The sequence below is a fragment of the Staurois parvus genome, unplaced genomic scaffold (assembly GCF_062004578.1).
Source record: "Staurois parvus isolate SC_StPar_1 unplaced genomic scaffold, SC_StPar_1.0 ptg001234l, whole genome shotgun sequence".
In the NCBI taxonomy this organism is placed as follows: Eukaryota; Metazoa; Chordata; class Amphibia; order Anura; family Ranidae; genus Staurois; species Staurois parvus.
The window spans coordinates 138,234-199,495 of NW_028319030.1; the positions used below are offsets into that span (position 1 = coordinate 138,234).

A 61,262-nucleotide genomic window follows, 5' to 3' on the forward strand; every position below is an offset into this window, starting at 1 on the left:
GAACAAAAGCAACTGAAACACATGGAGTGTGAACTGCCCCTTAAAGTGATGATAAAGGCCTATTTTTTATTTCTTTTTTAATAACAAACATGTCTATCCTAACCTGCTCTGTGTAATGATTTTGAACAGAGCAGCCCGGATCCTCCTCTTCTCAGGTCCTCCCCTGGCGCTCCTGGCCCCTCTCTCCTCAGCTTGCTATGGGGGCACCCGAGCATTCCCCAGTTGCTGCTCTGTGTGTCCATTCACAAACGGAGTGGTGGCTCAGCCCTGCCTCCACTGTCTTCTCATTGGCTCACTGGCCAATGGCTCTTGCTGCTGTCTCAGCCAATGAGGAGAGGGAGTCCCAGGATAGCCGAGACCCCAATGCACATCTGAGTCCTGTTAACTCTTAGAGTGGCTTCAATGTCTAATGGGTTGTGCAGCTCCCAGCTAATGTGTGTAGGCAAACCAGTCATCCATAGTGTATGGTTAGACCAGGCCTCTCTGGCTAGTCCACAGTCTCTGACCATCTCCTGTATCATGTCCCCAGTTTCTGACCGTCTCCTGTATCATGTCCCCAGTTTCTGACTGTCTATTGTATTCTGTCCACAGTTTCTGACTGTCTCTTGTATTCTGTCCACAGTCTCTGACTGTCTCCTGTGCTATGTGCGCAATCTATAACTGTCTCCTGTACTATGTCCGCAGTCTCTGACCATCTTCTGTACTATGTCTGCAGTCTCTGAGAGTCTCCTGTATCCTGTCCTCAGTTTCAAACTGTCTACTGTATCCTGTCCGCAGTCTCTGTCTCCTGTACTAGGCAGTCTCTGACCATCTCCTGTACTATGTCCTCAGTCTGACTATCTCCTGTAGCCTGTCCACAGTCTCTGACCTTCTCCTGTATCCTGTCCACAGTCTCTGACTGTCTCCTGTACTATGCAGTCTCTGTCTCCTGTACTATATCCACAGTCTTTGACTGTCTCCTGTACTAGGTCCACAGTATCTTACTGTCTCTTGTACTATGTCTGCAGTCTCTGACCATCTCCTGTACTATGTCCTCAGTCTGACTATCTCCTGTAGCCTGTACACAGTCTCTGACCTTCTCCTGCATTCTGTCCGCTGTCTCTGACCATCTCCTGTATCCTGTCCACAGTCTCTGACTGTCTCCTGTACTATGCAGTCTCTGTCTCCTGTACTATATCCACAGTCTTTGATTGTCTCCTGTACTAGGTCCACAGTATCTTACTGTCTCTTGTACTATGTCTGCAGTCTCTGACTATCTCCTGTAGTATGTCCGCAGTCTCTGACCTTCTCCTGTATCCTGTCCTCAGTCTCTGACCATCTCCTGTAATATGTCAGCAGACTCGGATCATCTCCTGTATTCTGTCCTCCGTCTTTCTCCTTTATCTTGTCCAAGTCTCTGGCCGTCTCCTGTAGTATGCCAGCAGAATCTGATCATCTCCTGTATCCTGTCCTCAGTCTCTGACCTTCTCCTTTATCCTATCTGCAGTCTCTGGACATTTACTGTAGTATGTCTGCATTCGCTGACCGTCTCCTGTATCCTGTCTGCAGTCTCTGACCTTCTCCTGTACCTTGTCCTAAATCTCTGACCATCTCCTGTATTCTGTCTGCAGTCTCTGACCATCTCCTGTAGTATGTCTGCAGTCTCTGACCTTCTCCTGTATCCTGTCTGCAGTCTCTGACCTTCTCCTGTATCCTGTCCTCAGTCTCTGACTGTCTCCTGTATCCTGTCTGCAGTCTCTGACCTTCTCTTGTATGGTGTCCTCAGTCTCTGACAGTCTCCTGCATCCTATCCACAGTTTCTTCTATATCATGTTTGTCATCTCTGACCATCTCCTGTATCCCGTCTTCAGTCTCTGACTGTCTCCTGTACCATGTCCGCTGTCTCTGACTAACTCCTGTATCATGTCCGCAGTCGCTGACCAACTTCTGATATGGAGCTCTTATAGGAAGATGTGGAGCCTAAAGCGGAAGGGACGGAGATTACAGATGAAGGGGTGGATCTTAAACAAGAAGGGGTGGGACAAATTTAGATGGGGGTGCAATTTTAGTCTTGCCTAGGGCAGCACAAAACCGAAATACACCACTGCCCCAAAATCCATACTAGACCCTTATCCGAGCATGAAGCCCAGCAGGCCAGGAAAGGGAGGGGAATAAATGTGCGTCCCCCCCTCTTGAACCATACCAGGCCACATGCCCTCAACATGGGGGTGCTTTGGAGCAGAGGGGCTCCCCCCAAAGCACCTTGTCCCCATGTTGATGGGGACAAGGGCCCCTTCCCCACACCCATGGCCGGTGGTTGTGGGGAAGGTCTGTGGATGAGGGATTTTTGGAATCTGGAAGCTCTCTTTAACAAAGGGGCCCCCAGATTCCCCCCATGTGAATGAGTATGGGATACATGGTGCCACTACTCATTCACAAAAAAAAAGTGTAGTGTAAAAAATGACAGGAGACAGTCTTTGACTAGTCCTTTATTAACAATAAAAAGTAGACCCCGAAGTAGATCCAACGTCAATCACAATGCCACTGCCGACCCAAAAAAAAGTCTGCGCTCTTGACACTGGCTCCTGCCGTCTGACAGCTGTGCTGGTAGGCAGTTTCTAAATACTGTGATGATGTCACAAGGCCATGCCCCCTTGTGACATCATCATGTGCTGAGATTGGTGAAATCATTTCAGCTCCTCTGGATCAGCTGTGGGTATAGGAATATAACTTTTTTTTTTGCTTGAACTGGATGGACTTTTGTCTTTTTTCAGCCAGACTAACTATGTCATTATGTAACCTGACCTGTGGTCAGATGCCTTGCTTTGGCCAATCACAATGCACTATCAGGGGGCAGTGTATTGTGGGGCGTGGTGGGCAAACAGCCCAAAGAACAAACTTATCGTTTGTGTGTTCACCCAACACGTGAACAGCCGGTGTTGAACTAATGTTTGACTCGAACATCTAGGCCGGGGGTCTCCAAACTATGGCCCTCCAGGTGTTGAGGAACTGTAAGTCCCATGAGGCCTTGCAAGACTCTGACAGCCACCGGCAAGACGGCTGAAGCATGATGGGACTTGTAGTACTTCAACAGCTGGAGGGACATAGTTTGGAGACCCTGCTCTAGCCCAACAATAGTGAAAACCTTTATTAAGGACAGACAGAGTACAAATCTATTTCAAAACTAAACATGAAGATCTCCCTGCACAGTGCAGACTGGGTTCATTATGGCAAACACAGCTATCCAGCCCCTCTTAAACAAAGAGAACTATGTCAGATTTTCCTTGCCAGAGGGTCCAGAATAGAGTATCTTAACAAGGCAAGCTGCAGTTTTTAATTTTTTTTTCAGCTATACTATGTAAATGGGGACTTGTAACTAATATAAAGTAGGCTTTATCCCAGTGTGTGAAAAGTGACGCTCCAAGAACTGCGCGCATATTTCCTGGTGACTTCTAACATGTGACCGGGTGCCAATGCTCCAAGCTCCGCTTGTCCAGTTCAAAGATCTAAAGAGAGCCGCTATCCAACAATCAACAGGGTGAAACTTCATGTAAAAAAGGCTTTAGAGAGTCTCCTCCCATGCCACGCCCCTCACAGAGGTGTGGCATGGGCGGAGACTCCATGTATAATACATAAGGGGGGATATGATCTCCATGTATAACACATAAGGGGGGATATGATCTCCATGTATAATACATAAGGGGGGATATGATCTCCATGTATAATACATAAGGGGGGATATGATCTCCATGTATAATACATAAGGGGGAGATATGATCTCCATGTATAATACATAAGGGGGGATATGATCACCATGTATAATACATAAGGGGGGATATGATCTCCATGTATAATACATAAGGGGGGGATATGATCACCATGTATAATACATAAGGGGGGATATGATCTCCATGTATAATACATAAGGGGAGATATGATCTCCATGTATAATACATAAGGGGGGGGGATATGATCTCCATGTATAATACATAAGGGGGGATATGATCTCCATGTATAATACATAAGGGGGGATATGATCTCCATGTATAATACATAAGGGGAGATATGATCTCCATGTATAATACATAAGGGGGGGGGATATGATCTCCATGTATAATACATAAGGGGGGATATGATCTCCATGTATAATACATAAGGGGGGATATGATCTCCATGTATAATACATAAGGGGGGATATGATCTCCATGTATAATACATAAGGGGAGATATGATCTCCATGTATAATACATAAGGGGGATATGATCTCCATGTATAATACATAAGGGGGATATGATCTCCGTGTATAATACATAAGGGAGGATATGATCTCCATGTATAATACATAAGGGGGGATATGATCACCATGTATAATACATAAGGGGGATATGGTCTCCATGTATAATACATAAGGGGGATATGATCTCCATGTATAATACATAAGGGGGGGTATGATCTCCATGTATAATACATAAGGGGGGATATGATCACCATGTATAATACATAAGGGGGGATATGATCATCATGTATAATACATAAGGGGGGATATGATCTCCATGTATAATACATAAGGGGGGATATGATCTCCATGTATAATACATAAGGGGAGGGATATGATCTCCATGTATAATACATAAGGGGGGATATGATCTCCATGTATAATACATAAGGGGGGGATATGATCACCATGTATAACACATAAGGGGGGATATGATCTCCATATATAATACATAAGGGGGGATATGATCTCCATGTATAATACATAAGGGAGGATATGATCTCCATGTATAATATATAAGGGGGGATATGATCTCCATGTATAACACATAAGGGGGGATATGATCTCCATGTATAATACATAAGGGGGATATGATCTCCATGTATAATACATAAGGGGGATATGATCTCCATGTATAATACATAAGGGGGATATGATCTCCATGTATAATACATAAGGGGGGATATGATCTCCATGTATAATACATAAGGGAGGATATGATCTCCATGTATAATACATAAGGGGGATATGATCTCCATGTATAATACATAAGGGGGATATGATCTCCATGTATAATACATAAGGGGGGATATGATCTCCATGTATAATACATAAGGGGGGATATGATCTCCATGTATAATACATGAGGGGGGATATGATCTCCATGTATAATACATAAGGGGGGATATGATCTCCATGTATAATACATAAGGGGGATATGATCTCCATGTATAATACATAAGGGGGGATATGATCTCCATGTATAATACATAAGGGGGATATGATCTCCATGTATAATACATAAGGGGGGGATATGATCTCCATGTATAATACATAAGGGGGGGATATGATCACCATGTATAATATATAAGGGGGGATATGATCTCCATGTATAACACATAAGGGGGGATATGATCTCCATGTATAATACATAAGGGGGATATGATCTCCATGTATAATACATAAGGGGGATATGATCTCCATGTATAATACATAAGGGGGATATGATCTCCATGTGTAATACATAAGGGGGATATGATCTCCATGTATAATACATAAGGGGAGATATGATCTCCGTGTATAATACATAAGGGGGGATATGATCTCCATGTATAATACATAAGGGGGATATGATCTCCATGTATAATACATAAGGGGGATATGATCTCCATGTATAATATATACGGGGGGGATATGATCTCCATGTATAATACATAAGGGGGGATTCCTCCTCTGGTCCTCCTCCAGACCCTGTACCTTCTGTTTACCAGCTCTGCCCCCAAAGGGGGTGCACAGTGATGTTATGGAGGGTGTGGGATTCTTGACATGTGATGTAATGAGGGGGGTGGGGTGTTCTGGACATCTAGTCTTACAGATACAACTGGCCCTTTGAAGGCAACCATAATGCTGATGCGGCCCGCCATGAAATGGAGTTTGACAGCCCATAATATGTTGGTAGTTCCAATTTTTTATGTTACACGATACTGGCTCAACGGTTTATGGAATACAAAATTTCATTAAAAAATACACCACAGTAAATTTTTGGATGCATAAATTTAATTTATTTATAATTTGTAAAATGTAAGAGATGAAGCTGTGCTGAGTAAATCGAGACCCAACATGTCAACCCTTAAATGTGTGTGTGCCCGTGACACCCTAGATTTATAAAAGCCGCTACAGGTCATCAGTGTAAAGTTATGCAGGAGTTCTGGTGATATAATTATTGCTCTCAGTCCGACAAGCGCAGTGATATGTAATATGTGTACGGCAATCGCCATTTTTGTACATACGCATCCCAATGCATGCATTTTGATATGTGTGTGTGTGTGTGTGTGTGGGGGGGGGGTATAAAAATGTTTTTTTTATGTGTCTTTTTTAATGCTTAAAACTTAAAAAACATTTTTACATACTTGTGATTGCTATCACATAGGGGACCACTAGCTGTCTATGTGATAGCATATAGGTGACAGGTACTCTTTATGAGACATCTGGGGTCCATTAGACCCTGGACGTCTCCCTTACACGCCACTGCAGCTGATGGAACACAGATCATGGTCTGTCAGCTGCTTCCTCAGGTACTGATTCCAGTCATTGACAGCTCTGGAAGTGAAGTCATGCATGTCACTGCCTGTTCTGTACAGAGGAGAGAGGCTCAGCGGATAAATGTCCACTAAATTCCTTCCGCCCTTCACAGCGACATCCGCCATGAATGCAGTGGGCCAGTAGAGCCTGGTAAATATGGTGGGGGTGGGGGGGGTTGCACAGGGGGTGGCACATCATGGCAGTTGTAAAAGTGATCGGTGGCTTTGCAAAGACAGCCAGCTTCAGTCAGCTTCACAACAGTATGCACACTTCTGGCCGGGGAACACACATGTCCGCACTATGGTTACAAATCCAAATCCCAAGCAAAGGGCTGGGGATTCGGATTTTACCGCCCCCCCGCCCCACCATGCTGGCACCCTGAGGCAGCTGTCTATGCCTCCCTATAGTTGGGCCGGCACTGGATGCAGAGCCCACTTTATGTCACCTGTCCTCCAATACATAGAAACACAGAAAACTGATGGCTGAAAGAGAAGAAATGGTCTATGGAGGCTTTTTATTAACCTGGACCTTCAGTGAGTCCCTTCTGTCCTCCAAGTGAGAAGAAGAAGGAACTGACGTAGACCTTCCCAGACCTTACCTACCATTTATATTCTACATCACAGATAACTACATAAGGCACACAGGGGTTGTAATATACAGTAGATAGGGCTGCACAATCTGAGAAGTATTTATTCAAAATATAAAACATGGATCTCTTCTTTTCCTCAACTTCCCCTGACTCTTTGTAAATTCCTCTGCTAGTTTCATGTCGCTTGTTTCTTTCATATAATGTAAAATTAAATTCAGATGCCTTTTCCTCTCCTCTTTGGGATCTCTCATGTGTCCCATACGGAATTTGATGTCTTCCAAAACCTCAGTGAGGAATTTGATGATCTCTTCATGCTTCTCTATCACCATTGACTGGTCCTTTGCAGTGTAATTTTCGATGGTGTAGATCTTTGACTGTCCCATGTTTGTAAAGATGGACTTCATGGACTCCACGTCACCGCTGGACTTGTGTGTCAGGACAATGTATGGGTTAATGCCTAGAATATCAACAAGAAGGAATTCAGTACAACAACCAGTCAGAAGTCAGTTCCTGAAGGACAGGAGGTGAAGGGGAGATGGAGGAAAGATGGCCATTGTCTGAGTGAAGAGAAGGGAGACAGAATCATTGCAGGCTTTTTCTAGAGGAATAGTTGAAGGAGAGAAGAGAAAGGAGGAGATAGACAGAGGAAAGGCGGTCATTATATAGACAGAGAGGAGAGAGAGGAGGAGATAGACAGAGGAAAGGCGGTCATTATATAGACAGAGAGGAGATAGACAGAGGAAAGGCAGTCATTATATAGACAGAGAGGAGATAGACAGAGGAAAGGCAGTCATTATATAGACAGAGGAGAGAGGAGGAGATAGACAGAGGAAAGGCAGTCATTATACAGACAGAGAGGAGAGGAGGAGATAGCCAGAGGAAAGGCAGTCATTATATAGACAGAGAGGAGAGGAGGAGATAGACAGAGGAAAGGCGGTCATTATATAGACAGAGAGGAGATAGACAGAGGAAAGTCCAGTCACTGTAGTTATACTGCGGCAGGGTGACACCGCTGCGCAAAATCACGTATATATACATGATTTTGCATTTCGGGTAGGGGGCGTGTGAAGGAGCGACACCGCCCTACCTGCATTGCCGATCGCGGCCTGCAAGTGTCAGTCACCGGGTCCCGGCCGGTGACTACCCACCGGAACCTGGTGATTACAGGCAAACACTGACAGGGAGGTGGGCTGCACTGTTTACAATGCAGCTGTCACATACAGTACCTGGATAGTGAGCCTGACGTGAAGAGGCAGGATTCCTGTACAACTCCGGCTCAAGGACCGCTGAGGGTGAGACAGCGGTTGCAGGGGCACGGTGGGGTATGAGTGCCTGTGATCAGTCCGGTAATAGCAGGTGAGCTGAGGTGTTGTAGACCAGGAGCAGGGTGTGGATGTAGCCGTGCAGGATGGATGGATGCTGGGGCACAGCATGCTGAGGATGCAGGGTCAGACCAGCCGGGTTCAGTATTGATGAGGCAGATCAGGCTTACAGCGGCAGGAGGAAGAGTAGTCGGGTCACAGGCCAGGTTCAGTAACGGAAGATCAATCAGACAGGAGCAGACAGAAGAATAATCCAAAGACAAGCCAGAGGTCAGGGCAGGAGGCAATCAAGCCGAGATCAGGAACAGGCTGGTTTGGTATCGGGAGTCAATGACGGGAATCAGGGAACACGAGCAGGGAAAGACCATACGGCAATGAGACAACTACAGCAGACAGTTTAAATAGCTCTTTTGGAGCCAGCATTAGTGACCAGCACACGCCTGCCTATGTTCAAGTGCCTGCAAATCTGTTCGGCTCACAAGGACTCTGCGCATGCGCATATTTGTGCACTGTGGAACTTCACCTGCACTATGGGCAGGCCTTTCCTGACAGCAGCCCTCGTTCCCTGTTTGAGCACATTGATCCCGATGGCTGAGCTCATCCTTCAGGATCAGTGTGCTTACAGTGAAGCACACAACCCTCCCCACCCCCTAGTGAAACACTCCCATCACACAGTTAACTCTTTGATTGCCTTCTAATGTTAACCCCGTCCTCCCCAGTCCCATTAGTATAGTGTCAGTGTTTTTTTTTTGCATTGATAACTGTATTGGTGTCACTGGGGATGTCAGTGACCCCAAATCAGTCCCCCCCTCCCCAGTGTCAGAATGTTCACCTCAGTCTTTCATAAGTCGATGATCGCCGCCATTATTAGGATTAAAAAAATTAAATTCCAGTATCTATACCGGCATTTGTAGACACTTTAACTTTCACATAAACCAATTATTTTACGCGTATTGTGATTTTTTAGCAATATATTTTGGCCTAAATTTATTACAAAATTTGATTTTTTTATTTTTTTACTGGACATGTTTTGTAGCAAAAAGTCCAAAATATTGTTTTGTTCTCAAATACTACACAGGCGATCAAATACCACCAAAAGAAAGCTCAATTCGTGGGGAAAAAATGACATAAATTTAGTTTGGGTGCAGCGTTGCATGACAGCGCAATTGCCAGTTAAAGTAACGCAGCGCTGTAACACAAACCGCTTCTGTAACCGCTTCCTGACAGCCCTATAGCAGAAATACTGCTACAGGGCGGCATGGATGCACAAATTCATATATACGTATACGTGATTCGCGCTCCTGTGCTTTTCACGCCCCTCCCAGATAGCGTCAGATTGCCCGTCAGTACACCAGTCATCATATTTAACCCCTTGATTGCCAGGAAGACGCTCAGGTACAATAAACCTCCATTGCTAGTATAGTGTCTGAACGGGTCAATATCTTTGGTCAGATCAGCACTATAGCAGCGTTCACATTAGTATAGCGTCCCCAAAAATGCAGCATTAGCGGGATAAGCCCCGGCACCTGCCAACACCTGCGTTTAGCCCCTATGCTTACCCCCTCCTTCACCCCCAGCAAGTGCAGTGTCAGTAGGTCACTGTCACTTGATACATTGCACACAAAACTGCAGTGTTCACAGAATCAGCACCTGCACTTCCCCCATTCACTGCCCAACCCAAAATTCAGGTGGAAACAGAATATTTAACTCCTCCCCTTAATTTTTTGGAGCTGTTTTTCATGGAATATCTGTATGCGTTGATTGTGGATCAAAGCAATTTATATGCACAACAATTTATCGCAACCCAAATTCAAATCTTGACAGACCATTCGCATGGAAACTCATTACGGTTTCTGAATTTACATTTTTTTTGGGCCTAACCCTCAACATGGGCATTACTGAAAAAAATGAATTGCAGTTGTATTGGTCCGCAGACCCGATTCATCATATGCCGTGTTCTCTGCTGCCATGGCCAGGCATAGATATGAGAGTATAATGTGATTTATGCATTTCAGTGACAATACACTCTGTCATCCTCGGGGTGACCCTGAATTTGACGGCTCCACAAAATTCAGCCCCTCGCAAATCACCTTAACCAAAAATTTGCAGATGTCTATACTCCCCAGCAAAACATCTGCGTTGAGGAGTCCCTCATTCATTTTTCTGGTCACCTTACATTCAAACAATTTTTCCCCAGCAAGCGTGCCAGATATGGGGTCAAGATGTAGAAGACCTGTGAGAGGACAACAGGCTATACTTATAAGTTTCGGATTTACGAGGGAAAAGATGTTACGTGGAGCCCCCCCGGATGCCCAGACTACATGGGGAGTAGTGGCAAGATAGTTTGGGACTTGGTGTCATCATTTCTCCATATGGGGTACCACAAATACGTGGACAATTTTTATTCAAGCGTGCCACTATTTAGACATTTGTACAATCTTGGAACTGGCACATGTGGCACCGCGTGACCTAATGTGTGCCCACTATTAGAAGTGGGTGGATGCAGGGCGGTATATTCTAATGGTGGGCATACCACACACTTTTTCTGGCAGAGATTTCTTCTCTTTTTTTCATTCAGTCCACAGGCTGCATACAAAAACAAAGAACATAACATATACACCCAACAAGGACCAGCGACGTACTGGTACATCACTGGACTTTGAATGGTTATACCAGGTAAGCCTGCACCCTATGACTAAATGCTTCGCATGAAACGCGTCAGTGTCAGGGGCTACAGCATCCTGACATCTTGCCGCCGTTGGCGGCAAGATTCCAGCACATGCCTCTTTGCGAGTCTCACCATTCACAGAGGCCGGTTTAGGAGTGTCCCGAGACAGTGGTATCATTTGAGCGGTCCTTAAAGGCACAGGCGCAGTAACCTGACCATACCTGGAAGTGATTGTCCTGGCTGACCCGATGAGACGATTATGATCTCAAATGCGTTTTGATAGCGCACTTCTGGTGAGTGCGCAATTCACATATTTCTCATGTTTTCATCACATCATTGATTATAAGGAACTGAACTCCTAGAATTCAGATATGATATGACCTAAAAGTCTACAATTTGGATTTATTCTTACTGATTGACGTTCTAGCCATTTACTGGTGGTAGAATACCACCGTTTGCACCTGAATAATATTGTACTTATAATACAGTATTGCTTGACTTATAATGCTTCACAGATTCATCTAACAGCGCTGCACTATTTCTTGTATATTATCCACTTTTCGAGGTTTTATGGTACCTTTAGGTGTCCTAGCTGCTGTCACTTTATAATAGCACTCACATACCCTAACTTTTGACTAAAATAAATATAATCAATAGAATCCAAATGCGAATACGTCTATGAGTATATAGTGAGATGTTGATTTTCCCTCTGAAAACATGCTTGGCACGAAAGGCTTAAGGGAACCAACACGCTGTGACGTCACGCCGCCGGAGCCACCTGTTGGTCCAGCGGCCATCTTTACTCATGGTCAGTGTACCTGTTTTTATACTACTGTACTGTCATTTCTTGGATTAAATAAGTTTACTTAAAAAGTACTACACTATGGGCACCTTTCTTATGGCTTCTTTATGGAGCCATTACGTTTGCAGAGCCAGTGGAGATTACAAGTTTGACCCAATATCCAGAGGAAGGGAATCCCTGAAAGCAGGTGGCTGACCCTATCCATCCTAAAGGGGACCTCTGGAGTAAGCAGACATCATCCATTGACTGCTGCACTGCCCATTCCTAGACGGATGTTCTACATACACCTACCATACCTCCTAACCTAAGTGCCCTGAGATGGATATATTAATGTGCATATGGTAAGTGCGCAATCCTATCATTTCTTCAAAGCATCAGCATACTGACATTTGCTCACTTCTGGATTCATCTCACTATATACTCATCAACGTATTCATATTTGGATTCTATTGTGATTATATTTACTGTATTTTAGTGCTGCACTTTATTATTTATATTGGTGTGTAAACAGCGGTTGCACCATGCATGTGAGGTGTTACCGCAAACGTCAGATCAAGGGCAGTAATTCTAGCACTAGACCTCCTCTGTAAATCTAAAATGGTAGCTTGTAATGGCTTTTAAAGCATTGTCTATGGATATTAAAAATGTTTGCAGTTTGTCACCATTGCACGGGGCATGCGCAGTTTTAAAGCAAGTCATGTTTGGTATCTACAGTCAGGTCCATAAATATTGGGACATCAACACAATTCTAACATTTTTGGCTCTATACACCACCACAATGGATTTGAAATGAAACAAACAAGATGTGCTTTAACTGCAGACTGTCAGCTTTAATTTGAGGGTATTTACATCCAAATCAGGTGAACGGTGTAGGAATTACAACAGTTTACATATGTGCCTCCCACTTTTTAAGGGACCAAAAGTAATGGGACAGAATAATAATCATAAATCAAACTTTCACTTTTTAATACTTGGTTGCAAATCCTTTGCAGTCAATTACAGCCTGAAGTCTGGAACGCATAGACATCACCAGACGCTGGGTTTCATCCCTGGTGATGCTCTGCCAGGCCTCTACTGCAACTGCCTTCAGTTCCTGCTTGTTCTTGGGACATTTTCCCTTCAGTTTTGTCTTCAGCAAGTGAAATGCTCAATCGGATTCTGGTCAGGTGATTGATTTGGCCATTGCAGAACATTCCACTTCTTTCCCTTAAAAAACTCTTTGGTGTCTTTTGAAGTCTGCTTTGGGTCATTGTCCATCTGCACTGTGAAGCGTCCAATGAGTTCTGAAGCATTTGGCTGAATATGAGCAGATAATATTGTCTGAAACACTTCAGAATTCATCCGGCTGCTTTTCTCAGCAGTCACATCATCAATAAATACAAGAGTACCAGTTCCATTGGCAGCCATACATGCCCACGCCATGACACTACCACCACCATGCTTCACTGATGAGGTGGTCTGCTTAGGATCATGAGCAGTTCCTTCTCCATACTCTTCTCTTCCCATCACTCTGGTACAAGTTGATGTCGGTCTCCTCTGTCCATAGGAAGTTGTTCCAGAACTGAGAAGGCTTTTTAGATGTCGTTTGGCAAACTCTAATCTGGCCTTCCTGTTTTTGAGGCTCACCAATGGTTTACATCTTATGGTGAACCCTCTGTATTCACTCTGGTGAAGTCTTCTCTTGATTGTTGACTTTGACACACATACACCTACCTCCTGGAGAGTGTTCTTGATCTGGCCAACTGTTGTGAAGGGTGTTTTCTTCACCAGGGAAAGAATTCTTCGGTCATCCACCACAGTTGTTTTCCGTGGTCTTCCGGGTCTTTTGGTGTTGCTGAGCTCACCGGTGCGTTCCTTCTTTTTAAGAATGTTCCAAACAGTTGTTTTGGCCACGCCTAATGTTTTTGCTATCTCTCTGATGGGTTTGTTTTGTTTTTTCAGCCTAATGACGGCTTCACTGATAGTGACAGCTCTTTGGATCTCATCTTGAGAGTAGACAGCAACAGATTCCAAATGCAAATAGCACACTTGAAATGAACTCTGGACCTTTTATCTGCTCATTGTAATTGGGATAATGAGGAATAACACACACCTGGCCATGGAACAGCTGAGAAGCCAATTGTCCCATTACTTTTGGTCCCTAAACAAGTGGGAGGCACATATGCAAACTGTTGTAATTCCTACACCGTTCACCTGATTTGGATGTAAATACCCTCAAATTAAAGCTGACAGTCTGCAGTTAAAGCACATCTTGTTCGTTTCATTTCAAATCCATTGTGGTGGTGTATAGAGCCAAAAATGTTAGAATTGTGTCAATGTCCCAATATTTTTGGACCTGACTGTATTTACTCGGCATACCATCATATTTTATATCTTACCAAATAATTGGCCAATATATTGTGTTTTTGTGCATTAAAAGTAAAGAAAAGTGTATTTTTTGCAAAAAGTCTGCATTTGAAAAATCACTGCGCGAGTACTATGTGACATAAAAAATTGAAGCACCCACCATTTTATGCACTAGGGTGTCTGCTTTAAAAAATATATAATTTATAAAGTAATTTCCTAGCAAAAAAATACTGATTTTTTTCATGGGAACAAAAAGTGTCAGAAAAGGCTTGATCTTCAGGTGGTTAGAAGAGTGAGTGATGTGTGGCATAAACTCCTAACGCTGGGCATAAAACGCCCCCACCCCCCAAAACGAACCCTTTTTGGAAAGTAGACACCCCAAACTATTTTCTGCGAGGCATGTTGTGTCAATAGAATAATTCACTTTTTTACCACAAGTTTTTGGAAAATGACAATTTTTTTTTACACAAAATTGTCTCCTAAATTATTTATTGCTCACACGTCATGGATATACAGTTGTGTTCAAAATAATATCAGTGTGTGGAAAAAGTGAATAAAGCTGAAAATCCTTCTAATAGCTTTTATTTCCATCCACACAAATGCATTGGGAACACGACACATTCTATTCCAAATCAAAACATGAAGAAAAATACATCAAATTTGTGTTGTTCCTCTAAAAAAATTAAAGAAAAGTGAATATTAGACGGTTCAAAAAAAATGGCCGTGTTTGTATTCTTCTTTACAAACTCCAACATTCACTATATAAACTGAGAAATGTTTGAAGATTTTGCTTTCCTTTGAATGACTTCATGAATATTTGGTTGTAGTCGCACTGTTTCTGAGAACTGCTGTACATCTGTGTTGCATGGAGTCACCCAACTTCTGGCCCCTGTGATCAGGTATTCCAGCCCAGGATGATTGGACCACATTCCACAGTTCTTCTCTATTTCTTGGTTTTGCCTCAGAAACGGCATTTTTGATGTCACCCCACAAGTTTTCTATTGGATGAAGATCCGATGATTGGGCTGGCCACTCCATAACGTCCATCTTGTTGGTCTGGAACCAAGATGTTGTACGTTTACTGGTGTGTTTGGGGTCGTTGTCTTGTTGGAACACCCATTTCAAGGGCATTTCCTCTTCAGCATAAGGCAGCATGACCTCTTCAAGTATTCTGATGTATTCAAACTGATCCATGATCCCTGGTATGCGATAAATAGGCCCAACACCGTAGTATGAGAAACATCCCCATATCATGATGCTTGCACCACCATGCTTCACGGTCTTCACAGTGTACTGTGGCTTGAATTCAGTGTTTGGGGGTCGTCTGACAAACTGTCTCCGCCCACTAGACCCAAAAAGAACAATCTTACTTTCATCAGTCCACAAAATGTTGTGCCATTTCTCTTTAGGCCAGTCAATGTGCTCTTTGGCAAATTGTAACCTCTTCAGCACATCTTTTTTCCAACAGTGGGACTTTGCGGGGACTTCTTGCAGATAGCTTGGCTTCACATCGGCGTCTTCTAATTGTAACAGTCCTCACAGGGAACGTCACACCTTCTTTCATCTTCCTGGAGCTGATTGTTGGCTGAGTCCGCGCCATTTTGGCTATTCTTCTATCCATTCCAATGGTAGTTTTTCACTTTCTTCCACGTCTTTCAGGTTTTGGTGGCCATTTTAAAGCATTTGCCATCATTTTAGCTGAGCAGCCGATCATTTTCTGCACTTCTTTATGTGTTTTCCCCTCTCCAATCAACTTTTTAATCAAGGTACGCTGTTCTTCTGAACAATGTCTGGAACGACCCATTTTCCTCAGAATTTCAGAGAGAAATGCACTGTAACCAGCATGTCCAACATTTGCTGCCTTCCTTCCTTAAATAAGGGCAATAATTGCCACCTGTTTTTCAAAGAATGAATGACCTCACTAATAGAACTCCACCCTGCTATTATTGTGAACACGCCCCTTTCAATGAGTGATTCAATGACACAGAATCAGCAGAATGCATGTCATGACTGTTGGGTCTGTTGGATTTCTATTACTCTACTACACCTGCTAGTAAATTATGTGCCATGTAGAAATATCATTTCCACCAAAAACAGTGATTGATCCGGTTAGTGATGTCTGACTGCTATTATTTTGAACACAACTGTATGTGGAATTACTCCCCAAAATACATTCTGCTACTTCTCCCGAGTTTGGAGGTACCACATGTGAGAGACCCTGATTACCTATCACAGTTTCGAAGGCCCTGAAATGCCAGGATAGCACCAACCCCCCCCCCCCCCCCCCCCAAATGACCCCTTTTTGGAAAGTAGACACCGCAAGGAATTTGAAAAGAAGCATGGTGAGTGTTTTGCAGATCTCGTTTGTTGCCACAAGTTTTTGGAAAATGAAGAAAGAAAACAAAAATATAGTCTTTATTTTCTTTTTTTATATTTCAAAACCTTGTGAGAAAAATGAGATCTGCAAAATACTCACTGTAGCGAACTAGCCCATCAGAGTTGGACGCGGAGTTCCCTTTTTTTTCTTTTCTTTTTAGTGGAAGTATTCCTCAGCCCTTCATTCCCTACCCCCTCCCTTCCTGAGAGGCAAACGTTATCTCCTGACAGATGGTGTGGGTCAACCCAGGTTAAGACATCCTGAGTCCAGGTGCCAGGCAGTCTGCGAAAGTGTAACCTTCCTTTCCCATCATAAAACAGATAAGGCAGCTTCTTCCCGGACATGAAAGAAATTGAAACTTCACAGAACCTAACAGTTAAAGATGACACGGTCCGCAGTCTCTGGTCATCTCCTGTACTGTCCGCAGTCTCTGGTCATCTCCTGTACTATGTCCGCAGTCTCTGGTCATCTCCTGTACTATGTCTGCAGTCTCTGGTCATCTCCTTTACTATGTCCGCAGTCTCTGGTCATCCCCTGTACTGTGTCTGCAGTCTCTGGTCATCTCCTGTACTATGTCTGCAGTCTCTGGTCATCTCCTTTACTATGTCCGCAGTCTCTGGTCATCCCCTGTACTGTGTTCGCAGTCTCTGGTCATCTCCTGTACTATGTCCACAGTCTCTGGTCATCCCCTGTACTGTCCGCAGTCTCTGCTCATCTCCTGTACTATGTCTGCAGTCTCTGGTCATCCCCTGTACTGTGTCCACAGTCTCTGGTCATCTTCTGTACTATGTCCGCAGTCTCTGGTCATCTCCTGTACTGTGTCCACAGTCTCTGGTCATCTCCTGTACTGTGTCCACAGTCTCTGGTCATCTTCTGTACTATGTCCGCAGTCTCTGGTCATCTCCTGTACTGTGTTCGCAGTCTCTGGTCATCTCCTGTACTATGTTCGCAGTCTCTGGTCATCCCCTGAACTGTGTCCGCAGTCTCTGGTCATCTCCTGTACTATGTTCGCAGTCTCTGGTCATCCCCTGAACTGTGTCCGCAGTCTCTGGTCCTCTCCTGTACTGTGTTTGCAGTCTCTGGTCATCTCCTGTACTATGTCAGCAGTCTCTGGTCATCCCCTGTACTGTGTCCGCAGTCTCTGGTCATCTTCTGTACTATGTCCGCAGTCTCTGGTCCTCTCCTGTACTGTCCGCAGTCTCTGGTCCTCTCCTGTACTGTCCGCAGTCTCTGGTCCTCTCCTGTACTGTCCGCAGTCTCTGGTCATCTCCTGTACTATGTCTGCAGTCTCTGGTCATCTCCTGTGCTATGTCCGCAGTCTCTGGTCATCTCCTGTACTGTCTGCAGTCTCTGGTCATCTCCTCTACTATGTCTGCAGTCCATTAGTTCAGAATATTTTTTTTCCTGTTTTCTGCCTCTAAAACCTAGGTGCGTCCTATGGTCAGGGGCGTCTTATGGAGCGAAAAATACGGTAGAATAGAAAAACATAGAACAGAAAATTAAAGAATGGAAAAGAAAAGAGAAAACAGAACAAAATTCAATAGAACATAAAGTAACAAAATAGAATCAATTATAATAGAATAGAAAAATAATAGAATAGAATAAAAAAGAAAGTATATAATTGTCTTCCGAAATTCAAATTTTGTATAGAATGAATTAAAAAAGAATACATTAGAATAGATTATTCAGGGGCGTGGTCTGCCGCGATCCGAGATGGCCACTTAAGCAAGGAGCTCCCGCCGGCCTGAGACATCCTGCTTCTTTCCACGGAGGATTGGGTGAGCGCAGGGCACACAAATATGGGGAAAACGGACCGGAACACATCTGGTTCCCGGTCCCATTCCCCGCGGGCCCCTAGTCAGCACCCAGCAAGGCATATCAAGGAGCTATTCCGCTCCCAGCAGAGGGACAGGCTGCAGGTATCCCCCTCTCCCTCTCCTTCTCCCTCCCACCCTTCCTCTGAAGCTAGCTCACAGAGCACAGTCTCTGACACAGTGCCAGACTCTGTCCCCAACATGATCTCTCCTCTGAATCCCATGCTTTATCACTCAGACATCTCCATGCGGTGGCAGCGGATATTAAAGTCACGCTCACTACTGACCTACGTGATGACCATCACTCCCTGGGCACCAGATTAGTGGGGGTGGAACCAGGGGCGGACTGACCGGCATCTCACGGGGTCAGTATGGGGCCCCATGAGATGCCCCTGGTACCTTTTTCATAGGCTTTTTTGAGTTTGGGCAAGGACACAGGGGCCCCATGATCCCCTATTGCCCGGGGGCCCCATGAGTTGTCAGTCCGCCCCTGGGTGGGACTCTCTACCAAACAAAATACATATGCAATAGTGGAAATACAGCAGATGACCGCCTCCCACGCTTCAAACATCCGGAAATTCTATAGACACATTGAGGATTAAGATAATCGTGGACGCAGACATACCATCAGACTCCGCGGTTTGCCAGAATCTGTGGAACCAAACGAGATTCCTAGAACGGTTGTGGCGATCTTTAATGACCTTCTGGGCCGTCCGCCTGCAATGCCTATTGACCTGGAACGTGCACACAGATCGCTGCTCCCCAGGGGCAGAGATACCGACCCCCCCAGAGACATAGTATGTTGTCTAGTTAGTCTCCCACTTAAAGAGGATATCCTCAAATGCGCCAGAGAAAGAAGACGCCTCTTGTATCGGGGGTCAGAAATACATCTGTTCCAAGATCTCTCCAACCTGACCCTGCAACAAAGGCAGGAACTTTGCCACCTATTGGACTCACTCCGCTCCCACAACATACCCTACAGGTGGCGATTCCCCTTCTACCTTTCCGCACGGGCGCACTGCCAATCTGCGGGTCCCTGAGGATTTGTCCAATTTCTGCGCCTCTCTGGATAATCAACCTTCCTGACTGGTACAGAACCATGTGGATCCCATCTCCCCCAGAAACTAGACCGGAATCCAGTGCAATGGAGTGGCAAGGCCCCCTTTCTCGCTGACGCCGCTCGGTTCCCACGACCCCTCCAAGACCTCCCTAAAGGGGCTCTACTACCATATCCAGCCCAACGGACTTGCCTGCGCACCGAAGGCCCCGCCATGATGCTTAGGAGCCCTGCACTTCCATTTTCTTCTAGCCCTCTCATCCACAGTGCATTACCAGCTTACTACCGGCTCCAGACCCTCACACCTCACCTCCAAAGTTTATCTAGAAAACCCTCCGTTTCTTTGATCCTATCATTGTGGGCCTCGGAATTCCCATCCTGAAATCCTTCCCTCAACTGCTCCAGCCTGGACGTCCGGACAGACTGGAATACAATCATCCACACACCTTTGGAGGCTTCCTGGATCTCATTCTGCAACCCTCGCAACCCTCGCCATCCACTTGGCTGTCCATCTGTCACAGTCCACCTCGCTTTGCCTCCCTTCTCTAAAGGCCTTTTTATGGCACCGCCATTAGTACCTCAGATTGCAGCCACCTGATTTACATCCGAGTCTCCATTTCCATTAAGCCCCTCCCACATTGCCTTTGTCAAGTATACGCACACCTCGACTCAGCGGACGACTTCTGGAAGATCCCTGTCCTATTGCATTCCCCATCCACTCAATCCAGGACTCAGCCATGAAGCTTCTGAGGTTTTTCGGTCATCTATTTGAGGGGTCCCATGCTCCCCCTTCTACACCGCACTCAACTAGCCTTGAACTGTTCACCAAAGACCACTTGCAGAGAACACCCCGAGAAGATCCTGACATCAGATATCCTTTACCGTTTATTAGTGCATGAATGGGGTAGCAGGTGGAGACCGGGTTGGGCAGTGGGGGACCAGTGGGATTCATTGATTGTTCATTTTTATTATTGCATTGTTGTTTTATACCTGTGAGCGAGCATCACCTCAATAGGCTCCCTGGATGGTAGTCCCCTGCAGAGATTGGTAACCCCTCTTCTGCTTTTGCATCTCCATCCCTCCCATTCTCACGCTCGGGGTTAGGTCTCCATTGTTCCATCGTAGGCCCCATGACATTGGCTGCTCCCTCCCTTCCCTCTCCCCCTGCAGGTGCGTGCTTATGCGCATTCCCCAGACCTACATGAGGTACTGCTCGACTCCCTTGATGCCTTGAGAGCAGACCCTCTCGGTAAATTTCCCGGTTTTCTCTCCTTTGTTTTCCTTCTTCCATGTAATGTTTTATACATTGTATGCTGGCTGCCTAGTTGGTCATTTTGCACATGCTGGTCATCCTATGTTTTCATTATTGTTATGTATCCAACTTTCAATTCCTTAGGTAGGTAGTGGTACTGCTTGCCCTCCTCCTGGGGAGAGCAGGGAGTACCTACCTTGGCCTCACCCGTAGCCCTGCCTCAGAGAGATTTTGATACCTGGTCTGCTATTGAACGCTCTTATTACCATACTTCTATTTCAAATTTCCTAGGTCACGTTTCAGCCTATATTCCACTCACTCCCAAATATGTGATATCTACCCGCACTAAACCGCTGTGTATGGTATCCAGATATCTATCCCTCTCACCGCTGTTACTCCTCATACACTTAATTCTAATTTCTCAAGGCATTCCAAGTCACTCGTTCTATCAGGGGAGGGCTGCTATACCACCTCATCCGACTGAACATAGAAGTTCTTTGTAATGATTGCCCTGCCCTCGCCCTTCCTCTACAGTCCCCACATTTTAATCTTCTCAGGGTCCACCGGACGGCGGGCTCCCCCATTTTGGATCTTCGCCCACCTCGTTCCCCACACAATGGGCTCAGTGAGCACTTACTGATTTCAGCCGGCTACCTCCATTTTCTCTCCTTCTCTCCTCGCTTTCTCTCTGTAAGGGATTTCCAGCAAGACGACTCGTGACCGGAAATGCGCGATCACGCATGTGCACACGCACGGCAAAGATTGGCACCAGACGGCCTATTTAAGGAGTGTCTCTGCTCACCTGACTCTGATTGATCTCCTGATACTGACCTGACTCTGATTGCTCTCCTGATACTGGTTCCTGACTTAGGCTCTGCTCCTGACCTTGGCTTTTCCTTCTGATTCTGTACCGTGCTGCCCGACTGTTGATGACCCTGGCTATTCCATGACATTGCTCCTGTCTCTTGTCCTCACTACCTGCCTTGCTCTGGTACACGCCTGGCAATCTGAAAAACCTGCCCTGCCTACTACTCCTGTGCCAAAATCAGAGGATCATCAGCCTTCCAAGGTCATCATCTGCAAGAGCTGCAAACAACAACTACTGGCACTCTTGTTCCCCTGGGTCCTAGACTCCCTCTGTTACTAATCTAGCGGAGTCAGGATTAGTGACACAAGTGAGGCCGACCTCGTCATTTCAGTCTCCCATCAGGTACGTGACACTCTCCCTCTACCCCTTTTTTCTTTTTTTTCTTCCTTCTCTCCCATTCACAAGTGGACTAGCTGGTCTATTCCTTCCCTTCTATCCGACCTAGCAACCGAAGCAGAGATCTGTTCCAAATTGACTGACTACTTCTCAACAAACCAAACTCCAGACACCTCATCCGCAGTGTCCTCATAGCTATAGCCGTGAAACATAAACGGGACAGACAAGAGCGTCTACAACATCTTACAGATAGAATCCAATTCTTAGAAAAGGCCCACAAGCTTACTCAAGCCGTGTTGACATTGACTGAACTCACGAACGCTTGCTCACAGCTCCTAACCAAACTGGGTAAGGCAGCCAAACGAGATATATTTTGTTGCAGCAGCTATTTTATCAATTTGCGAATAAAAGCGGAAGATTCATAGCCAGAGCCCTTCAAGCAAAAAAGTCGAGCATGACAGTCCACAAAATCAGGGGTTTGGATGGTGCTGTCGCCACATCAAATACTGACATCTCTTCTCATTTCGAGCAGTTTTACAACACCCTATACAACCTCCCTCCTGAACGTCCCCCATCTGAAACCGATAAACCCAGAGCCACTCTGATCTCTGACTTCCTTCATCTTTATAGCCCCGCTGTCCTTCCTGAGGATACGGCACAGACTTTGGAACAAAATATTACATCCGAGCTGTCAAACAAATGAAACCTGGTAAGAGCCTGGGCCCCGACGGTTTGTCGGTAGCTTACTACAAATCATTTTTAGACATCCTGAGCGACCCTTTTCTCTCTGACTTTAACACCTTCTCCTCATCCCCCCCGCCACGACATCGCCTCTTAGAAGCGCACATCACAGCCATACCCAAAGGTGGTAAGGATGCAACTTTGGTATCCAATTATAGGCCCATCTCCCTCCAGTAGATGTCAAAATATTTGCGAAAATTCTTGCCAATCGTCTCCTTCCCTTACTCCCCTCCTTGATCAATTTAGATCAAGTGGGTTTCATTCCTGGCATGGAGCAAGAGATATTGCCACTAAGGCCCTTAATCTCCTCCACTGGCTTCACAAATATAATACCCCCGGGTTCTTCCTTTCTTTGGATGCTGAAAAGGCCTTCAACAGAGTGGCATGGGACTATCTGAAGGCGTCCCTGCAGGTGATCGGTTTGAGAGAACATATGCTTAATTTCATTATGGCCTTCTATTCTGGCCCAACGGCACAGGTTCGCGTGAATGGCCATTTGTCGAACCCCTTCCCCCTCGGGAATGGGACTCATCAAGGATGTCCCCTCTCCCCGCTCCTTTTTGTACTATCATTGAAACCACTGCAACGCAAAATCCGTTCGAATCCCGATATCAAAGGCATTAAAGCAGCAGCTCAAGAATACAAAATTGCTGCTTATGCGGATGACATCCTATTGTTTTTGCGAGTCCTCGAACCACCTTGCCCAATCTACTGAAAGATTTTTCATTCTTTCAAATTCTTTCGAACCTCAAAATTAATTATTCTAAGTCCTATGCCTTTAACATCACTCTTTCTTCTGACATGGTATCTTTTTGCCAGTCACGATTCCCGTTTCATTGGGAAAAGGAAGCCCTAACTTATCTGGGCACCCAGCTCACTCGTAACCTAAAATGACCTATATGCCAAAAACTTTGTCCCATCTCTCAGATCCATTCAGGAAGACCTTACTAAGTGGCACAGTCCTTGACTCTCATGGTTCGGGAGGGCTGCTCTACTCAAAACGAACGTACTCCCTCGCCTCCTCTATCTTTTTCAAACCATACCTATTCAACTACCACCTGCCTTTTTTTACCTCGTGCAGAAGAATGTGCTCATTGTTTCTCTGGAATCACAAGCATCCGCACATTTCATATTCCCAACTGGTTCTCCCTAAATCTAAAGGAGGGTTCGGGCTCCCTCACCTACAACGTTATCACTGGGCTTGCCATCTTTCCAGAATTATAGATTGGCATGCTATATTCGACCACCAAAGCTTGGGTGCAATTAGAGAACTTGTTTTCCCCCTTCCCCATAGCATCGACCCCCTGACTTCTGGTGAAGCATACACCTCAGGCCCTCCTCACACATTCATTGTTGGGATCTACTCTGAAAATCTTCCATCTGACCTGCGAGTCGGCCTCCATTTCGGACGCTCCTAACCCCTTAACCTCTCTCCGCCTAAATCTCGCCTTCCCTCCAGGCATGCATAAGGCCTTTCTATCCAGACATTGGCCACATAGCCAGATGAAAGCAGAACACTTTTTCCAAAAAGTCCAATTGAAGCTCTACTCTTAGTTGGAGGGCAGCATGAGAGATCGTACTTTCTCCTTTTGGACTTACCTCCAAATTAGGCATTTTCTGCAAACGCATGAACACCGTCACAAATGGACCCGTCCTCTTACCCTCTTTGAATCTATTTGCTCTAAAGCTGAACCCCAGAGGCACCTGATTTCATTCGTTTACCTCCTCCTAGTTGGCGGTGGGAACCATGACTCCCTCCCCGCATGCCGAGCATGGAGCAGGGCCCTGGAAACAGATTTCTCCTCTTCAGACTGGGACCAAATATTTACATACTCCCACAAATGCTCGTTGAATGTATCAACGCAAGAAAACAGCTACAAACTGGCATCCCGTTGGTACCGTATCCCCTCTAGAATCCATCACTACAATCCCTCTCTGCCCAACAAATGTTGGAGGTGTGGGGCACCTGATGGGTCTCTTTTCCATATCTGGTGGTTATGCCCAATTATCCAGCCCTTCTGGCAGGAGGTTCACCGGATAACCTCGGCCCCCGGGCAATAGGGGATCATGGGGCCCCTGTGTCCTTGCCCAAACTCAAAAAAGCCTATGAAAAAGGTACCAGGGGCATCTCATGGGGCCCCCTACTGACCCCGGGCCCTTGGGCCATGCCCGAGTTTCCAAATGGTCAGTCCGCCCCTGCTTCCCAGACGCCTTTATTTTAAATCACTTGCTATGCATATGCTCAACGCAGCTAGACTCTGTCTACCTGGTCTATGGAGATCCACGCACCCTCGTTTAATACAAGACTGGCTCACACGTTTGGGAAAAGTTGTGGAGATGGAAGAGCTGATAGCTTCATCACAAGATAACCCAACCAAATACTCCCATATCTGGTCTTGCTGGACCCCTGAATTCCATTCCCTTATGGGTCTCACGATTATCTGACACACGTTTCTACCCTCTTCGGGTTGCTTTTAGTTGTTGTGTCCTTGAAGCCTTCACACCGGTAATATGCCTGTCTATACTGCCCCCTCCCTAACGCCCTCCCTTCCCACTTTGATCCTCTCTCCCCCTCCCTTCCCTTGCCCCCCCCCCCTTTTGTTTTTTTTTTCTTCTTCTCTCTAGCACCCCTAATCCCTTCTCCTTCCTTTCTGACTTCTTTTTATTTTATCCTTTATCTTTCCTTTTTTCCTTTCAATTCTGCATGTCCTACTTTATTCTCCTCCTCCTGCCCTTCCACTTTTTTCCCTGCCCATAGGCGACCCACACTCATACCCATATGTAAATTGCAATATATGTGCCTACTGATTCATGCAGACCTCCTCCCGCACACGGGTAACCATTACTTGTAACCCCCTTCACAGCTCCCCCTTTTATTTTTGGGTTTGCTTAATGCTCTCAGTGCCTGTTTTCCTCTTCAGGATATATTTAGTCTTTACGCACTTCCTCTGCCCCCTCACCTTGCCTTTATACGATGTTAGACACATGGGGAACTAAGTGCCTGAACTTACCTGTATTGTGGTTCTCCGTTGCCTTATTATGGTTTTGGGTTTTCAGTGCCTTCACCCTTGACGTGACTGTCGCCTCTTCTAATTGCCTACTAACATTACTAACATCATTAATATTATGTATGACATGCGATCTTTGTCTATGTTTGTTTACCTAACAATCTCTCTATGTATGGCTTTTGTTCATTGTTTTACAATGCGTTTTCCTTTTTTTTTTATCACACTTTATCGCTTTGTACTAAGTGTATATTGTTTATGCTATGTACTTTCCTAATAAACTTTATGGAAAAAAAAGAATAGATTATACAATAATAGAAAAGAAAAGAACAGAAAAGACTAAAATACTTTACAAACGTATACAATTTTTGAACTGAGCTATGGTGACGTGAGTAGAGATTGACAAAGACACTGGGAAAATTTTGCTGAAAAAAATAGAAATTCCCATTACGATCACACAGTTTTCATATAGCCCATATACCTTCAAAAACACACATGGAATGTCTGGGAGATAGAGAGAGGAGAGACTACCATGACATGAACAAAGAGGAGAGGAAAAAACAACCACATGACAAAAATACCCCAAATACTAACCAGTTAGATCTCGGGCAGTGTTCAGTAGTTCTCTGAACAACCCAACTTCATTCTGGATATTGTAGTCTACTCTGAGAGAAAAATATTTGTTATAAATCCATTACATGTGAACTATATTCATTGCTAATGATTTTTTCATCAAAGACTGAGAGACTTCATTGCAGGAAATGCCTCTAATATGACCTCAATCCATGTTAGACGTCTGAATTAAACTGGTACTAAACCCCAAACTCTGCATTCACTATATCCGCTCTCCCCGGACCCCGCATTCACTATATCCGCTCTCCCCGGACCCCGCATTCACTATATCCGCTCTCCCCGGACCCCGCATTCACTATATCCGCTCTCCCCGGACCCCGCATTCACTATATCCGCTCTCCCCGGACCCTGCATTCACTATATCCGCTCTCCCCGGCCCCCGCATTCACTATATCCGCTCTCCCCGGCCCCCGCATTCACTATATCCGCTCTCCCCGGCCCCCGCATTCACTATATCCGCTCTCCCCGGCCCCCGCATTCACTATATCCGCTCTCCCCGGCCCCCGCATTCACTATATCCGCTCTCCCCGGCCCCCGCATTCACTATATCCGCTCTCCCCGGACCCCGCATTCACTATATCCGCTCTCCCCCCGGACCCCGCATTCACTATATCCGCTCTCCTCGGACCCCGCATTCACTATATGCGCTCTCCCCGGACCCCGCATTCACTATATCCGCTCTCCCCGGACCCCGCATTCACTATATCCGGTCTCCCCGGACCCCGCATTCACTATATCCGCTCTCCCCGGACCCCGCATTCACTATATCCGCTCTCCCCGGACCCCGCATCCACTATATCCGCTCTCCCCGGACCCCGCATCCACTATATCCGCTCTCCCCGGACCCCGCATCCACTATATCCGCTCTCCCCGGACCCCGCATCCACTATATCCGCTCTCCCCGGACCCCGCATTCACTATATCCGCTCTCCCCGGACCCCGCATTCACTATATTCGCTCTCCCCGGACCCCGCATTCACTATATCCGCTCTCCCCGGACCCCGCATTCACTATATCCGCTCTCCGGACCCCGCATTCACTATATCCGCTCTCCCCGGACCCCGCATTCACTATATCCGATCTCCCCTGACTCTGCATTCCCTATATCCGGTCTCCGTGGACCCTGCATTCATTATATACTCTCTCCTCAGACCAGGAGCGGACTGACCATTTGGAAACTCGGGCACTGCCCGAGGGCCCAGGGTCAGTAGGGGGCCCCATGAGATGCCCCTGATACCTTTTTCATAGGCTTTTTTGGGTTTGGGCAAGGACACAGGGGCCCCATGATCCCCTATTGCCCGGGGGCCCCATGAGTTGTCAGTCCGCCCCTGCCTCAGACCCTGCATTCACTATATCCGCTCTCCCCGGAACCCGGATTCACTATATCCGCTCTCCCCGGACCCTGCATTCACTATATCCGCTCTCCCCGGACCCAGTATTCACTATATCTGGTCTCCCCGGACCCCGCATTCACTATATCCACTCTCCCCGGACCCCGCATTCACTATATCCACTCTCCCCGGACCCGCATTCACTATATCCGCTCTCCCTGGACCCTGCATTCACTATATCCGCTCTCCCCGGACCCGGCATTCACTATAACCTCTCTCCCCGGACCCCGCATTCACTATATCCGCTCTCCCCGGACCCCGCATTCACTATATCCACTCTCCCCGGACCCGCATTCACTATATCCGCTCTCCCTGGACCCTGCATTCACTATATCCGCTCTCCCCGGACCCGGCATTCACTATAACCTCTCTCCCCGGACCCCGCATTCACTATATCTGCTCTCCCCGGACCCTGCATTCACTATATCCGCTCTCCCCGGACCCTGCATTCCCTATATCTGGTCTCCCTGGTCCCTGCGTTCACTATATCCGCTCTCCCCGGACCCCGCATTCACTATATCTGCTCTCCCCGGACCCCGCATTCACTATATCCGCTCTCCCCGGTCCCCGCATTCACTATATCCGCTCTCCCCGGACCCTGCATTCACTATATCCGCTCTGCTCAGACCCCGCATTCACTATATCCGGTCTCCCCGGACTCGGCATTCACTGTATCCGCTCTCCCCGGACTCTACATTCACTATATCCGCTCTCCCCGGACCCTGTATTCACTATATCCGCTCTCCCTGGAACCCGCATTCACTATATCGCTCTCCCCAGACCCCGGATTCACTATATCCGCTCTCCCCGGTCCCCGCATTCACTATATCCGCTCTCCCCGGACCCTGCATTCACTATATCCGCTCTGCTCAGACCCCGCATTCACTATATCCGGTCTCCCCGGACCCCGCATTCACTGTATCCGCTCTCCCCGGACTCTACATTCACTATATCCGCTCTCCCCGGACCCTGTATTCACTATATCCGCTCTCCCCGGACCCTGCATTCACTATATCCGCTCTCCCTGGAACCCGCATTCACTATATCGCTCTCCCCAGACCCCGGATTCACTATATCTAGTCTCCAACAGTACACACAACATGGAAATGTAATTATTTTAGTAAGTTTAAACGGCTAAATACCTTTTCCCATCAGCAGTATATAGCAGTCTTGTGGCTTCTATCAGTGTCCAGCAGAGCACTGGTTAAAGCATGTAGGCGGAGTTTTCTTTCTGCTCTAGGAGGATGCAGCACCACTGACCTCTGTCTGGACAGTGCTGATTGGCCCTGTGCTGATCACATGCACTCTCCCAAGGGCAAAAAAAAAAAAACCTTTCCAGCAATACACACCAAAATGAGCATGTGCAAAATGCCTACAGGTCAGTCTATCTTATCAGGAGATAAGAGGCAATCACTTGAACAAGGGATGGAACAGAGAAGACAGGATTAAATAGCCTTTTTACACAGTGCGGAGGATTAACCCCTTAGGTTCCACAATGAGTATAACCAGCATGCTTTGCTGCATCTACAGACTGATTGTACTGTTGTGGGTTCAGTAACACTTTATCTCTGTCACAAACACCCCATAGTACATTTTTAGTTCTTACCTGTGTATAAGAACCGGGACAATTAGATCATACAAATTGTCCTCATTATTGAATTCAGCCATTACTCTGTCCACATTTGTATCAAAGTCCTCAACCCATTCCACCTCCTGGTTTAGCGGCCGCAAATTTCCTGAAAAATACAGAAAAATGTATTGAAAGTTTAAAGAAACTGTAATGAGTTTACGTTGTCAGTCTCCTCTGTCAGATGTCACCTTTCAGACAAGGAGAATGATGTCGGGGAGATGGATAGTTGCTCTGAGTTATTGGATATCCTGCAAATGTCCTGCAGTTATGTGTCATATTCCGGAGTCATAGTTACACAATCCCATCGCACACGTTCCTGCATTGTACAACGACTGTATGTATAGTGGGGGCTGCAGGGACCAGCGGCTGGAACCGTGATACATGAAGGAACAGAAACATCACCAGCACACCGGGTTTCTCCAATGTGGGTCGGAAACTATTAACATGTAATTACATAGTTACAAGAAAAGCAAACTTTTGGAGTCTCGCAGGACCCCTTCATCAGACATGTGACACATCCCATTCTTGATGAAGGGGTCCTGCGAGACACCGAAAGTTTGCTTTCCTTGTAACTATGTAATTACACAATAAAAGCTTTGGACCCACATTGAGAGAAACCCGGTGTGCTGGTGATGTTTCTATTGCATATTCCGGAGTCAGGTCCCGGCGCTGTGAGGTGGAGAGACCTCCTGCCTAATGTTGTCTGCATTGTCCCACCCTTCTAGTGACACCCACTATGGGGAAAAGTCTTCCTTCCTCTGAAACCAATGATGGATAATATTCTCATCTCTGATCAATGGTGCATAATGTTTTTCTTACCACTGACACCAATGTTGGGGTATTCTTCCTTCTATGGACTGTCATCTATTAGGAGGAACTTTTCCTGCCAATAATGCTGTAACATTTCCCTTCTTCTGACCACTGACACTAAGGCATTTATTCTCCCACTGACCTCCAATGTGATGGCATTTTTTTACCCCCTAAGAACAATAGCTAATCACCATGTTACCCTCTGCACTCTATGTACATTCTTTGCATGCTGTATGCTGTGCTGTACATTACACACCCCTTACCACTGCCCTCTCTGTGATATGTGGTACATTACATACTGCTAACCACTGCACTATATGTTATGTTGTAAATTACATACTTCTGGCCACTACAATCTATATTCTATGTTGTACATTACACAGCTTTGCCTCTGGCACTCTAGAAGCTGTGCTGTACATTACAATCTGCTGGTCATCTAGTTCATTGTCTCATCAGTTTCTGGTTACTATGTAGTTGCAAACTGTTCTAATGAAATCATTTATAAAGGTAGGCTCAGATAAAGTGTTAGCTCCCTGCCCATATGTTGTGTGACGAAAAGCATATGCAATGGAAGAGTTTCCATGTTTTTGGTCCTTTGTCCTTATGTGTATGTGTGTCTGTGAGACTGTCATCTGTGGCACAGTAATTACAGAATATATTGGGGGTACTAGGGCTGTGGCATACAATATGTGTGCAGTGTATACAGTCTCTACACATAACTGTCCCTCATTATACCATTCCCAGTATACAACACAGTGGAGGTGATTTACTAAAACTGGAGGGTGCAAAATCCAGTGCAGCTCTGCATAGAAACCAATCAGCTTGCAGGGTTTATTGCCAGAGCTTAATTGAATAAGCTGAAGTTAGAAGCTGATTGGCTCCCATACACAACTGCACCAGATCCTGCGTGCTCCAGTTTTAGTGAGTCTCCCCCACTGTTGTCATGCTTCCTTCCCCCCATGGCATGCTGTACGCCCCCATATATCATCTTCACTCCAGTCTGTCCCTCTCTCAGGTTCTAAGTTCAGGATGTATGGTTACTGCACATTGCTTGGACTATTGATAATAACATCACTGAGGTCATTTTAAAGGTTCATAAAATTTTACCAAGTTGAGCAAAAATCTCTCCTGTCTGGAACCTGTTCAGTGTTGACATCCCCCGATTATCCACCATCAGTATTGACTCAGTGAGCTCATAAGGGATTCTCCTAATGGTAGATGCTCCTGGCCCTCTTCCAGCCCAAGCGTGGGCAACAAACTCTCCGCCATCGATGACATATTTGCAGGAGTTGATGAAGGAGGATGTCCCATTTCCCGTTAACCCGAAGAGCTGCAAGATGACCCGATTATAACCTTCATTTCCTTCAACGTCACGAAGACGGAAATTTCTGATGTTGTCACTCATTCTGCAGTCCTGTGGGATAGAACCGATGTGAGAAAGAAATATCTGTCAATAAAATCATTCACAGGAAGTCTGTGGAGGACATCATGGCTTTGCTTTTAAAGCGTACGTCCCAATTCCATCAATCTGGGAAGATGGTAATCCATTCCTAACTCTGGAATGACAGTTCTCAGTTCCAACCACAATCATAAAGTGAAAAGGGGTCCTTTGAAGTATTTCTACTTGCTTGTTGAAGGTTACTTTGTTAGCAAAAAAATGTATTGATCTACAAGAAGGGATTATCTGTTGAATCAAGTAGTCTTTTTAAGAAGATGCAATAGAATTTTGGATCTCTCTTCCTCTATATCAGTGGTCTCCAAACTGTAGCCCATGGGCCAGATGAAACTCTTTTCTTGACATTATCCCTGGTGAAGATTCTCATTTATACAAAACACTATTCCTCCCACTAACACCAATGACAGGGTACTATTCCTTACACTGATACTAGAAACGGATCACTATTCCTTCTATTGACACCAATGATGGCACACTGTTCCTTCTATTGACACCAATGATGGGACACTATTCCTTCTATTGACACCAATGATGGCACACTGTTCCTTCTATTGACACAAATGATGGGGCACTATTTCTTACACTGATATCAAAAATAGATCACTATTCCTTCCATTGACACCAATGATGGGGCACTATTCCTTCCATTGACACCAATGATGGGGCACTATTCCTTCCACTGACACCAATGATGGGGCACTATTCCTTCCATTGACACCAATGATGGGACACTATTCCTTCCATTGACACCAATGATGGGACACTATTCCTTCCATTGAAACCAATGATGGGACACTATTCCTTCTATTGAAACCAATGATGGGCACTATTCCTCAAACTGACACCAACAATGGGGCACTATCCCCCCCCCCCCCACTGACACCAACAATGGGGCACTATTTCTCCTTCTACTGATCCCAGTTGCAAATTTGTTTACTTCCACTGATAACTAATCCTGAGGAATTATTTCCTCCGACTAATCCTGAGGAATTTTCTCATTCCACTGGCCACAGTCTGGCCACCTAAAGTCTGAAGGTCAGTAATCTGACTCCCTGCTTAGAAAGCTTGGACACCCCCTCTACATGGTAGAGTATTTCATAAAAGGAATATTAAAAAACATTTTTTTTAAGTTTGTTTGTTTATTAGATGCTTAGAAAACATTTGTAACTATTTGTGGCAGTCTGGACAAATTTAATTGTGTTTAATTGTAGATTGACTAAAGCACTGGTGTCCAACCTGTGGCCTGAGGGCATCATGACAACCCCTTTGGTACTTGTTGTGTGGCCCTTGGTTCTCAGCAGGCGGGAATGGGTTTATAAATATTGTTTTGTAAATGGGCTGTTATGACAGTGATGTGTAACCAGAAATATACAGAAAGACCACCAGACCAAAACCGGTTGCTGAGAAACAACTGAGCTCCATTATTGCTCAAGTTGTTACTCCACATGGAGAATTCTGTACAAGTTCTAATATAGTTCTGTGGAGTCGTTGTCATCCGAAGTTTATCCGGTGTTAAGCCCTGAAGAAGAGGGAGCGGTGTTGCCCCTGAATCACACTGGATGTTTTTATAGGACTTTTGTTTACTATCAACTAAGTCTCTCTTGAACTGTTATCTGATGTTGGTCTGGCCCTCCTTTCTGTATTTCTGTGGTTGGAGCTACTGTTGGGTGTCCATTTAGGGAAGCCTTGCTGTGTGGGAGACACCTTGCCAGACCTACAGGTGAAACTCAAAAAATTAGAATATTGTGCAAAAGTTAATTTATTTCAGTAATACAACTTAAAAGGTGAAACTAATATATGAGATAGACTCATTCCATGCAAAGCAAGATAGTTCAAGCCGTGATTTGTCATCATTGTGATGATTATGGCTTACAGCTCATGAAAACCCCAAATCCACCATCTCAGAAAATGAGAATATTGTGAAAAGGTGGAATATTCTCGGCTCAAAGTGTCCCACTCTAATCAGCTAATTAAGCCATAACACCTGCAAAGGGTTCCTGTCAGGGATCTCCTCGATCCCCTCCGCGATGGTCCCGGCGCAGGCGCAGTGCACCGCCCTGTGCAGGGACACGGGCACTAGGTCCGGGCCGGCCGCGGCGTTCGAGTTTGCGCATGCGCAGTAGAAGCCGCGGCCGCCCGCTGGGCACCAATGGCAGCGCAGGGCGGGATATTTAAATGGCCCTGAGCTGTCATTCAGTGCCTTCTGGTCTTCCCTGCATCCTGTGAACCTGTGAACCTGTACCTTGTAAGTTTTGACCCGGATTGTACCTGACCTTGCTGCTTTCTCCTATTCTGACCCTTGCTTTGCCTGACCTCTCTCCTGAATGCCCCTGATTGGATTTGACCTGCTGTTGCTGACCTGGCGTGTGACCCGACCATTCTATGCCCACTGCCTTGTACCTTGCCGTCCTCTCTGTTACCGACCCGGCCCGTCTGACCTTGCTCATCCATCCATCCATCCCTTGCAGTGGGGTCTTCTGACCTCCTCACATCAGACTCTTCCCCATGGGAGCCCTTGGCGCATACCACTACCACTGACGGACGCACCCAGTAGCCACGACCTGGTCTCGGGGGGCTCCAAGTCCATCCCCACCATCAGGGGCCCTGGTGAACAAGCACCCTGGGACTTAGATTCCATGCGCTGGGGACGCCTATTCAGTGGAGTGCTAGTGGTACCGCCAGGCGGTCCCTTACAGTACCAGAAGGCCATGACTGAGTCTAGAGGAGGGCCCTCGCCGCTTGAGGAGATCTGCAGGCACCTGTCTAATTTGACACAGGCCGTATCGGCCCTGCAGGATAGATGTCAGCAGATTGAAACCCAATTCCAGACCTGCACTATATCCGTTCCTGCCCCACAGGCCGCGTTCCCCGCACCCCCAGCCGTAGCAGCCCCTGTGCTGGTTTCTGGGGCATCCGCACCACTCCCGGCGGCCGAACCCCGAGTACCCTTACCGGAACGTTTTCACGGGGACCGCACATGCTTCAGGTCATTCCGTGAGTCCTGTCTTCTCTATTTTGAGTTACAACCCCGGACCTTTGTGACTGAATCCGTGAAGGTGGGGTTCGTCATCTCCCTCCTGCAGGGTGAACCCCAAGACTGGGCCCACCGATTACGGGAAAAAAATGACCCTCACCTTAGTTCGGTTGACAATTTTTTTGACGCAATGGCCATCCTTTATGATGACCCACAGCGGGCAGCTTCTGCTGAAGCTACTTTGTACACGCTCCGGCAAGGCCGCCGAGCGGCGGAGGAGTACGCATCTGAGTTTAGGCGCTGGATGGGGGACACACGCTGGAACGAGTTCGCACTCCTGCATCAGTTCCGTATAGGCCTATCAGAAGGCCTGAAAGATGAGCTCGCCCGGGTGGAGGTGCCTGAGACTTTAGAGGACTTAATAGCACTGACCATTAAAATTGACCATAGACTGCGGGAACGCAAGTTTGAGAGGTCCGGCCAGGGTCATGGAAATCCCTGGGGGTCATTTCAAGGTCCCAGTCAAGCACCTAGGCCAAACATCCAGAACCGGCCACCTGGAGATATCCCTGAACCCATGCAACTCGGCCTGGCACGGCCTAAACTATCTCCAGAGGAACATCAGCGCAGACGATCCCAGAACCTGTGCCTCTACTTTGGTGAAGCTGGTCATATGGTACGATCCTGCCCGCAGAAACTGAGTAAGTGCACCTCTTCTTCCTTATCCATTGGCAATGTTGGTCCATCCCAATACTTAGTGGTGCCCCTTTCCTTTCAGCTTCCAGAAAGGACCGTGGAAGTATCGGCCATAGTTGATTCGGGGGCATGCAGCTGCTTCTTGGACAATAATTTTGCTCACCAGCAGGGTATTCCTCTCCAATTTAAACAGAAGGGGTTCAATATTTATTTGGCCGACGGTTCCCGAATAAAATCGGGGGTAGTGAACCAGGAAACCCCCTCCATCACCACTGTCATTGCCGGCCAGCACCAGGAACTCCTCCGCCTGGATGCTATAGCTTAACCCCTCTTCCCAGTCATTCTGGGGCTCCCATGGTTACGGGCCCATAACCCCCAGATTGACTGGTAGACCGGAGTAATCTCGTTCCCTTCCCCATACTGTCGGGTATACTGCCGCACTTCGGGCACCGGGGATCCCCCAAATCCTCCTGTGCTCTGAGGGGGAAGCTGAATTAAAACAAGTAATCCCTGCAGCCTACCATGAGTTTCTAGATGTGTTCAGCAAACGGGAAGCCGATACTCTACCCCCCCACCGCCCTTATGACTGTCCCGTTGACCTGTTACCCGGTTCAGAAATTCCTTTTGGGCGAATCTTCCCCCTTTCAGAGCTCGAATTGGGGGCCCTAAAGGAATATATCGAGGACAGCCTCCAGAAGGGGTTCATCCGCCCCTCCACTTCACCGGCGGGGGCGGGAATTTTCTTTGTTGAAAAGAAAGACAAAACCTTAAGGCCATGTATCGATTACAGGGAATTGAATAGGGTCACGATAAAGAACCGTTACCCACTGCCGTTAGTACCGGAGTTGTTCCAAAGTTTAAAAACAGCAGTGGTTTTTACAAAGCTGGATTTGAGGGTAGCGTACAACTTGGTTCGCATAAGGGAGGGGGACGAGCTGAAGACGGCCTTCCGCACCCGCTTCGGCCACTTTGAATATTTGGTCATGCCGTTCGGGTTGTGTAATGCTCCGGCCACGTTTCAGCACTTTGTGAATGATATTTTTAGGGACTTTCTGGATGTCTTTGTTATCGTTTATTTAGACGACATTCTGATTTTCTCCCCTTCTTTGGGGGGACACAGAATACATGTAGCAAAGGTATTGGGGCGATTGCGGCAGCATGGGTTGTACGCCAAGGCAGAGAAATGTTGTTTTGAACAATCCAGCATTGCCTTCTTGGGCCTGATTATCTCCACCGCGGGGGTCGCAATGGATCCCCAGAAAGTCGCTGCAATACTGGATTGGCCTGAACCCACGGACAGGAAATGCGTCCAACGATTTATCGGTTTTGCAAATTTTTACCGGAAGTTCATCAAGAACTTCTCGGGTCTGGTGTCCCCCATTACTCAGCTAACCAAGCTGGGAACCCGGTTCAGATGGACACCAGAGGCGCCAGAAGCTTTTGAAGCCTTGAAGAAGCTGTTCACCTCGGCACCCATTTTGGGTCACCCAGACGCCGCCCTTCCCTATATCTTGGAAGTAGATGCATCGGAGAATGCGGTAGGTTCCATCCTCTCCCAGCGGAAAGGCACCAAGGAACTGCTCCATCCTGTAGCATTCTTCTCACGGAAGCTTACCCCAGCAGAGAAGAATTATGATATTGGTGATCGAGAGCTACTGGCGATCAAAACGGCGTTAGAGGAATGGAGGTACCTGCTGGAAGGTGCGGTGCACCCCATCTTAATATTTACTGACCACAAAAACTTGGAATATCTGAGAACCGCCAAGCGTCTACGCCCGCGACAGGCAAGATGGGCACTATTCTTTTCAAGATTCAACTTCCACATTACGTACCGGCCCGGACCTAGTGCCCGTGTCCCTGCACAGGGCGGTGCACTGCGCCTGCGCCGGGACCATCGCGGCGGGGATCGAGGAGATCCCTGACATTGCCCCCCCCCTACGGGCAACCTCCGGATGCCCACCCGATCTCTCCACCACGGGTGATCGCGAAAAAAACTCCGGACAAGTCTGGGTGCATGGACATTATGGGCTGCATGGGGTCCCCGAAGACATTGTCTCGGACCGGGGGGTCCAGTTCACGTCAAGATTTTGGAGAGCACTGTGCAAAGCCCTGGACATCAAATTGTCTCTCTCCTCTGCGTTCCACCCTCAAACTAACGGTCAAACCGAAAGGACCAATCAGACCCTAGAGCAATACTTAAGATGCTACACTTCGTTTACTCAAGATGACTGGATGCCTCTTCTACCCCTAGCGGAATTTGCGTACAACAACGCCCGCCACTCAGCGACGGGACAGTCCCCGTTCTTTGCCAACTATGGCTTTCACCCAGTCTTCCTCCTGGATTTGGTCTCGGAATGCCCAGTACCAGCAACGCAAGATGTGGTAACGTTTTTCACCGCGAACAATAAGAAGCTTCAAGAGGCCATCAGTCGGGCCCAGGAAGACTACAGGAAGGCATTCAACAGGAAACGGAGAGGAGATCTGGTGTTGCGGCCTGGGGAGAAGGTTTGGCTAGCGACGTCCAATTTAAAGATGCTTTGCTCGTCAAAGAAATTGGGACCCAAATTTATAGGCCCCTTCTGCATTAAACGGATGGTTAACGAAGTGGCCTACGAACTCATCCTTCCTGACACGCTCAAGATCCACCCAGTCTTCCATGTGTCCCTGCTGAAGCCAGTAGTCCCAGATGCCTTCCCTGACCGGGAATCTAGACCCCCGGAAGCCATAACGGTCGAGGGAGAAGAAGAATTTGAGGTTGAAACAATCCTGAAGTGTCAAAGGAGGGGAGGCCAGACCCAATTCCTTATCAAATGGAAGGGCTATGGCCCTGAGGACAATTCTTGGGAGCCAGCCCATAATGTCCATGCACCCAGACTTGTCCGGAGGTTTTTTCGCGATCACCCGTGCTGGAGAGATCGGGTGGGCATCCGGAGGTTGCCCGTAGGGGGGGGGCAATGTCAGGGATCTCCTCGATCCCCGCCGCGATGGTCCCGGCGCAGGCGCAGTGCACCGCCCTGTGCAGGGACACGGGCACTAGGTCCGGGCCGGCCGCGGCGTTCGAGTTTGCGCATGCGCAGTAGAAGCCGCGGCCGCCCGCTGGGCACCAATGGCAGCGCAGGGCGGGATATTTAAATAGCCCTGAGCTGTCATTCAGTGCCTTCTGGTCTTCCCTGCATCCTGTGAACCTGTACCTTGTAAGTTTTGACCCAGATTGTACCTGACCTTGCTGCTTTCTCCTATTCTGACCCTTGCTTTGCCTGACCTCTCTCTTGAATGCCCCTGATTGGATTTGACCTGCTGTTGCTGACCTGGCGTGTGACCCGACCATTCTATGCCCACTGCCTTGTACCTTGCCGTCCTCTCTGTTACCGACCCGGCCCGTCTGACCTTGCTCATCCATCCATCCCTTGCAGTGGGGTCTTCTGACCTCCTCACATCAGACTCTTCCCCGTGGGAGCCCTTGGCGCATACCACTACCACTGACGGACGCACCCAGTAGCCACGACCTGGTCTCGGGGGGCTCCAAGTCCATCCCCACCATCAGGGGCCCTGATGAACAAGCACCCTGGGACTTAGATTCCGTGCGCTGGGGACGCCTTTTCAGTGGAGTGCTAGTGGTACCGCCAGGCGGTCCCTTACAGTTCCTGAGCCTTTAAATGGTCTCTCAGTCTGGTTCAGTAGGAATCCCAATCATGATGCTTGAAGTCCAGTGTGAAGTTCCCACAGTCGGTGTTGATTTGGGGAGCCATGTCATCTGCTGGTGTTGGCCCACTGTGCTTAATTAAGTCCAGGGTCAATGCAGCCGTCTACCAGGAGATTTTGGAGCACTTCATGCTTCCTTCCGCAGACGAGCTTTATGGGGATGCGGACTTCATTTTCCAGCAGGACTTGGCACCGCCCACACTGCCAAAAGCACCAAAACCTGGTTCAATGACCGTGGGATTACTGTGCTTGATTGGCCGGCAAACTCGCCTGACCTGAACCCCATAGAGAATCTATGGGGCATTGCCAAGAGAGACATGAGACCGAAGAATGCAGAAGAGCTGAAGGCCGCTATTGAAGCATCCTGGTCTTCCATAACACCTCAGCAGTGCCACAGGCTGATAGCTTCCCTGCCACGCCGCACTGAGGCAGTAATTGCTGCAAAAGGGGCCCAAACCAAGTACTGAGTACATATGCATGCTTCTACTTTTCAGAGGTCCGATATTGTTCTATGTACAATCCGTGTTTTATTGATTGCATGGAATATTCTCATTTTCTGAGATTGTGGATTTGGGGTTTTCATGAGCTGTAAGCCATAATCATCACAATGATGACAAATCACGGCTTGAACTATCTTGCTTTGCATGTAATGAGTCTCATATATTAGTTTCACCTTTTAAGTTGCTGCACTGAAATAAATCAACTTTTGCACCATATTCAAATTTTTCGAGTTTCACCTGTATTTAGCTTCTTTGAAGTTTGTCTTCATCTGACTACATACAGTGCCTTGAAAATATATTCACACCCTTTGTTACAACCAAAAATGTAAATGTATTGTATTGGGATTTTTTGTGATAGACCAACGCAAAGTGGCATATAATTGTGAAGTGGAAGGAACATGATAAATTGTTTTCAAAATGTTTTCCAAATAAATCTGTGAAAAGTGTGGTGTGCATTTTTATTCAGCCCCCTGCACTCTGATGCCCCTAACTAAAATCTAGTAGAACCAATTGCCTTCAGAAGTCACCTAATTAGTAAACAGAGTTCACCTGTGCATCATTAATCTCAGTATAAATCCAGCTGTTCTGTGAAGCCCTCAGAGGTTTGTTAGAGAACATTAGTGAACAAACAGCATCATGAAGGTCAAGGAATACACCAGACAGGTCAGGGATAAAGTTGGGAAGAAGTTAAAGCAGGGTTAGGTTATAATAAAATCTCCCAAGCTTTGAACATCTCACAGAGCACTGTTCAATCCATAATCTGAAAATGGAAAGAGTATGACATAACTGCAAACCTACCAAGACATGGCCGTCCACCTAAACTGTCAGGCCAGGCAAGGAGAGCACTCATCAGAGAAGCAGCCAAGAGGCCCATGGGAACTCTGGAGGAGCTGCAGAGATCCACAGCTCAGGTGGGAGACTCTGTCCATAGGGCAACTATTAGTCGTGCACTCCACAAATCTGGCCTTTATAGAAGAGTGGCAAGATGAAAGCCATTTTTGAGAGAAAGCCATAAGAAGTGCCGTTTGCAGTTTGCGAGAAGCCATGTGGGGGACACAGCAAACATGTGGAAGAAGGGGCTCTGTTCATATGAGACCAAAATTTTGCCCTAAAAGCAAAACGCTATGTGTGGTGGAAAACTAACACTGCACATCACCCTGAACACATCATCCCCACCGTGAAACATGGTGGTGGTAGCATTATGTTGTGGGATTGCTTTTCTTCAGCAGGGACAGGGAACCTGGTCAGAGTTGATGGGAAAATGGATGGAGCCAAATACAGAACAATCTTAGAAGAAAACCTGTTAGAGTCTACAAAAGACTTGAGACCGGGGCGGAGGTTCCCCTTCCAGCAGGACAACGACCCAAAACATCCAGCCAGAGCTACAATGGAATGGTTCAGATCAAAGCATCTTCATGGGTTAGAATGGCGCAGCCACAGTCCAGACCTAAACCCAATGGAGAATCTGTGGAAAGACATAAAAATTGCTGTTCAGAGAGGCTCTCCATCCAATCTGACAGAGCTTGAGCGATTCTGCAAAGAAGAACGGGCAGAAATGTCCCTCTCTAGCTGTGCAAAGAGACATCCCCAAAAAGACTTGCAGCTAGAAATGCAGCAAAAGGGGGTCCCACAAAGTATTGACTCCGGGGGGCCGAATACAAATGCCGCCACACTTTTCACAGATTTATTGGTCACAAATGTTGGAAACCATTTCTCATTTTCCTTCCACTTCACAATTATGGGCCACTTTGTGTCGGTCCATCACATCCAATCCCAATAAAATACAATTACATTTTTGGTTCTAACATGACAAAATGTGGAAAATTCAAAGGGGTAGGAAAACTTTTTCAAGGCACTGTATGCAAGTCTAGAGAAAAAGAGTATGTTGTTTACATGACAATGATCTCTAACAGTCTGATATATCGTGTTCTCCAACCACTTCTGTAACTTATCTGCAGTCTCTGACAATCTATAAAGACCAAAAACAAAAAATGTCAAACCACAGCTAGATGGACTACCATAGAGAATCCAATTCTAAAATTTACTTAACTCGCACCATAAAGTCAAAAGCATTTCTTTTGTTACATACAGAGAAAAAAATGGCCGGACAAATAGTACGGCAAAGATAGCAGACTTTTTAGGCACAGTGAGAGACACAACCATATAAAATACCACAATGTATCAAAATAAAACAATAAACAAAACACAGAATACAAAGCCCCCTAACACAACGGAGGGAAAAAAAGAATTGGTACATAGCCTGTCCCTCTGCATAAAGCATATACAGTGGATTGTATTAAAAGAGGTATAGACTCCAGAGAGAGATATTATCCCCCCCCCCCATTACAAATCATTAGTAATACCTCATCCGGAATATGCAGTTCAGTTTTGAGCACCAATTCACAAAAAGAACATTGGGGAACTGGAGAACGTACAGAGAAGGGCAACCAAACTTATAAGAGGCATGGAGGAGATCAGCTATGAGGAAAGATTAGAGGAACTGAATGTATTCTCTGCTGAGAAGAGGAGATTAAGGGGGGATATGATCTCCATGTATATTACATAAGGGGGGATATGATCTCCATGTATAATACATAAGGGGGGATATGATCTCCATGTATAATACATAAGGGGGGATATGATCTCCGTGTATAATACATAAGGGGGGATATAATCTCCATGTGTAATACATAAGGGGGGATATGATCTCCATGTATAATACATAAGGGGGGGATATAATCTCCATGTATAATACATAAGGGGGGGGGGGATATGATCTCCATGTATAATACATAAGGGGGACATGATCACCATGTATAATACATAAGGGGGGGATATGATCTCCATGTATAATACATAAGGGGGGGGATATGATCTCCATGTATAATACATAAGGGGGATATGATCACCATGTATAATACATAAGGGGGGATATGATCTCCATGTATAATACATAAGGGGGGGGGGATATGATCTCCATGTATAATACATAAGGGGGGGGGATATGATCTCCATGTATAATACATAAGGGGGATATGATCTCCATGTATAATACATAAGGGGGATATGATCTCCATGTATAATACATAAGGGGGGATATCATCTCCATGTATAATACATAAGGGGGGATATGATCACCATGTATAATACATAAGGGGGGATATGATCACCATGTATAATACATAAGGGGGATATGATCGCCATGTATAATACATAAGGGGGGATATGATCTCCATGTATAATACATAAGGGGGGATATGATCACCATGTATAATACATAAGGGGGATATGATCGCCATGTATAATACATAAGGGGGGATATGATCTCCATGTATAATACATAAGGGGGGATATGATCTCCATGTTTATTACATAAGGGGGGGATATAATCTCCATGTATAATACATAAGGGGGGATATGATCTCTATGTATAATACATAAGGGGGATATGATCTCCATGTATAATACATAAGGGGGATATGATCACCATGTATAATACATAAGGGGGGGATATGATCTCCATGTATAATACATAAGGGGGGTATGATCTTCATGTATAATACATAAGGGGGGGGGATATGATCTCCATGTATAATACATAAGGGGGGGATATGATCTCCATGTATAATACATAAGGGGGATATGATCTCCATGTATAATACATAAGGGGGGATATGATCTCCATGTATAATACATAAGGGGGATATGATCACCATGTATAATACATAAGGGGGGATATGATCTTCATGTATAATACATAAGGGGGATATGATCTCCATGTATAATACATAAGGGGGATATGATCACCATGTATAATACATAAGGGGGGTATGATCTCCATGTATAATACATAAGGGGAGGATATGATCTCCATGTATAATACATAAGGGGGATATGATCTCCATGTATAATACATAAGGAGGGATATGATCTCCATGTATAATACATAAGGGGGGATATGATCACCATGTATGATACATAAGGGGGATATGATCTCCATGTATAATACATAAGGGGGGATATGATCTCCATGTATAATACATAAGGGGGATATGATCTCCATGTATAATACATAAGGGGGGATATGATCTCCATGTATAATACATAAGGGGGGATATGATCACCATGTATAATACATAAGGGGGGATATGATCTCCATGTATAATACATAAGGGTGGATATGATCTCCATGTATAATACATAAGGGGGGATATGATCTCCATGTGTAATACATAAGGGGGATATGATCTCCATGTGTAATACATAAGGGGGATATGATCTCCATGTATAATACATAAGGGGGATATGATCTCCATGTATAATACATAAGGGGGGATATGATCACCATGTATAATACATAAGGGGGGATATGATCTCCATGTATAATACATAAGGGGGGATATGATCTCCATGTATAATACATAAGGGGGGATATGATCTCCATGTATAATACATAAGGGGGATATGATCTCCATGTATAATACATAAGGGGGGGATATGATCTCCTTATATAATACATAAGGGGGGATATGATCACCATGTATAATACATAAGGGGGATATGATCTCCATGTATAATACATAAGGGGGGATATGATCTCCATGTATAATACATAAGGGGGGATATGATCTCCATGTATAATACATAAGGGGGGATATGATCTCCATGTATAATACATAAGGAGGGATATGATCTCCATGTATAATACATAAGGGGGGATATGATCTCCATGTATAATACATAAGGGGGATATGATCTCCATGTATAATACATAAGGGGGGGATATGATCTCCATGTATAATACATAAGGGGGATATGATCTCCATGTATAATACATAAGGGGGGGTATGATCTCCATGTATAATACATAAGGGGGGATATGATCTCCATGTATAATACATAAGGGGGATATGATCTCCATGTATAAATACATCAGTGGTTCATATAGTGAACTCGGTGTAGTTATTCACCCTGAGGTCATCACAGAGGACAAGGGGGAGCTTTTTACGTCTGGAGGAAAAGAAATGTAATCTCCAAACATGGAAAGGTTTCTTCACAGTAAGAGCTGTGAAAATGTGGAATAAACTCCCTCAAGAGTTGTTTCTGGCCAGCTCAGTGGATTGCTTTAAAAAGGTCAAAAACTTACTGATATGGCTGGACAACAATAAGGAGGAGGTCTAATGGGCAGATAAAATATACTCCAATAAATAGGCTTTCAGACAAAAAGAACCAAAATCCTAATAGGGCAGGAACCTAGCTCATGTAGTGGTGCGTGTGGGAAATTCTCACCTGGGGTCCCAAAAACAAAGTAAAATGTTCAAAAGATGTGCAATTAACTTTTAAAATATAGCTGGATGTATAAATTGCTAAACATAATACTTCACCTCCTTATTGAGCTCCGGGGTAATCCAGACAAGGAAAGATTGTAAAGCGCTTGTATCAGATCCTCATACAAGGTCCCTATAGGGAATGTCATAAAGGACCATTAATAGTAGATGGAAGTCATAGAGTTCTCCCATTAAATATGTCCAGACCCATAAGTGCTTAGCCTAATGTATGGCAAAAAAGAAATGCGGCCCTTCGCTCCAATTAGTCACCAAACGCCACATCCGAGTGCCTCTGCCACGCCAATCGTAGCCAGCCACTTGTGAAACACCACAGCCAGTCGCCATAATAGCGTGGCGTATATCCGTCATAAATATGGCTGCGTGAGTGACATCAGTTGCACGCCACACCAAAGTGATGACACGCATGCGTCGGAGTGTCAAAGGCACAGGCGCACTGAAAAGGGACATGGCGACTACCCCCAAGAAAGCCGGGGACATAACAGCCCGCCCAAATGTCATAATCCCAAATGGGAAGGTAGACGGACATATATGCCTGCCCCCATACCAGTACCCGCGGCCACTGACACCTAAACAAGGGATCGGCACCCAGAAGAGGAACAAAAATAATACATATTACTAATTGATAATTCAAATACACAACAAATATAATACACATAGATCAATCTGTATTACATAACAAAAATAGAAAGAAAGATAAAGCACCGCTCAATATTAACCCCTTCCATACCGGGCACTTTTACACCCTCCCCCCCAGGCCATTTTTCAGGTTTCAGCGCTCTCACACTTTGAATGACAATTGCGCGGTCATACAACATTGTACCCAAACTAAAATTTTATCATTTTCTTCACACAACTAGAGCTTTCTTTTGGTGGTATTTAATCACCACCGGGGTTTTTATTTTTTTCTAAATGACAAAAAAAGACCGAAAATTTTGAAAAAAAAAACACGTTTTTCTTTGTTTCTGTTATAAAAGTTTGCAAATAAATAATTGTTCTTCATAAATTTAGGCCGAGATGTATTCTGCTACATGTCTTTAGTGAAAATAACCCAAATTAGGATGTATTATTTAGCTTGTAGGAAAGTTATAGAGTTCACAAACTATGGTATAGATCTGAATATTGATCAATCCTGAAGTACTGACAGCCAATCTAATTTCTTGAGGTCCAAGAATGTCAGAACAGTACAGATATCCCCCAAATGTCAGGACAGTACAGATATCCCCCAAATGTCAGAACAGTACAGATATCCCCCAAATGTCAGGACAGTACAGATATCCCCCAAATGTCAGGACAGTACAGATATCCCCCAAATGTCAGGACAGTACAGATATCCCCCAAATGTCAGGACAGTACAGATATCCCCCAAATGTCAGGACAGTACAGATATCCCCCAAATGTCAGGACAGTACAGATATCCCCCAAATGTCAGGACGGTACAGATATCCCCCAAATGACCCCTTTTTGCAGAGTAGACAGTCCAACGTACTTCATAAGAGGAATGGCAAGTTTTTTGAAGTTGTATTTTTTTTGTCATAATTTTTTGGAAAATGAAGAATATTAAAAAAATTATTTCCACTATTTTTTTTAGATACTGCCACCAGTGCAGTACAGCGTCATCATATAACTGGCATGGCGGTGATCAGGGACACTGACTGGTGACAGTATGAAAAAAAAATCTATATATATTTTTTTTTCATATTTCACTATGACCAAAGTAGTACAATGTTACCATAGTAACATTGTACTACTTTGGGGAAGTGATCAGAATTTTTTCTTTTTTTTTTTTTTTTACACAATTTGCTTGTAGCAAAGAATTTCTTTGCTATAAGCAAGCATTTACCTGAATGACATCGATTCATTCAGGATTTTTTTTTTTGCTTAGCTGTGATTTAGCCACAGCTAATCACATGACATGTGCATGTGACCTGCTGTGACCATTCACAGCTAGACACTAGTATACAATGGATGGCTTGAATGAAGCAGGTCACATGGTACCGGCAACGGGGGCGGTACTCAGATCTGTCATCGGCCGTGTCCGAGGTACGCGGCCGGTGACAGATTGCGCCGCTACGCGGCTCTGCAAGTGCACAAACTGAGCATGCTCTGGAGTACGCCATCTGGCGCCCTCCCGGAAATCTAATGCATTTTTACGGCCACCAAACGGCTATTGGCCAGGCGGCCAATGGTTAAATATATCTCACAGCGTATCAGAGGAAGGATGGAACTAGAGGGAGTGTGATAATAGACCCACAATATTAAATAGGTTCAAAAAGGGTTTGTAGCTCAAAGTTTTGTGACATAGTCCCACATGTCTACCTACTGAAGCAGATAATACGTTGTAATTAATATTTGCAAAACATAATATAAACTATACCAATAGTTTGACAATCCACATAGTGTCGGACAGAATGAAGTTGGCCATTAGGTAAGTATAATGATTGATTTTCATAAATTCAGTTACAAAAATGACACTTGCCGCATTTCCAAGTGCCACACACCTGATAATCTATATCAGGGCCTTCCTGCATAAAATGACTCTTCGTAATTCTATCCCTGATGGACTGAGCTCTTTTGTATGTAATTTCTGGATAATCCTTAATGTATTTTCTAAGGATTGTATTGTTGGTAAGTAGATACCAGTGATGTTGAATAATCTGCTGTATTAGCCCTTGCTGTCTAGTGAATGGGGTAATTAATCTGACTGTATTCGAATTAGAATGTGTCTTTTTCTGGAACAAAATTTCTTCTCTAGAGCATCGGTATACTTTATTATATGCCTTTCGGAGTGTAGTACGCAAATAACCTCTTTGTAACAACCTATCTCGTAATGCACCTGCTTCTCTTTTGAAATCCTGATCATTGGAGCAAATGCATCGACGTCTCAGATATTGACTGTAAGGTATACTACGTTTGAGTTGCCTCAGATGGAAACTATCAGCGTGTAAGATAGTATTACCTGCTGTTGACAGTACAGGGTGGTACCAATGGTGTCATCATCCAGTATCATAATTTAAATGTTCAAAAATGAGATAGATTTTTTATCAATGGGAGAGGTCAATTTTAGGTTGAAATAATTTTTGCCTAATAAAGACATAAATTCAGAGAATTCCTGAGTAGATCCCATCCATAGAACAATCACATCATCTATATAGCAAAGCCACAAGAGTATATATGGCCAAAATCTACTGAACCTCTCATCCGAGAAGAGCATACATTCCCTACCCCCCCCAGGTACAGGTTTGCATACGATGGGGCACAACATGTCTCCATTACCACCCCCTGTACCTGGAGGTAGTGGGAACCGTCAAACGTGAAGCCATTTCTAGTTAGAATATGTTCCAATAGAGCCAATATGAAATCCATGTATATAGGTGCTTCCTGGGGTCTTTCTCTAAGAAAACATTTGATCACAGATAGGCAATTAGAATGAGGTAAATTTTTGTATAGAGCTTCAATATCAATTGCAGCCAATTTTGTATTCGAGGGTACCTGCAGGCCCAGACTGGCCATAAGGCACACCGGGCTTTAGAAGAGTGGCCTATTGATGACCGAGCCACACAGCAGGAGGTAAGCGGTGACTGCAGTCTGGACAAGGCTAACACAGACCGTGGCCGACGCTCACCTCTTGCTATTCGGCTATGCCCAAAGCAGGGCTGACAGGAGGAGCATCAGTGATGGCTCCAGCTACAAGCAGTAAGCACCACCAAGGACACACAGACACCTCCTTAGCTGGCTGCTGCACACAGCCACAGTGAAGGGACAGAGGTGGTCTCTCTCCTTCACCAGCCAACGCACTGTTACAGCTCGGTGGTGGATTGGGCTGTCTCTTTGCTGGGTGAACTGTCTCTTTGCTGGATGGGCTGTCTCTTTCCTGTACGGGCTGTACCATTGCTGCATGAGATGTCTCTTTACTGGATGGGCTGTCTCTGTCAGGAACCATCGCGACGCATGGGTCTACACATGCGTAGGGGTCTGCCGAGACGTATAGGTGGCAGGGCACTAGGACCCAGGCACACCCATCGTCTGGACAGTACTAGGCAGGCACTTGGACCCAGGCTACGCCTGTCAGGTGCAGGGCGGGCTATTTAAACTAGCCCTGCATAGACACTTGTTGCCGAATGGTCTTTGTATCCTGTTACCTGTGTGTGAGTACTTCTGATCTGGATTGTTTTGACCTTGTTGCCTTCTCCCGTCCTGACCCCTTGGCTTGCCTGACTCTGCTCCTGGATGTTCCCGTTTAGATCTGACCTCCTGGTATTGACCCTGCGTCTGACCCGACTATCCTTTACCTACCGTTTTGTACCTTACCGATCCGCTAGTTACCGACCCGGTCTGCATGACTCTGATTTAGCTCATCCATCCACCCACCCCGCAGAGATCACTAGGCTCCCTTACATCAGACTCCTAGCTCTATGGAGCCCCTGTCAGACTCCTCTACCCCTGTTGGAGATACCTGGTAGTTGCAACCTGGTACCGGAGCGCTCCAAGTCCATCCCCACCATCAGGGGCCCTGGTGAACAAGTGCTCTGGTGCTTAGACTCCGCACTCTGGGGAGGCTCTACCGGGGGACTGATAGAGGTGCTGTCAGGCGGTCCGTTACAGTCACATTGCTGGAAGGGCTGTCTCTTTGCTGGATCGGCAGTCTGATTGCTGGATGGGCTGTCTCTTTGCTGGATGGGCTGTCTCTTTGCTGGATGGGCTGCCTCATTGCTGGATGGGCTGTCTCATTGCTGGATGGACTGTCTCTTTGCTGAACGGGATGCCTCTTTGCTGGATGGGCTATCCCTTTGCTAGACAGGCTGTCTCTTTGCTGAATGGGCTGTCTCTTTGTTGGACGGGCTGTCTCTTTGCTGGGAAGGATGTCTCTTTGCTGGGCAGGATTTTGCTTTGCTGGGCGGGCTGTCTCTTTACTGGTTGAGCTGTCTCTTTGCTGGATGGGCTATCTCTTTTCTGGATGGGTTGTCTCTTTACTGGTTGAGCTGTCTCTGCTGGATGGGCTGTCTCTTTGCTGGATGGGCTATCACTTTGCTGGATGGGCTGTCTATTTGCTGGGCAGGATGTTGCTTTACTGGACAGTCTGTCTCTTTGCTGGACGGGCAGTCTCTTTACTGGTTGAGCTGTCTCTTTGATGGCTGGGCTATCTCTTTGCTGCATGGGCTGTCTCTTTGCTGGATGGGCTGTCTCTTTACTGGTTGAGCTGTCTCTGCTGGATGAGCTGTCTCTTTGCTGGACGAACTGTATATTTGCTGTATGAGCTGTGTCTTTGCTGGGCAAGATGTCTCTTTGCTGGATGGGCTGTCTCTTTGCTGGATGGGCTGTCTCTTTGCTGGACGGGTTGTCTCCTTGCTGGACATGCTGTCTCTTTGCTGTTGGGATGTCTCTTTGCTAGATGGGGATGTCTGTTTGCTGGATCGTGCTGTCTCTTTGCTATACGGGGATGTCTGTTTACTGGACTGGGCTGTCTTTGCTATATGGGGATGTCTCTTTGTTGGATCGGGATGTCTCTTTGCTGGATTGGGCCATCTCTCTGAATATCTGAATATATAGGGGGCACTGTGATTAGATCTCTAGGGGCCCTGTAATGTAAAGGGGCACTATTATATAAAGGGGCCTGTGCTGTAAAGGGGCACTATAATCAATACAGTGCAGTCCCTTCTATATCACAGTACTCCTTTACATTACAGTGTGGAGGACCAACTGCACCACGAATGCCCCCCCCCCCCCCGGAAAAATTGTCTGCTCAGTCTAAAATGCCCGGGCCTATTATTTGTCCCAGTCTGGGCCTTGTTTACCTGTATCCCCTCTAAACATGTATGTAGGTCGGGGTATCTTGGATATACAATGGTACTGTTATAACAAAGGGGCGCAAATATGCATCAACCAAAGGACTCACTAGTTCAGTATAGGATCCAATACGCGACACTCACTATGGGTCTGCCTGGGGGATGATATAAATTCTTATGAGTTTTTGGTAACTCGCAAAACGTGGGTGTACATGGGAATTTGACCAACAGAGACTCATATCTTTAGTAATGACTCCGTTGTGATAAGCTGCCATTATATATGTAAAGCGCTGCGTAAATTGACTGCGTTATATAAGAACCTGAAATAAAATAGGAACTCTGAAAATTCACTCTGAAATCTGTGAGATAAATCACTAGAAATTTGTATGTACCATTCATTATTGTGAAGAATGTCTAAACACATTTGTCGGTATTGGTTCCTGTCCATAAGGACCACATTGTCCTCTTTATCAGAAGGTTTAATCACAATGGAGTGGTCATTACTTAATTCACGTAAGGCTTGGGCCTGATTCACTGACAGATCAGCAGAGTGATATCCCTGCGTGTGAATTTGTTCAATTTGTTTTGATACCTGAGTTACAAAGGCCATAATTTGGGGGTTGGTCTGCAGAGGTTGGAACTTATCTGATTTCTGTTTAATTTCCAGAGGGTGTCTGTCCCATTGCCCCGTCCAAACCTTAATTTTCTTCTAATAAATCCACAAGTTATTTTAAAGCACGGAAATATCTGACCTTAAAATCTTTCCACTGGTCTTTAAGTACGTTATCGCCTTTTCTTTTTACATTCCTCATCAAATAGATATTTATAGGTCAACTTCCATGCGAATAGCTGGATATCCTTGGTAACCTCAAAATGATCTAACTGTTGGATGGGACAGAAAGTCAGACCCAAACTAAGTACCTCATGAGATTATGTGAAAAAGATTAATGACGTTCAGACCTGATCTTTACAACAAATGAATCCATGGTGCTTGTAAGTGGGCGTGGTATATTTATCTTTTCTACCTGCACTTGTGGCCCTAAAAAATTCTCAGAGGGGTCTGTGTTAGAATCAATATTAAAGTTACGTACAAAAATAAAGATAAAAACATACCATGGTACTAATCAACCCCTAAAACATAATGCGCCATTTACAGGGGTTGACTAGTACCATGGTATGCTTTCATCATTATTTTTCATGTATGTAATAAAAGGTGTTTTGGTTTTTTTTTAGTAGTGAGTTTTTTTCTTTTTATCTTTTGCTTAAATAATGTGATGTTTGTATTGAATTTGTCTTGGATTCTCTGTGTCGGGTGTATCCACCACAGGGGTGGACTGACAACTCATGGGGCCCCTGGACAATAGGGGATTATGGGGCCCCTGTGTCCTTGCCCAAACTCAAAAAAGCCTATGAAAAAGGTACCAGGGGCATCTCATGGGTCTCCCTACTGACCCCGGGCCTTCGGGCAGTGCCCGAGTTTCCAAATGGTCAGTCCGCCCTGGTCAGAAGTCAATATTTTAGTCACCCAACATTAGGTTTTTGTGTCCTTGAGAATATACATAATCCAGCCAGTAGTAAAATGTTTTTCTAAATCTCAGTGATTTAGTGTTGCTGTCAGATCACAGTGACTTTGGAAAGATATAGTTTAATATCCAGGGATGATTACTGTCTCCTGAGCAAGGGAATAAATTGTTCAAGTTTTTTAAGAAGATTTGCTATTCTTAACTTTCCAAGATCCCATAAGAAGAACTGGTGATGTCAGCGAAGCCCCCAAAACATCTTTCTTTTCATTTCTTTCTTCCTTTTCTTTTCTTTTCTTTCCCCTCTCTAATTGTCTTGGGGACCATTGTCACCAAAACAGAAAATAATGGGATATCCAAACTTTTACAGTTGTCACCAGAACAAGAGGTGGGGGTAATTCTCCCAATGGGGAACTGCCACTTGTGCCCTTGTTTATTTTAATGAAAATGAGATTATTATTCCAGCTTTTTTTAGTTGCCTGAAAACTTGGCCTGATGTTAAAAAAATAATTGCTGGTTTGTCAGTCAGGAAAGTCGATGTTCATATGAGGCATGTAAACCAGGGTGTGGTTTTCTTCTCTAGTGCTGTTCATAGTTACTCTATCTAAAAGTCTAATCTAAAAGTCTATAGGGTGATCTTAGAAAACATTCCTTCCCCCCATAGTATCTGTATTTTGATCCCACCAAATGAAAAATGCCCATTACCTGCCTGTGACGCTCCTGAAGGTGCCCAGAGACGGGTTGGATCCTCACTCCTTTCCAGAAAATGAAACTAATCCAGCGGTTTACATTGAGTCACAAGTTGTCTTTAAACAAGGCAATAAAATATAACTGTGATATTTACACAATGTGTACTGTGCGTGCTACCAGATAAAATACAGGCAGAGGGCGTTTCTTTGTAGTCAGAATGCAACAGATTTTGTCCTACAGTTGCAAGAAAAAGTATGTGAACCCCTTGGGATTACGTGGAGTTTTGCATGAATTGGGCATAAAATGTGATCTGAACGTCATCTAAGTCACAACAATAGAAGAACACAGTCTGCTGAACATAATACTACACAAACATTAGATGTTGCCATGGTTTAATTGCACATAACATGTAAACATTCACAGTGCAGGGAGGAAAAAGTATGTGAACCTTTGGACTTAATAACTGGTTGACCCTCCTTTGGCGGCAATAACCTCAACCAAACGTTTCCTGTAGTTGCAGATCAGACCTGCACAACGATCTGGAGTCATTTTGGACCACTCCTCTTCACAAAACTGTTTCAGTGTAGCAATATTCTTGGGATGTCTGGTGTGAATCGCTCTCTTAAGGTCATGCCACAGCATTTCAATGGGGTTGAGGTCAGGACTCTGACTGGGCCACTCCAAAAGGCGTATTCTGTGCTGTTGCAGCCATTGTTTTGTTGAATGACTTGTATGCTTTGGGTCATTGTCCTGTTGCATCACCCATCCTCTGCGGAGCTTCAGTTGGCGGACAGATGGTTGTATGTTTTCCTGCAAAATGTCTTGATAAACTCTGGAATTAATTTTTCCATCAATGACAACAATCCGTCCAGGCCCTGAGGCAGCGAAGCAGCCCCAAACCATGATGCTCCCTCCGCCATGTTTCACAGTGGGGATGAGGTTTTGATGTTGGTGTGCTGTGCCTTTTTTTCTCCACACATAGTGTTGTGTGTTCTTCCCAAACAACTCCATCTTGGTTTCATCTGTCCACAGTATATTTTGCCAGTAGTGCTGTGGAACATCCAGGTGCTCTTTTGCAAACTTCAAACGTGCTGCAATCTTCTTTTTGGACAGCAATGGCTTCCTCCGTGGTGTCCTCCCATGTACTCCATTCTTGTTTCATGTTTTCCTTATTGTAGATGTGTCAACAAAAATGTTAGCATGTGCCAGAGATTTCTGTAGGTCTTTAGCTGACACTCTGGGATTCTTCTTTACCTCATGCAGCATTCTGCGCTGTGCTCTTGCAGTCATTTTTACAGGACGACCACGCCTAGGGAGAGTAGCAACAGTGCTAAACTTTCTCCATTTGTAGACAGTCTGTCTTACCGTGGACACATGAACATCAAGGCTTTTGGAGATACTTTTGTAACCCTTTCCAGCTTGATGCAAGTCAACAATTCTTGATCGTAGGTCTTCTGAGAGCTTTTTTCTGCGAGGCATGGTTCACATCAGACAGTGCTTCTTGAAACCAGTAAACCCAAAACAGGTGTCAGCAACACATCCAATATCATCACACTGATTGGAGTCAAGGTTGGCTCACTCCTGGCTCCAATTAGCTCTGGGAGAAGTCATTAGGCTAGGGCCTCACATACTTTTTCCTCCCTGCACTGAGAATGTTTACATGTTATGTGCAATTAAACCATGGCAACATCTAATGTTTGTGTAGTATTATGTTCAGCAGACTGTGTTCTTCTATTGTTGTGACTTAGATGACGTTCAGAGCACATTTTATGCCCAATTCATGCAAAACTCCACGGAATCCCAAGGGGTTCACATACTTTTTCTTGCAACTGTACACCTAAGAATCCATACTGAGTAACTTTACCAGAAGTAAATATGCGGGGTGAGCACAAAAATACTCTTTGAGTAGTAATAAAATCAAACGTTATTGGAGTAGATTGACAAATATGGTGACTGCAGATACAGTAACTCAAAAATGTCTTTTTTCTCCTGCATAATCTCTGTGCACACCTCCTACCAGCAGAGGGCAGTGAGATCCAACATGGTGCTAATGGAAATGATGATAACCGGCTGTCAAAGATTATTTTCAGTGATGAGGCGCATTTTTCTTGCTGTTTTATAAAGGTTACTTTGCGTTATAAGCAAGGAAGTTTAGACCTCCGTAGTGTATTATGTGCTTTTACTAAATGAAAGTGCTGTACATAGAAACAATTACAATTCTAGGAATACAACACAAGACAGACAGATACTGTATACCTATAACAAGCACAAATGCTACCTACCTCCTAGTGAATCCATGTTCTGTATACAATAGTAATACGCTGAAAAGGTTACTTAACTCAGGTTAGAGTAGGTTCTCAATCTCCATAGGTAATGCTAGGACCCAGGCTTACTCTACAGCAATTGCAGGAGATCGGGTGAAAAACTTCTTCTGCAGAGAACTTTCTTGGTGTTAAGTCATCTTAGAGTCCCTCTAATCAGCTTCTGTTGTTGCCTTTTATTTAGAAAGCACTGACTGTTTTTCACTAGTTTTGCATTTGGCTCAGGTCAGTGTCACTACTGGTAGCATGAGGCCATACCTGGACCCTACAGAGGTTGCACAGGCAGTCCAACTCCTCCAGGATGCCACAGCAATACGCACCATTGCCAGAAGGTTTGCTGTGTCTCCCAGCATGGTCTCAAGAGCATGGAGGAGATTCCAGGAGACAGGCAGTTACTCTAGGAGGGCTGGACAGGGCCGTAGAAGGTCCTTAACCCATCAGCAGGACCGGCATATGCTCCTTTGTGCAAGGAGGAACAGGATGATCCCTGCCAGAGCCCTACAAAATGACCTCCAGCAGGCCACTGGTGTGAATGTCTCTGACCAAACAATCAGAAACAGACTTCATGAGGGTGGCCTGAGGGCCTGACATCCTCTAGTGGGCCCTGTGCTCACTGCCCAGCACCATAGAGCTCGCTTGGCATTTCCCATTGAACCCCAGAATTGGCAGGTCCGCCACTGGCACCCTGTGCTTTTCACAGATGAGAGCAGGTTCCCCCTGAGCACATGTGACAGACGTGAAAGGGTCTGGAGAAGCCGTGGAGAACATTAAGTGGTAGGAATAGAGCCCCATCATTGATGTCAGTTGGAGAAATAGTACCTTATCATTGGTATCAATGAATAATAGTGTCCCATTGTTGGTGTCAGTGGGAGGACTAGTACCCCACTGTCAGTGTCAATGGCAGGAATATGCACCACCATTTACCACCCAGAGAGTGGGGGTAATTATACCCCAAGGGCCGGATAAAAGCCTATGTGCAGTAGCAGAAAGCCTGACCTCCTGGGATGCCCTCATCATTACTTGGATGTTCAACCCAAACAGAAACTCACGGGCCCGCCGTACACATTGAACACCGATGTGTGAGGTGCAATGATCGTATACTTCCCAGCAGTCCCTCATTTGGACCAAACCCTCTGCCCATATTCATTGTCCCCATAGTATGTTTGTCGTCTCTAACCATCTCCTGTAGTCTGTGTTCAGTCTCTAACCATCTCCTGTAGTCTGTGTTCAGTCTCTAACCATCTCCTGTACTATGCCTGTAGTATCTGACCATCTCCTGTATTATGTCTGCAGTCTCTGACCATCACCCGTATTATGTCTGCAGTCTGTGACCGTCTCCTGTAGTATGTCTGCAGTCTGTGACCGTCTCCTGTAGTATGTCTGCAGTCTGTGACCGTCTCCTGTAGTATGTCTGCAGTCTCTGACCATCTCCTGTACTATGTCTGCAGTCTCTGACCGTCTCCTGTAGTATGTCTGCAGTCTCTGACCGTCTCCTGTAGTATGTCTGCAGTCTCTGACCATCTCCTGTACTATGTCTGCAGTCTCTGACCGTCTCCTGTAGTATGTCTGCAGTCTCTGACCATCTCCTGTACTATGTCTGCAGTCTCTGACCGTCTCCTGTAGTATGTCTGCCGTCTCTAACCATCTCCTGTAGTATGTCTGCAGTCTCTGACCATCTACTGTATCATGTCTTCAGTCTCTAACCATCTCCTGTATTTTGTCTGACATCTCTAACCACCTCCTATATATTGTCTGCAGTCTCTGACCATCTCCTGTACTATGTCTGCAGTCTCTGACTGTCTCTTGTACTATGTCTGCAGTCTCTGACCATCTCCTGTACTATGTCTGCAGTCTCTGACCATCTCCTGTACTGTGTCCGCAGTCTCTGACCATTTCCTGTACTATGTCTGCAGTCTCTGACCGTCTCCTGTACTATGTCTGCAGTCTCTCACCGTGTCCTGTACTATGTCTGCAGTACCTGACCATCTCCTCTAGTATGTCTTTAGTCTCTGACCATCTCCTTTAGCTTGTCTGCAGTCTCTGACCATCTCCTGTAGCATGTCTGCAGTCTCTGACCATCTCCTCTAGTATGTCTGCAGTCTCTGGCCATCTCCTGTAGTATGTCTGCAGTTTCTGACCATCTCCTGTAATATGTCTGCAGTCTCTGACCATCTCCTATAGTATGTCTGCAGTCTCTGACCATCTCCTGTAGTATGTCTGCAGTCTCTGACCATCTCCTGTAGCTTGTCTGCAGTCTCTGACCATCTCCTGTAGCATGTCTGCAGTCTCTGACCATCTCCTCTAGTATGTCTGCAGTCTCTGACCATCTCTTGTAGCATGTCTGCAGTCTCTGGTCATCTCCTCTAGTATGTCTGCAGTCTCTGGCCATCTCCTGTAGTATGTCTGCAGTTTCTGACCATCTCCTGTAATATGTCTGCAGTCTCTGACCATCTCCTATAGTATGTCTGCAGTCTCTGACCATCTCCTGTAGTATGTCTGCAGTCTCTGACCATCTCCTGTACTATGTCCGCAGTCTCTGACCATCTCCTGTACTATGTCTGCAGTCTCTGACCATCTCCTGTACTATGTCCGCAGTCTCTGACCATCTCCTGTACTATGTCCGCAGTCTCTGACCATCTCCTGTACTATGTCTGCAGTCTCTGACCATCTCCTATAGTATGTCTGCAGTCTCTGACCATCTCCTGTACTATGTCTGCAGTCTCTGACCATCTCCTATAGTATGTCTGCAGTCTCTGACCATCTCCTGTACTATGTCTGCAGTCTCTGACCAACTCCTATAGTATGTCTGCAGTCTCTGACCATCTCCTGTAGTATGTCTGCAGTCTCTGACCATCTCCTGTAGTATGTCTGCAGTCTCTGACCATCTCCTGTACTGTGTCCGCAGTCTCTGACCATCTCCTGTACTATGTCTGCAGTCTCTGACCATCTCCTATAGTATGTCTGCAGTCTCTGACCATCTCCTGTACTATGTCTGCAGTCTCTGATCATCTCCTGTATCACAAACCTCCCAAAATTCTTGGCTGGGGAAGAAGGACCCCTTAAGATACAAAGTGTAAATTCAAAGCCCCCCCCCCCCCCATCATTCCCACATTTAAGCAGAGTAGAATAAAAAGTATGCATAAAAAAGGTTGGTAACCCCCCCCCCCCCTTTTGTTTTTTTTTTCCTTTTCCTTCAGAATCTGAATTGTAATAATCTGGAGGTTGGTGGAAGGTTTGGTGCAGGAAAACGCCTTTGATATTTAAATGCCTTTACATGCCCGGGGTCATACCGGTGGGATTTGGGAATTGAAATGGCACCTGAAATGGCATCTAATGAATGTGAATGTTGGCGTGTTCACACGTGCGATTTGCTGCGGCGCCATTTCTAGAATAGTTCTTGCGTGACTTTTTCTGCAGTTTTGTTGCGATTTCACATACTCAGAATATAATGGAGATTGCTCTGCAAATTGCAAGAAATCATTGAAAATCTTCACAAGTAGCAATAAAGTCTTCAGAAATCTCACCTGAAATCGCGCTGAAATTGCACACAAATCGCACGGTTTTAAATTGCAGCGATGTGACCGGGACTAATGCAGAGTTCTATACATCCGACCATAAAGAGGGACAACTGACGAGGACGGAGGGACTGGTTTCATCCCAACCAGGGACAGTCGGGGGCATTAAATACAGTGAATATTATCTGCCGTCTTTTCATGGATTCAGAAGCCATAGATGAGCCCCCTCCCCCCCCCTCTACTAAGGTGACCACTTCTGCTCTATAGACCGGTCATTAGTCCTGGGGAGACTTTGCAGGGACCTCGGATACTTGTGCAGCTCTGCATAGAAACCAATCAGCTTCCAGGTTTTATTGTCAAAGCTTCATTGAACAAGCTGAAGGTAGAAGCTGATTGGCTGCCATGCACAGCTGCCCCAGATTTAGTAAATCCCCTCACCCCAGTGTGAGAATACAATGTATCAGTGTGAGAATACAATGTATCAGTGTGAGAATATAATATATCAGTGTGAGAATACAATGTATCAGTGTGAGAATATAATATATCAGTGTGAGAATACAATGTATCAGTGTGAGAATATAATATATCAGTGTGAGAATACAATGTATCAGTGTGAGAATATAATATATCAGTGTGAGAATACAATGTATCAGTGTGAGAATATAATATATCAGTGTGAGAATATAATATATCAGTGTGAGAATATAATATATCAGTGTGAGAATACAATGTATCAGTGTGAGAATATAATGTATCAGTGTGAGAATAGAATATATCAGTGCGAGAATACAATGTATCAGTGTGAGAATACAATGTATCAGTGTGAGAATACAATGTATCAGTGTGAAAATGTTTTTATATATACATACATTCATCGGTCACTTTATTAGGTAGACGTTGCTAGTAGCAGGTTGGAACCCCTTTTAATTTTTCCACAGCATTTTGCAGAAACTCAGTACAGTCCATTTAACATGATTTCCTATGGGACACGTTCACATCTGCGCATTTTCACCCATTGCGTTTTTTTGGAAAGGGTCAGGGACTTTTTTGAATGCAAAAAGTTGTGTTTTTGGTTCTATAGACTTAAATGGAAATGCTGCAGAAAAATGAAAAAAATGAAAAGATGAAAAAAAAAACCTCGCGAAATGCAAAACACCGCAAAAACACGTCAAAAACGCAGGTGCAAAACACAAAACGCCAAAATGGCTCAAAGGCAACCCACATTCTGTTGCATTATTGATGCTTTTTTTTACATTCCAGTGCATTTTTTATGAATTTCCAGCTAATTTTTCCCCTCTTTTTTTCTTCAATTCACATAGGGACATTGTGCGCTCCTGTGTGTTTTTGGTGTGTTTGGGTGTTTTCTGGTGAGATCTGGTGCATTTTTTGTGCATTTTACCACATTCCAGTACAGTTCTGTGCAAAAAAAATGCAACCTGTTCTACTTTTTTATCTTCAACCGGAACGCACTGGAACTGCAAGCGCTGATGTGAACTGTGACATTGACGACCATATAACCAACTTCTTGTGCGTCTTGGATGCAGAACAAAAGCAACTGAAATGCATGGAGTGTGAACTGGCCCTTCAAGTGATGCTAAAGGCCTATTTTTTATTTCTTTTTTAATAACAAACATGTCTATCCTAACCTGCTCTGTGTAATGGTTTTGCACAGAGCAGCCCGGATCCTCCTCTTCTCAGGTCCTCCCCTGGCGCTCCTGGCCCCTCCCTCCTCAGCTTGCTATGGGGGCACCCGAGCACTCCCCAGTTGCTGCTCTGTGTGTCCATTCACACACGGAGTGGCGGCTCAGCCCTGCCCCGCCCCCACTATCTTCTCATTGGCTCACTGGCCAATGGTGGCTCTTGCTGCTGTCTCAGCCAATGAGGAGAGGGAGTCCCAGGATAGCCGAGACCCCAGTGCACATCTGAGTCCTGTTAACTCTTAGAGTGGCTTCAAGGTCTAATGGGTTGTGCAGCTCCCAGCTAATGTGTGTAGGCAAACCAGTCATCCATAGTGTATGGTTAGACCAGGCCTCTCTGGCTAGTCCCCAGTCTCTGACCGTCTCCTGTATCATGTCTGCAGTCTCTGACCGTCTCTTATATCCTGTCCCCAGTTTCTGACTGTCTCTTGTATTCTGTCCACAGTCTCTGACTGTCTCCTGTACTATGCAGTCTCTGAGAGTCTCCTGTATCCTGTCCCCAGTTTCTGACTGTCTCTTGTATTCTGTCCACAGTCTCTGACTGTCTCCTGTACTATGTGCGCAGTCTCTGACTGTCTCCTGTACTATGTCCGCAGTCTCTGAGAGTCTACTGTATCCTGTCCGCAGTCTCTGTCTCCTGTACTAGGCAGTCTCTGACCATCTCCTGTACTATGTCCGCAGGTGCTGACTGTCTCCTGTACTATGTCCGCAGTCTGACTATCTCCTGTAGCCTGTCCCAGTCTCTGACCTTCTCCTGTACCCTGTTCTAAATCTCTGACCACCTCCTGTATCCTGTCCGCTGTCTCTGACCATCTCCTGTATCCTGTCCGCTGTCTCTGACCATCTACTGTATCCTGTCCGCT

General features: G+C 45.6%; 1 protein-coding gene across 1 annotated transcript; it reads right to left on the reverse strand.

The window, feature by feature from the left end:
- Nucleotides 1-6,013: 6,013 nt before the first annotated feature.
- LOC149437974 (uncharacterized) lies at nucleotides 6,014-52,961 on the reverse strand. The gene is made up of 5 exons (XM_089660385.1): nucleotides 52,882-52,961; nucleotides 31,305-31,611; nucleotides 29,364-29,493; nucleotides 26,328-26,398; nucleotides 6,014-7,602 (listed from the first exon to the last, which is right to left on the reverse strand). The coding sequence occupies exons 2-5, from the start codon at nucleotides 31,600-31,602 to the stop codon at nucleotides 7,250-7,252; spliced, it is 852 nt and encodes a 283-aa protein (XP_089516511.1). The 5' UTR covers nucleotides 31,603-31,611; nucleotides 52,882-52,961; the 3' UTR covers nucleotides 6,014-7,249.
- Nucleotides 52,962-61,262: the final 8,301 nt, after the last annotated feature.

Bases quoted from the DNA above. Each gene is read 5' to 3' on its own strand.
- LOC149437974 (XM_089660385.1), bottom strand. From the start codon at position 31,602: ATGAGTGACAACATCAGAAATTTCCGTCTTCGTGACGTTGAAGGAAAT. The intron at 29,494-31,304 runs GTAAAATTTTAT...TGTATTTTTCAG, and splicing joins AGAGATTTTTGCTCAACTTG to GAAATTTGCGGCCGCTAAAC. The intron at 7,603-26,327 runs GTTAGTATTTGG...TTGATATTCTAG, and splicing joins CACTGCCCGAGATCTAACTG to GCATTAACCCATACATTGTC.